This window comes from Thermobia domestica, chromosome 18 (assembly GCF_964235325.1).
Source record: "Thermobia domestica chromosome 18, izTheDome1.hap1.1, whole genome shotgun sequence".
NCBI classification, from domain to species: domain Eukaryota; kingdom Metazoa; phylum Arthropoda; class Insecta; order Zygentoma; family Lepismatidae; genus Thermobia; species Thermobia domestica.
This window is the reverse complement of record NC_137471.1, coordinates 38,963,742-39,035,830: the sequence shown is the minus strand read 5'-3', so window position 1 is coordinate 39,035,830 and position 72,089 is coordinate 38,963,742. Positions and strand designations below refer to the sequence as shown.

General features: G+C 35.3%; 1 protein-coding gene across 3 annotated transcripts; it reads right to left on the bottom strand.

Annotated features, from left to right (window-relative positions):
* Positions 1 to 16,396: 16,396 nt before the first annotated feature.
* Positions 16,397 to 52,886, bottom strand: LOC145675538 (uncharacterized). 3 transcript variants are annotated; one of them, XM_081746025.1, is made up of 3 exons: positions 52,662 to 52,886; positions 24,628 to 25,104; positions 16,397 to 21,478 (listed from the first exon to the last, which is right to left on the bottom strand). In XM_081746025.1, exons 2-3 carry the CDS (start codon positions 24,999 to 25,001, stop codon positions 20,323 to 20,325), a joined length of 1,530 nt encoding a protein of 509 aa, XP_081602151.1. In that variant the 5' UTR covers positions 25,002 to 25,104; positions 52,662 to 52,886; the 3' UTR covers positions 16,397 to 20,322. The 3 variants fall into 3 exon arrangements, with proteins under 3 accessions (XP_081602151.1, XP_081602153.1, XP_081602152.1); XM_081746027.1 differs by having other exon boundaries at positions 52,646 to 52,667; XM_081746026.1 differs by lacking the exon at positions 52,662 to 52,886 and adding an exon at positions 52,374 to 52,611.
* Positions 52,887 to 72,089: the final 19,203 nt, after the last annotated feature.

The window sequence follows — 72,089 nt, the reverse complement described above, 5'->3', positions numbered from 1 at the left end:
GTTAGTAGCAGTCGGAAGTATATTATTTCAAGAAGTCAATGGGGAAAAACACATACTTGCACTTGTACACACTTGAATAGTGCACAGCGAAATTTCACTATTACTGAATTAGAGGCGTACGCGATTGTAACTGCAATACGCAAATGGGGACATTTGTTATATGGCCACCATGTGAAAGTTTACACAGACCATAACTCATTAGTGTTTTTAAATAAAATTGGCCATTGGACCTCCCGTTTGGCTCGGTGGAGTCTCGAACTACAGTGATTTGATTTAGAAATAAAGCACATTTCGGGAAGTGAGAATGTTGCCAGTGACGCTCTGTCAAGAATAGTTTTGGCCCCTCCCAGTGAAATTTTGGACAAAGAATCTGGAAGTCCTCCCTTCATTCTTCAGAAATCTCACACCAGGAGAGTAAACCGAAAAACATAGGAACATTCTGTATACTATAAAATTATCAAGTTCTTAGAAAAACCGAACGATCCTTGCAGTAACATGAAAAATAGAAATGTAAAGAAATTCTATAAATTGGAAAACGGAATTTTGCTGTATAAGAATTTTCACTTTCCTAACAGCTGGATGATGTGCATTCCACCTTCTTTAGTAAATTTGGTAATTGAAGAAATGCATAATAACCGTGGATATTTCGGATGTGAAAGAACAGTAAGTTTTCTCAGTGAAATTTGTTATTGGAAATCAATGCAGCGAGACGTCATGAACTATATTAATGACTGTCTCGAGTGTAAACGAACTAAAGTCGACCCCTGACCCCCAGCTAGACATTTAGAAACCATACAGGTGAAAGGTCCTAGAAGACTGATTTCAATTGATATCATTGGACCTCTCGTGCCATCTCCTTCAAAATGTAAATATATACTTTCAGTCATGGACGTTTTCACTCGCTACCTTGTCCTTTATCCGATTCGAAATGCTACTACGAAATGTGTTGTTAAATGTTTAGAATCATTGTACTTTGTGCATCTAGGAATACCTTGCGCTATATTGGCGGACAATGGTAGTTGTTTTATTTCTAAAAACTTCAAGCAGAAGATGGAAGAGTATGGTGTTAAAATATTTTATGCAACCATTCTACCGTACCATCCAGCCTCGAACGCAGTCGAGAGAATCCATCGGGAAAACGAACAGGCTATTTAGATTGTTTTGTAAGGATGATCATGGTTCCTGGGAGAAATTTAAACCGCAAATTGTTGTGTTATTAAATTATTCAATCTCAAGTAGTCTTAGAGCGAATCCCGCCAGTTTATATTTGAACATTCAGGCTGAAAAAACTATCTTCGAACATTTTGGTATTTTTACGAATGATACAAGCGAAAATGATAGTGAAAGTTGGGACAATAAACTGGTAATGGCAGATTTTAAAAGAAAAGAAGTGATTCGAAAGCGAAATGAGAGGTACAACTCACAACAGGAGAGTAAACACAAAATAAAGGTGAATTATTTGTTTTTTCTAAAAATGACAAATTTAAGTTCAGCCACAGATAAGAAAATTTCGAAGTTCTTTAATGTGTTTAAAAGACCCTATCTCTGTGTTAATAAACCATCAAATTCAGAAAAGGTATTCGAATTGTTAGATCCTTTAACTGGTAAATCGATGGGCTCGCACTCTGTAGACCGACTTAAAGTGTGGAAACCTACGAAATCAACTCGAAAGATTTGGTTAGATTTAGCTGTTAAACACAGTTCTGAAAAGTATCACGATGTAATTTCAAGTGAGTTTAAACATTCAGATTTAGAAAGTAGTGTTGAAACTCTTCTTTGCGATATACTAACCACAGTACCTGTATGTTTGTCTCTAAAGGTTAAGTCAAGAAGTAATGATAAACGGATAAACGAAATTCAAGAAAAATTGTTGGATGTTGATAAATATTTGAATTTCTTGTATTGTAAAAATCTGTTCAACTGATGTATTAGAATATGAGTTAGTAAATTTAAAAATCCTTATGTGTTATTGAATGAACAAGTCCAAGAAATACATATGTAAAAAAAGTTGATATGATGTAAGCAGGCATCTGTGACCAGCTTTACGAGCTCTAGATGGCCGTTGATACTTTTTTCCAAAGTAATGGAAAAACTAGTTAAGCTGTATGCGAAGTCCTAGAGATGAGGATTTCCCCCATGTATTTTGGGTAATACAATATTTATTTAAAACTCTTAGTAAGCAATTTTGGTACAGTCCCATTCTTTATTATTTTAGATTGTAACCTTATGTTCTATCTTCGGTCTCATCTCGGGATAGGGAAAAAATGATTAATTGTGGGTAGGTATCTTTAAAACTTAGCAAGGCAGACCATGTCGAGTGGAAAGAGAAGCAAAACTGAATTATTACATTGTAAAAATTTAGCTGTGGATCTTGAATGCGCCGATGAAATTTTTATTAAATCTCGACAAAAGTATATTATTCAATGCTATGTTGAAAATAAAGTGTTTAATATGTAATATGTTTTGAAAATTTATTTACTAATAAGAAAATTTATTTCGTATTTTCATATTACTGTATTATTGCATAATGTTTGGAATTAATTAGTAAGTTGATATTTTGTCGTTTAAATGCTGTATTTTGAATGTTTGAATAATGAAAATAATATGTTATTAAAAATATTTAGTTCTGCATTTTACATTTGATTTTCTTTAAAGTGTTCAATAATATATATACTTACTGTAATATTATGGAAATATTTAGTTTAAGATATAATAACACGAGTCAGACACAGACACATGCATATGCATATTATATATATATATATATATATATATATATATATATATATATATATATATGCTGAAATTTTATGATTTATATAATGGTGTACAAGCTATATAGGTAATTTAATATGAACAAATATAATACAAAAATTATATATAGGTTATATAAAATGAAAACATAATATATAATCGATATGTTATTCCATTTGTGTTAAGATATTGTGTTATGAACAAAGATATTATCTTGTATAATATAAAAAAAGCCATTTAAGATGAATAGCCCATAAAAATAAATAGCCCATTTACCTTTGTGTAAAGTGTTAACGAACCATAATATATCAAGATTTATTATTGCAAGAAATAAGAGGAATAATCATCAGAAAAATATATTTTAAGAAGAGGAATATCTCAAGATTTCAGAATTCTGATAATCTTCGATGAGGATCATCGTCCCTCCCGCGTGCCATTTGTGAGCGTGTGTCCTCCCTCGGACCCATTCCATTTTAAATTCCTCAGTCAACCCCATCTGAAGTGGAAGAAGGCTCTATACACAATACGTTCACGCAAACCTTATATTATTGTGCTGTCTTTTTTAAACGTGTTGGCAACGCTTCACCGTGATGACTTGCCTTATGTGCACAGGAAACAAAGAGACGTGAAGTGGCTATGATCTTTAAAAAATAGTTTCTTAATACTTGAAGCCATCTATGTTTATTTCTATTGTTTCGGTATTTGGATTGTTTTGATTAAATTGTAAATAGGTATAAAACTTAACAGTACATATATTATTTACAAATGAACGTTTTCTAATAATATTGTAATATTACGCACTACAATTAATAGGCGTAGGAAGACGAACACTTGGTGTCGGAGGCGCGGAAGATTGGCATTGCGACGCCATGGTTAAGTAAATGAACCAATATCTGAATCGCGTGTCAAGGAAATCTCTGATTTAACAAACCATCGCCCGAAGTGGTGTAAAATTAACTATGCAAATGTTTACGATGCATAAATATTTTAGTGAAAATCAGTGAACATATGCCAAAATAATGCAGATTACCTAAAGTCATGTGAACGCACATCGTAAAAACCTATTACGTACATGTTTGATCAATAAGAAAATTTAATCCTCGCAGTCAACCACGTCAATATTTATGATAAGATAGTATAAGTTATCTCAAAGGACAAATCCATTTGTTGTTTTATCAATTTATCTAATATTAAGTCATTTTATCACAAACTTCAAAATGGAAAGATGCAAACCAAAGTAACCAGTATAGAGCCAGAAAATCATCGTCAGAATAAGAAGACAAAAGCAAAAGGCTTTCTTCTCTTTGGAAATACACCAAATCCATCCCAAAGTCCCCTTGTGATCAATGTGAAAGGTAGTGGGGTGTTTAGTGAATCAATGTGTGCTATGTGGTCGTGCACCACTAATCTTGATATCGGCCGGCGATAAAAATATAATTCCATTTTAAATTAATTCTTCCTTTTTTTTATTTCATATTAAATGGGCTAAAAGGTTCTGAAAATATATTGAAACCTATGTATCAATAGAAGTATACTAGTAAAATGATACACGTAAGTAGATGTAAAATGTAAATTAACTACTGATTAGGTAAAATGTATCCTATGTATTTATTTTTTCAGTTATCTATTCCACGTTTCTTACATAAATTATTACAGGAATTCTTAACATTTTGTGTTGGTATTCATACATACTCTTTACGCCTCCACGGCTGACGCGTCAGGGATGGTGGATAAGTACGAAAGCAACCTGCGCACGACTTCATCTTGATCTACGGTTCGATTAAGACTTGGATTTAACTTTTGTTCAAACCACTGCCACCTGCAGAGTTAAGTATTTGTTCTTACTAACCACTAAATCCATTTCTGGAGCCAAAATTAACAGCCAAACATGGGAATTCCAACCTGGCCGGTCATATGTTGGTAGGTGTTTTAAAGAGAGAGCAGACTTTTTGTAAGTGCATGTAAGAGCTCGGTACTGAGGATTTAGAGAGTGTGGAATCTTACGCAAAATTATCCATAAGAGTGGGTATTAACTAGAGTTGTTGAAATTTTTCCAAGCGAAAGATGCCACTGGGTACTTGTGGGTAAAACATATAAAAATTAAAAAAGAATATTAATAAAAAAAACAGCAATAACATCCAAAAATCCACGTCAAAAATTCAGTCCATAACTTGTATTTAAATTCTGATTCCTAATAACGTTATTTTTAATCGTATTTTTCAGTACATGCCTGGATTCAGGATTGGCTTAAATCGAAATTTATTTATTTAGAGATCTCCAGAATAGAATAATATTCCATAGTGAACTATAGATAATGAATTTGGTTTGCGTAGTGATGGGTAAATTCCCGGGAAGATATTTTTCGGGAATATTCCCGGGAAGATTCCGAAAATGGGAATTTATCCGGGAATTTATGAACAATCAGAAAGAAAGTTGCATTCTATTACTATATTACAATTTCAAAGTTGAATTAATTTTTATATCACAGCATATTATTATTGTTGTCCACTGAGGATTCTTAAAATCTATATATTCTGAACGGTACTATGTTATTTTATTAACACTTTACTATATTTAGAGAGTACGCATAAATGTATATTTATTTACAATATGTTCTATCAATTATATATGTGCGAAAAAATTATATGGTAACAGTATAAATTTATATGTAAGTGTAAGTCCTCAACTTGACTCTATTACTGATATTATAAACGCATTAAATTTATAAATGTTATAAACCAATTAGATTGGATAAATGCTAGAAGATACATGTCTCACCAATTTATCAACATTTCCGCATACATATTTGTGTTCACAAAATTTGCAAGATACTTACTTATCTTTATATTTTAGCACGTAACATTGCCGTACACGACCATTCATTCTAATTATTTCTTGAAATTCCATACGTTAATTCACATGTAAAAGAAATCCGAGTACCTTTTCAGAAATTCGAGTCAGAGGGAGGAGACAGACCGACGTCTATTACTAATGGTGGTTAAAGGTTTATTAATAGTACTTCATCTCTATTTCTACATAACTCTACATTATTCTACAAAATGGTTCCTTTTCATCATTTGTAAATTATTACTTTGCTAATTTTGGCTGTTCTTTAGCATTGGGGGCCAGCTTTTGCACCTACATCTTTGCGATTTTCTATTCTGATACGGTTGTTTTATGGTTTCATAAGTTAAATTACGTTACCAATATTAAATTCAGACAGCATTGCGAAGCGAGCGTTAGCGAATGAAGACGGCCTAGAGTCCCGCATGGTACGTTGTTTTTTATCTTCGTTACCAACAATTGACTTTCATTTCTCACATAAATCACTTCCACTTACCTTTCCCTTTTGTATAAATCCCCTACTGCCTTAAAAAAATGTGTTCGATACTTTCTTGACTACTTGAACACCACTATCGACTCATTTCTTCCGTAAATCATCCTACTTTTTGCTAGATTTGGCCTCCAATACTAAACAATTACCCTACTTTTTAGTGCAAATGGAAATGGAACTTAAAAAGCGTATTATTAGTTAAATAAAGTACCGTCAAATAATTTTAAATTTTTTAACCTCCAAACTCCTTAAAAACTTAGAAGTAAATCATAATATATTAAAATAAAGTAATTAGTCATATGGTTCTTATAATTTGGAGGATAAAGTAAAGAAATGAAAATAAATTCCTTCCTGGGAATTTATAGGTCAGGGAAAAAACCCGGGAATAGTCCCATTTTTAAATTCCTTCCCACCGGGAATATTCCCACTGCCCATCACTAGGTTTGCGCTGATCAAATCCATTGTAAAAGAGTTCAACTGTCGTCGGAAAAAAGAACAGTTCGACTACATTCTTTTTGATTTCAAATATGCAATTTTTGAGAGTTTTTCGAAACAAAGCATTTCAAGAAAGGCCAATTTCCATTTTCACAGAATTTTGTTCCTTCGTACTTGAAATATGTAAAATAATGACGGTAGTATTTAACACTAAGGTACATTCGATATGATTTTCTGGTTCGTCTCACGTTATTACTATTGTAGGATCCGTCAAAGTTTGGTACTTTTTCAATGTTTGTGATACTGTAGCGTCTGTAATTTGCAAAATGGACAGTAAGTGTTGTATATTCGTCTTTTATTAATGTAATTTGAAATTTGTAAGAAACTGATGTGGTGCAATTTGAAAAGATAACTTTGTATATATTTGGTTATCAATATTGTTCACTGGCTGTTCATGCCTAATACATGTGTCCTTTCCCTGCTCCCTACAAAGTTTCATTGCTCTCTTTTTTTTTGGATTTTCCGTTATGAGCGTTGGATATTATATATATATATATATATATATATATATATATATATATATATATATATATATATATATATATATATATATATATGAGAGAGAGAGAAAGAGGTGTCATTTATAATATCAGATCATGATAACCGATAAAAAAGAGGAAGGGAAGCGAAACTGCTCGAAAGAGCTAGAAGACGGGAACACCATATTAGGCAACAACACCAAGTTGACAGTGTTGAAAACTGAATATAAAATTTGTTTTTTTCGAATGGCATTACGTCAGTTTATTAAAAATTTCAAATTTACATTTAAACGAAAACAAACCATACCACACTTACTGTTTATGTTGCAAATATACGAAAGCCACCATTTCTGAAAGCTACAATATTAATAACGCAGGTGGGAGGGATGTCCAAGGCATATCGAATGTACTTTAGCTTCAAATATTATGACCATTTGACGTATTACCAATAAATAGCAACAAAATAAGAAATTGAAAATTTACTTGTTTCGAAAGGACGTATTTTGAAAATTGCATAAATTATTAACACGTCAAATTACGCAGATTGTTTTTCAGAAACATGAAGACCGTAATGTTTATAATACTTCAGTATCTTAAACACTTCCAGAGATATGATAAATTTGGCAATACTGCTTAAAATTACGTATTTGGGAAAATTGTTAAACATAATTGTTGCTCCTTTTCTTTTATATAAAAGGCTACAACGTTTGGTAGTTATGATTCCAACAAGTTATTATAATTACATTATTTTAAGCAATGTTGCCACTTTACCATTAGCTATCAAATCCCTGAGGCGGTTTAAGATATCGAAGTACTGTAAATACCATTATGAGTTTTGTTTTTCAAAAAATAATTTACGTAATTAGATGTGGTAGTTATCTATGCACTTTTTTTTTTAAATAAGGCCCTTTGGAAAAGTCACTTTCTCATTGACTTATAAATTTGTTCTTTTCACTCGAAATGCGTCAAATGACGATAATAGCATTTGACTTTAAATGTACATTTGAAATTTGTAATAACTTTACGTAGCATTTGAAAAACCATAACTTTATATTGGGTTGGCAACACTGTTGAAATGGTGTTGTTGCCTATTACGTGCAAGTGTGTCCCGTATCTTCTAGTTGCTTTGTCCAAAATTTGACTTCGCTTCATCTTGTTTTTTTTTTTTTTTCGTTATCAGGGCTTGACATAAATTACGCACCCTATATATACCGGGTGCGTCATTTATAATGTCAAACCTTGATGACGGAGAAACCAAAAGATAGAGAGAAGCGAAACTTTGTACGAAGCAACTATACAAAGGGGCACATTGGTAGACGTATTATTTGACATCACCGGATGAACAGTGTTGCCAACCCAATATAAAGTTTTATTTTTTAAAATGCAAAGACCTAATCTGTGTTTCATAATTGAATTCAACACTAAAAAGGAAGACGAAAGATATGCCATCCGCAGGTCAGTGTTGCAAATTTCTCGAGAAATAACGTTAAATATGTGTCACATTTAAACAACTTGCACACACAGGGAGTGAGGTACAAACTAGTTTTGCACAGTAATTTAAATATTGGCTAGAACGGTTTAAATTGACATCAAATTTAGATGGGTCCGTTAAACAGTGTTGACATAACAGAAAAGACAAAAGTCGAGTTTGGATATGGTGCAATAACTCGAAAAAGGCCATAAGTACATTCGGTTTAAAATTTATAAGACAATTTGGCATGTCACAAGAAGCATTCTCACGTTTATTTGAAATCAATACGTCACGTGCTTACCGAGATATTCGGAATTTTGTAAAAGCTGAGAATTTGGCGCTGTAGAAGTTTGTAACGCTGTCAGCTTTTACAAAATTCCGAATATTTCGGTAAGTAGTTGACTTATCGACTTCAAATAAATGTGAGAATGGTTCTTGTGACATACCAAATTGCCCTATAAATTTTAAACCGTAATATGTACTTATGGCCTTTTTCGAGTTATTGCACCATATCCAAACTCGACTTTTGTCTTTTCTGTTATGTTAACACCGTTTAACGGACCCATCTAAACTTGATGTCAATTTGAACCGTTCTAGCCAATATCTAAATTATTGTGCAAAACTAGTGTGTAGCTCACTCCCTGTGTGTGCAAAAGTTGTTAAAATGTGACACATATTTAACGTTATTTCTCGAGAAGTTTCCAACACTGACCTGCGGGTGGGATATCTTTCGTCTTCCTTTTTAGTGTTGAATTCAATTATGAAATACAATTTAGGTCGTTCTATTTTTTTAAAAAAATCATAACTTTACATTGGGTTGGCAACACTGTCCATCCGGCGATGTCAAGTAATACGTCTACCAATGTGCCCCTTTGTATAGTTGCTTCGTGCAAAGTTTCGTTTCTCTCTTTCTTTTGGTTTCTCCGTCATCAAGGTTTAACCTTTTCGGGATCTCATGGTACAATTTGTACCACACGCGTTTTTCATGGTACATTGCGTTATTTCTCTCCTATTTGAGCTTTCTCGTCCGCTTTTTTTTTTTTTTTTTGTTTGTTTTTCAAGTCCAGAGACTTTTGTAGAAGACATTACGTATAATTTCAGACCGTCCTGCGTCCAGACATAGGAGGTGATGACGTCAGAATCTTAAAATGTATTTTTCCCTTTTTAAGCCTATGTTCATTATTTTTTGGCGGGCTTATTTTTGAACGTAGAAGATTGAAATTTTGCAAAAACATTCCGTCCACCGACTAGTATTTACCAGATTTTTCGTTCCTATGTCAGTGTTAAAACAGGGCGGGAACTAGAGGGGCAAAGGGTTAAAAAAGGGATATTTTTACCCCAAAAACCCCGTTTTTCGTGATTTTCCCGCCTCACATACATGATGAAGACACGGGAGTCATACCGTCTGAAAGGTAGTTCCATTCTGAAGATAATGACGGTCGAATTATTATTCTAGGGTAATTAGGGCCGTCTCAGGGAATGTTTAAAAAATATACTCTTATATAGGGAAAAATGGGACAAGGTAATTTTTTTTTGCGGGCTTACTTTTTCACGTAGAAGATTGAAATTTTGCACAAACATTCAGTTCACCGAGTAGTATTTACCAGATTTTTTCCGATTTCTGCGTAAAAACAGGGGGGTCCAGAAGGGCAAAAGTTGAAAAAAGGGATTTTTAGTCCCAAAAAATCCCTTTGGTCGGGATTTTCCCGCCTTACATACATGATAGAGACACGTGAGTCATACCGTCTGAAAGGCAGTTCTATTCTGAAGAGAATGATGGGCGAAACATGGCCCTACGGTAATTAGGAATGTCTCAGGAAATTTTTTCCCTGAGATCATGGTGTTTTGCGGTAGTTTTGGGCATGGCGGGAATTCCTGATAAAATTTCTTCCGCCCTTACTATTCAAGATAGAAACTTGAAATTTGGTACACACACTTAGTTTACCAAGTACTATTTATAAGATTTTTTGGAGGTCTCTACGTACACACAGGGGGGCCCAAATTTGGACAAAAGAAATTCCCCTCAAATTTTTCCCTTTGACATCAACTTTCCCTCTCCTAGTATATGGTATGGGCATACAAGTGTTACCATTTGAAAGCCAGCTCTATTCTGAAGAGAACGAGGTATGAGCCATGATCCTAGGATAAATAGTGACGATGCAGTAGCTGCTTGACTTAAAGTCTAAAAAATAGCCCAAAAAGCCAAGATCCGTGACGCACCAGGTATATATATCGGGTGTAAAAAATCAATAGGCTCTCGAAACCTGAGAAAACGCACTTTAAAGATTAATAGTTCTACTATTATGCGATCGATCGAAGTCGGATCAAGTCATTACTTAGAATGTACTACGTCCCATATTCAGATTCAGACGTTACGAGCAACGACCGAATCTCTTCACTTGAGGCCGGTTAAAGAAAGTTTTTGAATTCTAGAAATTCGATTCTTTGGAAGCATTTGGAGGAACTCTTGAAGCTTGTTTGCATAGATTGTAGAGGAAACTGATGTCTGAAAAGAAGAACGCTACCCTATACATCTCAAAAGACGGAACAATTTTCAAGATTTTGAGTTAAGGTATCGTTATATATCAAATTTTTAATCTTATTTACATAAATCTTTTTATTTCTTCTTGCTGGAACCATAATGAGACTTCAGCCTGAGTTGGTTTAACGCTTTTAACAATCATGACTCAAACGTTGCGTCTTGGAGTAATGGAGTCGATTATCAGTGTTCATCACCTATCTACTTCACACAAACTTTCTTCTAATCTATTCGCTAATGGAATAATGTACAAAAAAATAGTTTTGAGACGTGTTCACCTATCTGGGCTTGTTATATCATACTGAAAACATAGTTTTACCAACTCACTAATTTGAGTGCATGGTGTGTGATTATATTTTGGCATCTGGATAATGTCTGAGAAAGCCATAGTTGCTTGGCGAAACGTTACACTTTTTTAGCTGTTTATAATAAAATGTATTGCTTTGCTCAGCGAGTAATTTGATTATAATTCAACTTTTGTTTTAATCCATTAAGTCATAACTGCGTGTGAAAGACGACTGCTGTAAATGAATATCACTGTAAAAATTCTTTTTGGTCCATTTTCTGGACTATCTGCGATTACCGTACAACACAATTTTGTGGTTAATATGGAGTTTACTTTTTTAAAAATAACTTCAAGTAAGGATTTGAGATGTAAGTAAACGCAAATCTAAATACCAGTCGGCGCTCCAGTCCGTTCCTTGTTGCCCTTTTGTATTTGAATAAATATTTATTTATTTCTGTCAGTATTAAGCCTAATTACATAATCCTTTTTCTCAGGACAAAAACAAGTAGTCCATCCAGCAATAAGGGCATTGTCTTTCAACATGACTCTTAACCAGAGGCGTCTGAGAAAGGCATGATATTGGAGGCGGTAAAATAGTAAATCTTGTGTTCTAGTTTCATACGGGCCGTTTTGCTCAATCTGTGATATTGTTTGCTTGTATCTTGTACTCAAGGTTGAATGCTCCCTATTGCGAAGTCTACTTTTTGTTTCCTGTTTTCATTATTGTAGTTGAAGATAATTTCGGTGTAGCTTATATGTTGTGTTAGATTGGTAGGTCGTGTTGTCTCAAATATTACCAAACTGTTAATATTACCAAATATTAAATATTACAAATATTACATTAGTCACATGAGATGGAAAGTAAATTGTGTATACATACCTGGTATATCGGGTATCAAAAAGATCAACCGATAAACTCCGACAGGTGATTCTCATATCTAAATTAGAAAAAAATATTTATATCAATTTCTGGTCAAACGTCCATAGTTCAGGTGCTATTTAATGCCGAAACGTGAAAAACTGAAGTTTAAGGGTTCATAGCCCCCTACTATTGGAACAAATCATAGTCAGGTGAAGACATTATTAGGAACTATTATCCACCCTATTCAAATATCCATGTTTCAGAATCATCCGGTAAAGGCGCTACGAATTGCACAGAGGAATTTGAGGTATTTCATAACTTCTCTTTGAAATTAGAATATGTTTGTATAGTTGCATAACTTCGAAAAATATTTGTTGCTACATGAAAGTAAAAAAAATAAATTAGTGATTTTTGATTACTAATAGTAAAATGAAATGATTTTTAAATAGCATTCACATGAATATTGCCATTAGTGCCTAATTAGTACTTAAAAGTATCTCCTCGTACTCCAACTTCCTCAATAGAATTCGTTGCGCAAGTGCTGCAGGATATTTGAATAGGGTACATACTGTTTGGTAAGTGGTCACCCGACTACGATCGTCTCATAATAATCCGAGAGCTATGTGCCCTTAAAAGATCATTTTTTCAAGTTTTCAGCAACCTATAGCTCCGAAACTATGGACTTTTGACCACAAGTTTATATTTCTGTTCACGTATTTTGATGTGAGGAACCACTTCTGTAAGTTTGCGCATTGAATTTTTTTGACATCCGAAATATTATCGAGATAAACTACCACCTGTAAATAAAGTTCTAATCCTGGTATAAACGAGATGAAATCTGTTAATATGATTTTTTAATTTATAACATCATATTTCTTACCTCAATTCCGGTCCATTTTAATTCCGACGAAAAATTGTAGGTGACAGCATTTGTTTTATAAGACGTATGATAACAGATACCATCAAGTCGTTCGTGGAAGGAAAAGGATCACTCACAAGTAAGGGACCATAAGGTTGTCGCGCAAATCAGATGCAGACATACGGCATCTGATTGAGCATGAAAAGATATGGAGAACACAGAAATTTAAGGTGCTAAGGGCCATAGGGAGCGGAGCGAGGAAAGAGGAAACATTGAATGTCGGCAAAATTGAAGAAAGTCAGGAATGACGGGAAAAGTTAATTTCGTGCAAACCGGGAAAGAAAGTCAACCAAAAGAAAGAAACTAAACATAACAAGGCATCAAGGACGAAGAAAGATCATAATCAGGGTTGCCATCCGGACCGCAGTGTTGCCACCGCTGCATAACATTGATATGGAAGATATAGCACAATATAGCAATTCATGCACAAGGAAAAATATTAGTAACACAAAAGACAATTTAAAAGATTCTGTACACGTGCGTAAAAAGGTTTAACGTAATCGTGAGTGTATATTACACCCGCGTGAATACAAATAAAGGAAAATAGAGAACAGTACGCACCATTTGTAGTTTAATTGCAGTTGACGTGAAGATCACGAATGAATGCGTGGTCAACATACAAACATTTCTCGCAGTGAGCACAAAGGATGAAAGCAAGCTGGTCACACGCGTCTCTGCAGCATTCCTCTGTGAGTCCTTTTTTCAAAGCAATATGCGGAAGGTGTTTCAAACTGTCCAGGATGTTCATTGGAGTAGCCACATTTGAAAAACGCAAAGCGTATCATCTTTTGGAATCGCCTAGAGGAAAACTGGTAACGAACAAATGACTGAAGGCGGAGAAAGTTCTCACGTTGCCACACATTAATACTGGAGAACACTAACGTATCTGTGAGGAATTTCACCATGTTTTTGAATGGACGAAAGAAGAACACATCAGCACGTTGTATAAGGCCTGCACACTTTGGAGGAATCAGCTTTTTGTAGAACTGAATACCGTCAGGAACTGTCATGTTGTAAAGAGTGTCATCCTTGTTTGGAGTCCAGGAGTCAACCAAAAGCAAAACACGATCCTTACCCTGAAGATCGGGCCACAAAACTTCTTCCAGGAAGATTTGCAATTGCAAATCCCGTTTGGTCATATTCGGTGATCTGCTTGCATATGCTTTCACATTGGGGAATTCAGCGACCATGCGCGCTGGAAAGTTACCACTGGGTTCCGAAACAAGAACATACATATGTGGAAGCAATGTGTACCCCCTTCACTTTCATGTCTATATTTGTCCTCCCTCATGTACATTATTTACTCACGACTATCGTTAAACCTTTTTACGCACGTGTACGGAGTCTTTTAAATTGTCTTCTGTGTTACTAGTATTTTTCCTTGTGCATGAATTGCTATACTGTGCTATACCTTCCATATCAATGTTATGTAGCGCTGGCAACACTGCGGTCCGGATGGCAACCCTGATTATGGTCTTTCTTCGTCCTTGATGCCCTTGTTATGTTTAATCTCGTTCTTTTGGTTGACCTTTTTCCCTGTTTGCAAGAAATTAACTTTTCCCGTCATTCCTGACTTTCTTTAATTTTGCCGACATTCAATGTTTCCTCTTTCCTCGCTCCGCTCCCTATGGCTCTTAGCACCTTAAATTTCTGTGTTCTCCATATCTTTTCATGCTCAAGCAGATGGCGTATGTCTGCATCTGATTTGCGCGACAACCATATGGTCCCTTACTTGTCAGATTACTCACGGGGGCTCATATACAAAGCCAAGGTTACAATCATGCGCTTCGGAATATAATAATTTACTGGAGATTGATATAAAAAGCCGGGAAATGTAGATAAAATTAAAAAATAGAAATTGGGGATATAAATTTCTGATATATAATATTTAAGGTGAGTGATACAGAAATTGAGATTTTTTTGTTTGTTTTGAAATATAGATTTGTATATTGGTTGAGTGTATTTTTTCGTTTGTACTGCTTCGATCGATCGATCGTTTTTAAATTAAATGTTTTATTCGAAAGGAGTTCCGGTCTTGTTGAGGCAGGGATCTGCACTACTTGGCAAATGGATTTATATGGTCATGATAATGAGAATCGGATTAAAAAATAATTTCTTTATACTCTTCTTTCATTATTTTATTTTACAATATTTTATTAATTTTTGCTGATCTTTACTGAGTGATCGTGTCTTTTTTGGAATTAAGGTTCTGAGTAGTATAGCTGTACATCTCCATTGACTAAATTCTAAAAAATAAAATAAATCCATTTTTTCTTAAATTCAATTCCAGCTGTTATTATTATTATTTTTTAACAAACGCGTCTCAAAGAGTTCGAATTAAGTTAAATTAATTTCAGGTATGATTTTATGCACAGAAAATATGTGATTCATTTTTCAAAATGTAGTTGATATGCTTATAATTGGTTATTGTAAGTAAACTCAGAACACACATGAAATACCAGCTAAGACTTTTTTAACCTTTTAACGGGGAAATATTTTAAATACTGCATACTTTTATTCCCTTTGGTATTGTTTGTTCGTCACCATAATAGCAAACCTACACGGTTTGAAATATGTTTGTTTCCTCAAAACTGAAGCAGATGATTACTAAAAATATTTTCCAGTTTATAAGTAGTAGAATTTATTTCCACAAATTTCTGTGATGATAGAAGTTTCCGTGTATTCTAAATCGGTTCCACCCCATCAATTTGTAAGAATGGAATCCAAATATTTTTAACTTACAAGTGTTGGAAATCTGTTCAGCATGCATTTCCTTCAGTTTTAAAGAAAGAAGTTTCAAACTATATTAGGGAGAAATGTATATTGTCTGACTATTTTCTATGTACAGAAAATATTCTTTTGTTATGTACAGAAAATATTCTCTGTATATTTTCTGTGGTGTACAGAAAATATTCACTGAATATTTTTTGTCATATACAGGAAATATTTTATCATAAAAAGGAAAATGTTGTCTAAACACTTTTTGTCATGTACAGAAAATATTCACTAATTTTTTTTCTTGTACAGAAAACATTTTCTATTATTTATCGGAAATATTTTAACAAATATTTTACAGAACATTAATCTTTGTTAAAAATCAATTAAAAATCTTCAGAAAACATTTTGACTTGCATACTCAATACATTGTAAAATTATTTAGAAAACTTTTTCTTCATCCTTGATTAATTATATTCTATTTTTTGCAAGCCATTTTAAAATATCCCATGCGAAACATTTTAAAAACCATTCCGTTAGCATTGTATAAAACGTTTCAAAATCGTACTGAAAAAATTTATTGGAAACTTTTTTAACGGTGTAAAAAATATTTCTACGTTTCTCAGTGTATTACAGGCATATTTTTAGTATTACTTGGAAAATGTTATCAAAAACATATGGAATGTATGTTCTTAAGGGAAGTAGGATACATTTTCTGAAGGAAAATATCACGTTTTAGAAACGTTTTAAAATATAGAATTGCTGTGTGGGTATCGGCCAACGTAAGTACACTTTTGAGACTTCAAACTATTTCCCTTGGTAACAGTTAGCTACACTTGTTGCAAAAATAAATTTTTCAACAGTACAGGTTGATATGCTAATGTGAAGTACCTTTGTTACTAACCACTTTGATACGCAGAGCAAACATGGGTAACATTTTTATAAGTAACCATTTCCAATTGAATTTTTTTTTTTCGCCCAAAGGTGCTTGCCTGAAGTAGTGCAATATAAACTGGTTTCACACCAAAACTTAAAAGTGGTTTCTCAAGACCTCTATAAAATAAATGGTTTCCTGCATTCGATTTGATAGTTTAATTTTATTTATGGGAGAAAGCATTGTCTCATAATTGGACTTGTGGCTGCATAGAATTTCCATGTTCATTTATTTTTTGACACACAAATTTTCAACTTTAACTTTAGCCTCGTTAGAAACACTACCCTTAATAAAATTACTCTGTAGTAACAGACAAAAATTTTCCTGTTTGTGTTGACTAATTCATTTGGAAGTTTTTCATCTTCCTGACAAGATAAGTATAAGTATCATTAGTGACGCATAACAAAAAACTTTAAACCCCAGAAAGAGATATCACGCCATCCTTATTTATGGATTTTATAGACCTAATTTAGTGTTGTACACGTTTTCGAGTAAACACAATGATTTTTAAGATAAACAATATTGAAAAACCTCTTTTGAGTTTTTATTAATAATAATTCCGCTTTTTCTCTTTATTCGCATTAATCGGGTGTACCGCCGAATTTCGCAAAAAATTCCACTTTATGACTAAGAGTATTGTACTACAATCCAGCTTTTTCAGTTATACATTTTCCTCCTTCAATACAAATAAATGACTTCTTTCCGGTAAGTTAGCATATGGTACTTAATGACCCCTGTATTTAAAACCTTTGCCACGTTCTGTGCTAATACGTTATTTCACTCCTGTATGAGTAAGAAGGTCAGATTTGATGTAAGGCTTCATCGTAAATGCTTTGGCACATTCAGCGAATTTATGTTGCATCTCCTGTATAAGTATATATAAGCTTAAGCACTCTTCTTGGCAAAAACCTTGCATCACTCAGCGCCCAATGTTATCTATCTCCTCTTTGAGTAAACATGTGATACTTTTAACAATTCTTGTTGCTAAAACCTTTCTCATTGTCAGTGTATGGATGTAATTACTGTCGTCTATCTTTATGCACATGGAGCTTGAAATGACCATTGTGCTCAAGAGCACTGCCGCATTAAGCGAAGAATTTTTTTTTTCTCCTGGATGAGCATACGGGACGTTAAAAAATCTTCACCTATAAAAGGCTATGCCACAGTCACTGCAAATGATTGACCCTTCATGTTATGACTTACGATGTGTACTTTCAAGGCATGCTCCCTAGTGAATCCCTTCACACGCTGAGCACAGGTATGTGGTATTTCACCTGCTTAATAAGATTTTATTTTCCAATACATTCCTAATTGTGTTCTTTCCTATTACTAGGATAGGCGTGTGAGGAATACGTTCTATTAGTAGGCACCTCAAAGAGAACATTGACTGAAACTGTTTTTTTTTTTTTTAAGCTTTATGTATATTTTAAAACTACTTCAGTCAACAATTTTGCCACACTTAGTGCAAATTTGATTGCTTTCAACTGTTTCTACAATTAACTTTGTGAACTACATTCCAGTTTCTCAAGTAAGTCAACAATAAATGCAGCGATTTCGACGTGTGCCAGTATGAAAAAACACTAGATTATTTAAAAGATTTCGTAATAAACGCTGTATTATAATTAATGAAACGTCCTTTCGTCAGCCATTATAAGGATGAGCTTTTTAACGAACTGTCGTACAGAACGCTTCGCCAAAGAGAACACATGTCTATCAGTGTATACATAAATATGTTTCTTCGAAGTATCTTAATGAGTAAGGGTCTTCCCAGAGTAAGTGCTACGATTTGGTTTTTCACTAGAATGTATAAGTGTCTCGTTCCTCAAATTGCCTTTAGCAATAAATGTTTTTCTACAGTGACACCCAGAATATGATCTGTCCGAATAGACGTAAGACTTTAATCCTTCTGAACTACTCTACAGTATTTTTAACCGGAGATATTTGTACACTAAATTTTTCAAAGCAAGTATTTAAAAATGTTTTTTATATTCTCACCTGCGTTTGCTTACTGTACTAAAATCAAAATATTGTTTTCTCTTATGTAGAAAATGATTTTAACAATGGGTTAGTAATAGGACTCCCAGGGTTACAACTTATGTTTCTTCTGTCCAAACGAGCAAAATTTTTATTTACATAACACACATGAGATTTCGAATAACTAATGTTCATCAAAATTACTTCATTAGTAACATAATAAAGTAAGTCCGGGTGTAGTAAGATAAAATGTCCTCTTGAATTACTCTGCATTATTGTGACGTTCTCTTTCTTCATCGATAATTTGAAATAAAAATATATTTTCACAACTGAAAATTTTGAGAAAATTGTGGGTAAGAAAGCGGATAGTTTTGAAAGGCTACAGCCCGTTATTTCAAACCAGAATTACAACATGACATTTGAGCAAAACCTTAGACATATTGTGCGCAACTGATACATCTTCTCCTATATGAAAAAGACTGAGTTCGTATATGTGACTTCTCTGTTACTCATTTGCTTTAACTTCAAAGAATGGTAACTTTCACATGCATGAGCAAGGTGTTCAAATAAATAAACATTTTGCCACAATAAGTCTAAGCATGTCATCAATCATCAGTATGAATAAGCACGCGAAACTTTTAGTTTCTTTTTTAAGCAATCGCCTTCTAAAAATAAGTACAGCGACGTGTCTTTTCCGTATAATAGCCTTGCCACAATAAATAATATGTAAAATTTTAAATGTATGAGTAAGAATGAGACTAACAAATTATTTTTGTAAATGAAGAGCATGCCACAAAAAGGTCTTAGATATGAATTTCATCTATATCAATTAACACATGGATCTTTAAGCAAGTTTTGGTTGAAATTCTTTTGCTGCTTACAGTCCAATTAATAGACATTCAATTGTATAAGTAATTATAACACGTTGTACAGTGAACAACAACATACTGCACTAAGTGCAAGCGTTTGCTGTTTCAAATCCAATAATACCCATTCGGACACCTAAACAACCTTTTTCAATTAAGGCCTTGTCCTATTATGTGTTGCAATGTGGCTCTTAATCGTATGAGTATGCATGTGAGTCTTCAAACGAGTTCTCGTTGAAATCCCTTTGCCACATTGCGTACAAGTAAATGGACGTACACCTGATTGAGTAATGGCATGTTCCTTCAAATCATATTTTCTACTAAACGCTTTTCGCAATGAAGGCAAGCAAGTGGTTTTGCACCTGTATGAGTAAGAGTGTTTTTCTTTAAGGCAGACATTCTAGAAAGTTTTTTGCAACACAGAGTGCAAGGATGTGGTCCTGCACCTATATCAGTAAGCAAGTGAAATTTCAAAGTACCTTCCTTACTAAAAAGCCTTTCCAAAATAGGTTCAGGTATGCCATCTAAACCCTGTATGAGTAAGCAAATGACACTTCAAATTAAATTTCTGATTAAAAGCTTATCCACACTAGGAGCACGTATGCCTTAATTTCCGTGTATGAGCAAGCAAGAGACGTTTCAAAATATCTTTCGTACTAAAAGCCTTTGCACAATAGGTGCACGTATGCTATCTTTACCCTGTATGAATAGATATATGAGCCCTTAAATGATATATTGTACGAAATGAAATGCCACAATAAGGACAAGCATGTGGTTTTCCGCGTGTATGAGTAATAGTGTGTTTCTTTAAATGACAATTGCTGGAAAATCTTTTGCCACACACAGTACAACCATGCGGTTTCTCACCTGTATGAGTAATAGTGTGTCTCTTTAATCTAGACTTTTTAGGAAATGTTTTGCCACACACAGTGCAAGCATGCGTTTTCTCACCTGTATGAGTAATAGTGTGTCTCTTTAAATGAAACTTTCTAGAAAATGTTTTGCTACACACACTGCAAGCATACGGTTTCTCACCAGTATGAATAAGAAAGTGACATTTCAATTTTTCTTTCTGCCTAAAAGCCTTTCCACAATAGGTGCAAGTATGTGGTCTTTCCCCTGTATGAGTATGCAAGTGGCGTTTCAAATTATTTTTGTGACTAAAAGACTTTCCACAATAGATGCAGGTATGCGATCTTTCCCCTGTATGATTAAGCAAGTGACATTTCAAATTACCTTTCCGACTAAAACCCTTTCCACAAAAGGTGCAGGTATGCGGTCTTTCCCCTGTATGATTAAGCAAGTGACATTTCAAATCGCCTTTCCGACTAAAACCCTTTCCACAAAAGGTGCAGGTATGCGGTCTTTCCCCTGTATGAGTAAGCAAGTGATATTTCAAAGTACCTTTCTGACTAAAAGCCTTACCACAATAGGTGCAGGTATACGGTCTTTCCCCTGTATGAATAAACATGTGGGTCTTTAAATTAGCTTTACAGGTAAAAGTTTTGGAACACTGTGGGCAAGTAGTTGGACATGTACTTTTATGTGTAACACTATGAGTCTTTAACACACGTTTTGTAGTACACGTCTCTCCACATATAATAGGAGTTTCTGTTGCTTCGGCTGTAGGTGTTACAGTTTCATTTACAGATATAGATCCTACCATGTGCTCTGTTCCATCAATAGGAAATCCGCGTAAGGAACATCTGGTATCATTTGGCACCTGAATTAATGAAGCGGAACTTGGGCTCTCGATTTCCACACTCGTATGGTTTACAGAAGTATGTAATTCGAAATTTTGGTCAAGTGTTTGTGTATTTTTGTACCCACTCCAAGCAGCGCTATGCGATCTGAAAAATGTAAAATATACTTTTACGTGTGACAGAATAGGAGACACCGACTGGATAACAAAAAACGAAAAAAATGGTGTTACAACGATGGTAAAAAAAAATTAGACTCATTGCTGCTTAATAAATTATTTGAGTAAAATAACAATTACATGCTGATAACCAAATAATATACTGTGCCTTAATTACTAAGGTGATAAGGGGAAATTACCTATGAAAGGAAACAAAGCTATCACTGTGAAATTTAGTTGGAAACGTGCGGTAAAAGTACCTTCTCGCTTCATCAACACGTCATTCTTACGTAACAGTATCTCAATTCCAGTAATGACAGAATAAATGTATATGACGATTTTCATTCTATCAATATTACCCTGATTTCTGATGTAATCAATGTGTGATATTACAGTGGGTGAGAGTGCTTCATGGTGGGTGGTGGGTCAGAGTGGGTCTCGGCGGGTCGTGGGTCACGATGGGTGGTGAGTCAATTGGTCGCAGCTAAAGTTTTCATTGTCCCATGCCCTCTCTGAATTACAGTGGTAAAAATTAATCATTGAAAATATATTGCAATTGATCAATCAATTAAAAGTAATTGCTGTGGAAATCAACTGCAATTGAATTAATTGCCAATTAATTTCAATTGCAATCGAATAACTGAATTCAATTGCAATTACTTTCCACTGCAATTACTTTCAATCAATTGATTAATTGCAATTGATTCTCCATTATTAATGGCCAAATGCAATTAACCGTTACTTACTTTAATTGTTAATTGCAATTAAGAATTAAATTTACAGATTAATTGTTAATTGTTAATTCAATTGAAAATTGCCCAAAACTGATAGGTACTTATATGGCTATTTATTCAGAATCAAACTTAATCGTTGTTGCTCGCACATGTGGCTTCACGAGAGAAAGGACTTCCCGATGGTGCTTTGTTCTGTTTCGTTGACACATGGCCTGTCGGAAGGTGGAAGTTAGGGGATCAGGTATCACAAATTGTAGGAACGTAACATTTTAAACTGTCTTTCTTTGGAGCACTTACGCGAGTAATGCTCTTGGTAGTGTTTAATGTGCTCTCAGTACTGCTGATGTACAACTGGGCCTCTTCGAACATTTGTCCTATTGGAAGCAAAGCACGAACGGTGATATACTGGCCATTAGGGAGAATCTTCTGAACTGATTTGGCATGTAGAATAACGGGTAATTTGCAATATACAATTCCGGGATATCATTTGCACAGATTTTAAATCTGTCTCCCTCGATATCCACTCCTGAATATAACGGTTGCAGTAACAGAGAGAACTTTTCGATTAATTTCGTGTTGAGTCCTATTATCGTAGCTACAGTTTCCGCATTGTGAAAAAACCTTCCAGCCATGTTACGTTCTTTTCATGTGCCACTGCCGCCCGGCTTTGGCTAATCAAGTATGAGACCTAACTTAAGCTTTTAATTTCTTTTATATCTCTGACTTCCTTTCCTTTGCGCTTTTCTGATTTTCTTTCCCAACTTGCCATTTCTTTATATCTAGTCTTCAGGCCACATAAAGAAGCCACCCCACGAACGTAATAAATACATATAATGTAAAAAGTCTAAATTTGAAGGAGTCGGGATTTTTAGGATAGCTGATAGAGGTCTTTTAACTGTCTATATCTTTAGGTTTTGTGACGCAAAAATAACAAGTTTGTGTAGACTTTGCGTGGTCATACCGTTGCTGATTTGCCGCCTAGCACTGTTAAATTAATCCTGTGTTTGACTTGAAACGCCATTTATTCAACGTCAGACTCTTACCTGAATCGTACGATATTGCAGTGTATCTTTCAGATTTTGTCCAGAACTTGCTAATCTTGTTCGCTGCAATGAACTTGCTAGATTTCTTGTAGTACTTTTGACATGTCAAGTTCTCTTTGTTCTCTGGACTTAATCGCGGCTGCGTAAACAAGTGTGTTTTCACTCTTTGCTGACTGAATTGCCTGTCTTTCTTTTTTTAGTCTTTCACTGCTTTCTACTGTCTGCTTTGGGAGTTTGACATTTGCCGAGGTGGATGGCAATGGTTCACTGTCACCCAGATTAATATCAGTATTCAGCCAGTTCCCATAATTTCTCTCTACCTTATCGTACACGAGACTGCACTTGTCGAGGCTGTGCAACATAGGATAGGAAAAGGTAGCTACTGCTTTTTGGTAATCACTACATAACATCCCTCCATGTAATATTTCATCTTCCACGAAGCTCAGAAGCAGCTGCTTCTTCGCTTCCCTGTTCTCCTCTGCATTTCTTAGAAAGTCAAATAGCTTTCGATTAGTTATTTTATGTGGTGTTGCTTTGAAAAGAGATCAAACTAGGTATTAACATGGTGTATTTTGGTTACAAAATTTACACACCATCCACAGTAAATACGCGCTTACAATGTAAACAGGCAAAAAAGGGGAAAAATGGTTCATTGCTCTGAAACAAATAATTCAAGAATCACACTGCGAAAATCCCCATCTTCTATCCGCTTTTCTCGGATTAAAAACCTACGAAACCATAAAAAATGTATTTTTCTCCGTGACTAACAACCTACTTCTCCATAAACATCCATATAATCGACAAATTACATATAATGTCAAAACTAGATATGTATCACTGAATAAAAATATACACATATAGACAAACAATAGTTACTTATCAGTGGATATGAAGCTAATGTCCAAAAAAATATCGCGAAATTAACCTTTTCTAACATAAAGAACACATCGAAAGTTTACGAAGTTTTGTTTTGGCTTTCACTGCTGATCAAAAGAGTGAACACATGTCAGTAACACTGACACCTGTATACGATTGGGAACTTCCTGGATGATATGCGTTATGTGATAGACCCTTTCACGAATTTTAATTTTTGAGGTTTTCATCATGTTTTCGGTGTTCCTGGCCTACTGTGCAGTGCCAGTGGAACTTCAATGTGAAAAACATGCATATTAGACTTTTCTTTGATAATTCTGATATATAGATCAGTGTCTGAAAAAATAAAAATTTATTAAATTTTATATTCAATAAATAAATGTTAATACTTTACAAAGAAATACTATATATATATATATATATATATATATATATATATATATATATATAATATTTTCAGGATTTTCAAATTTAATATATTACGAAATTACCTTTGACTATAAGGTTCCCCTTTTCCATCTTCAATTCCATCCTCAAGTGGCGACGAATCAGCTGATTTTACAGATGAGGCAAACCTATCAATCTTTAATTCGTCAACGAAATCGCTTAAATATGTATTATCTTCATTGGTTTCTGGCTCAGGCTTCACTACTGGTATTAATCCGGAAGTAGGAGATGTAACGTTCTGATGTGTTATCGGAATCTCATTTTGGACTACTGTTAGCTTGGCTTCTTTGTTAACCGTGAATTGCACACAATCTTCATCAACTGGATTTCCATTAAAACGTTTGCTTTTTTCAGCCACGTGCACAATTTCCGATAGCATAGAAATTAATTCACATGTAAGTTTATGTTCATCTTCCATCGTTACAATTCCAACATGTACTTGCTAACAATCACCTAAAGGACATGAACTAATTAGGTGATTGTGAATTAAAAAGTGTTTCCAGGTAAAAGTTGCTCGTTTCCTACAAAAATAATACAGAAAATATTTATGAAAGAGACTGGAAAGATAAAAGAAGGAATATGGAATCGAGAGTTGTATATACAATCAACAAGAAAAGAAAATTTTTATCTCATATCTGCCAAACTACATCATACTGGCATTAGTACTTAAGAATGAATGTGTAGTAGTATTAGAGGTATATTCACGCGCAGTGCATCTAAGTGCGTAGCAGTTTGAGTACGAATGGCCCGGACAACAAATCTATGTACATCTCAGAAGACTTGTAATACATATAGAAAATGCCCATACTCTCCTTTACTTTCTGCAGGTTTGTACTCCCTTCGCGTATTATATTCTCCTTTAAATCTAACTGTCTTTACGCACGGCTATTCTACGATTTTTCGTGGTAATTCATGTTAACAGAAACAATACTGATTTTGCATGGTCAATGTACAAGTTCTGGTACAATGACGCCTGAAACGAATAATGTGTAGATACTGAAAGACTGTATTAGTTTTAGTGCAGAATACGTTTTGTTATTAGAAAAATAACACACGGATTTGTTCCTCTGATAGTGTCTTAAGAACATATCTGTAATATGGAAGTTATAAAAATGTTACACTTCTTCCTGAAACGAAAGTGTTAATAGATAGATAGAAGGACATTAATAGGTCGCTAAACCAATACTGAAATCAAAAGCTGCAGTGGATTTCTATCATTTCTGGCTTTAGTAGATAATAAAGGGCACAGAAAATGTATTCCTGGAACGTTTATTTCATTAAAAAAATTACTTTACGATATCTGTTGAATTTTTTTCTTCTATAGTGATGAACAACAGTTAGTAATGGTTAGTTTCTATTACTTATATTTTGAATACTGCCTCCGTATCCAAACTGCTATGTTCCATCTTTTAACCCTTTGCGTCGTTCGTAAATGTGATGATACAAGTACTCCTTGAGATTTATTTCGTCTCTTGGACGGATGGACATACAGATAAGGTAAATGAGTAAGGGAGTTTCCCTAAACAAATCTACTTAACAACATTTGTTCATAATTATAGTACTTCTGTGAACAGAATAAACGTTAGGCCCAGTATCTGTAATGAACACTCAAAATAAAATCTATATGGGAAAAGTTATAGGCGATACGCCTTTGGAGAGGGTAAACACTGGCATCCCCCGTTAATGTACATAGCAGGAAAAGTAAATGCTTTAACAAATTTTAAATAACAATTTTCTCAAACCTATAAAACAGAAAAAAAATGCTAAGATTATTGGTTTCCTTAGTGCTTGGGAAATCCTCGGATAGAAACGGTGATCAGTTATCTACATTCTTAACTGTGACTTGTTCTGAAGAAAAGAAATGAATCATAATATCAGAAATTGTAAACTGAGATCAGCGGAAAAGTACAAAAGTAAATAAATACAAGCATCAAGTGGGATTCGAATACGGTTCAAAAGTTTTGAATACCAAGTGGAGAAAGGAGCTTAACATATACAGTTTCCAAAACAACTGCACATCTATATTCCAGTTATACTGATAGCTAAGGAACATCTTAAGATACTAAACATTACAACCTTAAACAAATTTGGTTTGAGTTTGTTCAAAAAGGGTGTACGTTTCTGGTTTCAAGCGGTACCCGCGGCAGCTCAGTGGTACAGTTCACTTCTAGTGCCTGGAGTCTTTGGTTCCATCGTGCGAAGTTAACTTTGTGGTGAAGAAATATGGTGTGTGTTTGGGTTTCTCGGGGTATTTCCGTTTCCTTTCACATTCTTCACTCCACTATTTCATTTATTCCACATCATCACCGTTTCCTTTAGCCTAACCGGCATAATCATGGAACGTAAAACATCAAGATTTAATTTCATTTAACTACAAGAATGATCTCTGCATTTGCTAAGGTACTATCTTGTTTTAAAACTAACATGTCATTAAGCAATAAAAAAAGGAGCTGAATATTTTAAACACCAAACATCAAGGAGTGAAGGAAGTGCCTCGATACTACGAGGTACTCTCTGAGTCTGTTTTTGCCAACTGACAAGTTTAAGGGACTTGGAAAAAGATCACGTACGCAATTATACTTTGGAGAACTATATAAGAGAACACATAGAGAGGGCGAAGAAAGCAATTGCTTCACATTCGTTGTTCAAATAACGATTAACCCCTTGGGGAACTTATGGTACATTTTGGTCCATACGCATTTTTCATGGCACATTGCGTTATTTCTCTTCTATTTGAGCTTTTTCGTCCGGTTTTTTTTCAAGTCCACAGACATTGTAGAAGACATTAGGTATGCTTTCAGACCGTCCTGCGTCCAGACATAGGATGTGATGACGTCATAATTTTGAAATAGATATTTTCCCTTATTAAGCCTATGTTCATTATTTTTTGGCGGGCTTACTTTTTTACGTAGAAGATTGAAATTTTGCACAAACATTCAGTACACCGAGTAGTATTTACCAGATTTTTTGTTCCGATGTCAGTGGTAAAAATGGGGGGGGGGGGAACCAGAGGAGCAAAGGGGTAAAAAAAATGATATTTTTACCTCCAAAATCCAGTTTTTCGTCATTTTCCCGCCTCACATACATGATGAGAACACGCGAGTCATACCGTCTGAAAGGCAGTTCCATTCTGAAGAGAAGGACGGTCGGATTATTAATCTAGGATAATTAGGAACGTCTCAGTGATATTTTTTTCAAAATATACTTCTGTATAGGGTAACATGGGGAATTTCCTGAATTTTTTTTTGGCGGGCTTATTTTTGCACCTAGAAGATTGAAATTGTGCACAAACATTCAGTTTACCGAGTAGCATTTAACAGATTTAGTTTTAGATTTCTGCGTTAAAACAGGGGGAGTTCAGAGCGGCTAAAAGTTAAAAAAAGGGAAATTTAGACAAAAAAATCCCTTTTTTCTGGAACTTCCCGCCTTAGATACATGATGGAGACATGTGAATGGTACCGCCTGAAAGGCAGTTCTATTCAGAAGAGAATATGGGCGACACATGTCCCTAGGGTAATTAGGGATGTCTCAGGAAATTTTTTCCCTGAGATCATAGTGTTTTGTGGTAATTGGGACGTGGGAATTTTTGATAAAATTTCTCCCGCCCTTACTATTCAAGATAGAAACTTGAAATTTGACACACACATTCAGTATACCAAGTACTATCTATCAGATCTTTTTGAGATGGCTACGTTCACACAGTGGGGGTCCAGGGGGGCAAAGTTAGAGGAAAAAATTTTTCCCTCCAAAATTTTCACTTTGACTTTTTTACCGCTTCTGGTATATGGTATGAGCATGCAAGTGGTACGATTTGAAACCCAGCTCTATTCTGAAGAGAATGAGGTATGAACCATGATCCTAGGATAAATAGTGGCGATGCAGTAGCTGCTTGACTGAAAGTCTAAAATATAGCCCAAAAAGCCATGATCCCTAAAGGGTTAATAACACTCACAGCTTCACATATACAAGAAAAAGAATGTTTCCATACACAAGTTACACACTCCATAAACTAACATTAGTTTTAAACACTTTGTAAATTACGGAGAAATAAACGACGAGTTATTAAGAACAAAAGACAAGCAAGTGCAGTAGCAAAGAGGAGAGGCTTCGAAAGTGCACGTCGGCGAATTTGCTGAAATTTTGCACATGGATAATAAATCACAAGAAAGCATTTAATCTGAAACGGTTCACGCTAACACCTAATAGAATTCGAGATATAGAGAGTTATCTGATTGCCTGAATTAAGACCTCAATGACTTATTGCTCTGCAAGCGAGGTTTTCTTCATCGTATCCATGGCGATGTCAGAAGAACAAGCGCCTAGTACTCATTAGATCGATGGTTCGCGCCTAACCCTAGGTACTTCTTTAGTGTGTTTAAGAATCTCCTGAATATAAACAAATCACGCATGGTACCTTCCATTTCAATTCAGGCAAAGCATGTAGCATCACCATCTCAGATCTCGTTGGAACATTTTTATAGCACCTAAACATGTTTTTAACGGGCACATATTTTTTTGTCAAAAAAATTCCTGCCAAGTAATGGGCCACCAAAGATGAGGAGTACAATTTATGAATTGTAGAAGATGTGGATAATGGTCAATTTGGAAATCCACAATTCAGCTATGGAGACAGGGAGATGTATAATTCTTGATGTTATATGTACATAGGGATATAAACAAACTATATTTTATAATAGTTTGGTTTGCGCATGCGTATCTTTTTGTACATAACTTAACAAATAAAGGTCAGTTTATCTGAAAAGTCGAAGTTTGCGAATTTTTTCGAGCACTTCCGGTTCGAATTTTAAAATTCCATTTTCACGGCTGAACACATAGTTACCCGCTTTCTGAGAAAAACAATTGTATCGCTTCAGTGTGCAACGGTTTCGTCGCAATAAATTCCAGAAAATGTTAAATTTTTCAAATTGCCATTTTTGGGCGATATTTTCTCGAAACCACCATACTTTAAAATTCCAAAATTTTGCCAGATGGTTCAACTTTATATGAATAATAAACACACGAAATACCATTCTCGACCAATGCTTCATGAATAAACTTCAGCCTTTTCAAGTTAGGGAAGTTCCATTAACTTTGATGTCACAGTTGGCAATACTGAAAACAATAAAATTTTAACGATTTGATGATGTTTGTGGTTCACATTCATTAAATGAAGAACAGAAGTGTTTATTGACATTTTTTACTAATTTAATCAAAAAGGCTCTCTGAAATAATAAAATGAGCCTCCCCCTACTTCTCTGTTTTCTTTAACCGAAGTAATCTGAGGTGGAAATACGATTACGAAACTCACAAATTTTAAGTTTACTTGAAACAGCCATCCAATAAATTCTGATGATCTATAAGAAGTCTGAACTATTACCTCAGTGATGATTTGGAATGCTCCAGATAAAGTCCTATTATGTGTGTTCCCATTACTGTGATCGAAAATGGACAAAAAGTTAAATCGGAACATTTTCTTACGCGTTCCATTAAAAAAATTTCCGGACTTTTTAAACAGAACAATCCCAACATAAGAATGGGTCATTTGAAATTTTATTCCACTAAAGCAGGTAAGTTCGCAACCTGCGAGGGAAGTGTGTTTGTGTATTATGTAAATTATAAAAATGAATGAAATGAAATTTTTTAAGTTTAACGTCCCACCTTTATACCGGTTAGGCTAAAGGAGACGGCGACAATGAGAGATGAGTGAAATGGTGGAATGAAGAAAGTAGGAGGAAACGGGAGAACCACGAGAAAACCCACGAGCATGGTCTTTTCCAAGTATGTGGTGAATGTCTTGGAGTGGAAGGAATAAGGGTGGAGTTTTTAATTATTGATCCTGATGAAAACGAAAGTGCTACGGATGCCACATGGGAAAACAATGATCTCGTTAAAATCTGTGCTACTTTTTGTTTTTGAATCGTACGTTGCTGGTTTAATTGTAACAATTGTTATTCATAACTACATCAAGAAAATCCAAAGAGAATTAATTGCTAAAAGATACAAATTCTATTTCGTGTAGACTTATCTGAAAACTGGACTGTTATTCTGTAAAGTGAAATTCAGAGTTATCACTGTAAAGCGAGCAAATTTCCATCTTTACAGAACAACTGACAGTTTTGTTGTAATAAGCGATGACAAAACAAGATTAAGCTCATATACTCAGAATCATGGACAAGATTCTAAAAATACTCGAAGAAAAGCGAAAATATAGGTTATAGAAAAAGGTTCGAATACGTGAAAATAAGTGTCTACAATATCCCAAAGCATATCAGCGATTCCTGATTGTGCTGCATCCTTCTAGAAATCGCTTTCAGGTGTTCGAGATGCAAAAAAGTCAGACATGGCTTTGGTTTTTCAGTGAAACCGTCCATGCAAGGGTTTCTGCGACAGTATTGGGGGTGGGTTGTAAAGAATGTGGTAATCCACATAACCTTAGGCAAAAACATATATATACATATCGTATTAAAACTGCAGAAGAATTCGTGAGTATAGTGCAAGTACAAACTCTGGGTATTACTCTTGTGTTGTTGCCAGCAAGAATAGGAACGTGTGCGACTGGTAACTAGTATTCAACAAAGATACCTTTAGTTTTCGAAAAATGGCGAAGTTTTTACGGCAGTATCGGGTCACAATAAACTAACTTCATGCTGCCACAAAAATCGAGCTTCTGCAACTCAAAGTGAAGATTTAAGATGTCTGCAAAAAGAAACTATTTTTTTACATGGATATATGATAACCAGTGCTGGGTAGCAGAAATACTATGCATAAATCACGAATTACTAGAAATGCTGTCCATGGTTCCACATGGACCTTCAACAGGATACAGGTTTCCAGAAGACAATAACAGAAGTGAAAATAAGTGCTTTGTGACTATCTAAAATGTGCTACGAGTTGTGAATGCACCAAAACCTATTGAAACATCTGCAAGATTACATGCTGTTACCGAAGAAGACACAAAGCAAGCAAATGATTGGTTCAAATGAAAAAAAATAAAATTTTGTTTTCGAAGACCATTTGAAATTAGTGAACTTAAAACTTGTTTCGTAATAGTAACTTCCACCTGAGATTACTTCGGTTTAAGAAAACGGAGGAGTAGGAGTGGCTCATTATATTATTTGAGAGAGCATTTTTGATGAAAATAATAAAAAGCAGTCAGGAGAAAACTTTTGTTCGTTATTTAATGAATGTGAAGCACAAACAATATCAAAGTGTTGCACTTTTATTGTTTCCAGCGTTGCCAACTGTGACACCAAATTTAACGGAACTTTGCTAACTTGAAAAGGTTGTAGTTAATTCATGAAATACTGGCCGAGAATGGCATTCGGTGTTTATTACTCATGTAAAGTTGACCAGATGGCAAAATTTCAGAATTTTTAAGAATGGCGTTTTCGAGAAAATGGCTCTCAAAAATGGCGATTTTGGAAAGTTTGACAGTATCACGATTTTTCTACGAAACGATTGCACACAGAAGTTATACATTTTTTTCGGAAAGCTGGTAATTAGGTCTTACCAACCGTGAAAACAGAATTTTAAAATTCGAACAACAAGTACTCGAAAAAAAAATTGCAAACTTCGATATTTCAGATAAACTGACGTTCGTTTGTTAATTTACGTACAAAAAGATATGCGTCTGCAAACCAAACTATATCCCTATGTACATACCACAACAAGAATTATACCTCTACATGTGTCCGTAGCTGAATGGTGGGACTTCGAAGTTGACAATTTTCATAGTTTCCTACAATTCATAAATTGTACTCCTCGTCTTTGATAGCCCATTCCTTGACGGGAATATTTTTTCGACAAAACAAAAAATGGGTCTCTCAGAAACATGTCTTGTTGCTATAAAAAAGTTTCAACCATAACTGAAATGGTGATTGTAGAATTTTATATTTTCTGCCTGAGTTGAAATGGAACGTACCGCATATATTCGATTTAAGATATTTTTCTTAGTAATTTTGTTGTTCGTTGTTGCTTCGTCGCCTCACTACCACTGGTGGTATAATTTTGGTAACAGGAATGGGGCCACAGTCATTCGTCGCAGGGGCGATGCCAATTTTTGGCGATATGTCCAAAGTTACCTATCGGTGATCCGCCGACGCTTACGTCATGGGGAATTATGTTTGAAAAATAACAGAATAAAGAAGCATTTTATCCATGAAGTCCCTTGGCACCCCTAAAGTCGGAAACAGTAAATCAGATGTCTAAACCGAAAACACGTATTTCCTTATTTCAAAGGTACAACTTACCGAGGTAAAAGCATTTGTCCCACGGTCCTCCGTTAGTTCCACACAAAATTTGCCTATAGCAAGGGCAATCAAGAATTATATCATTTAAAAGTATTGCTAAAAGAAAAATGATGGTAAGATTCTCGAATCCCCATGCTAAACTTGTACAAAATAGCGATCAAGATGCTAAGAAATCTTTCACTGAAAAGTCTGGCCACCTCTAGAAATGGTAACTTGTGAAACTGATATCAGAAGAGGTAGACACTTGTATTACCTTTGCAAAAGAACAATGCACGAAGGTAAAAAAAAAAAAAAAAAGTGCCCAATTTTTGGTTTTTACATCACTAACGTTAAATTCTAAATTCCACGTAGTGCCCATTATGTTAAAGAACAGGTCATTATGAATTATCATTAATGGTACGCTAAAGCATACGGTGATTATGAGAAATGAATGAAATGGTGCAATGAAGTGTAAACAAACGGCAGAACCCCGAGAAAACCCTCGAGCACGGTGTTATGCACCACAAAGCCCACACTAGTGATGGGTAAGTTTCCGGTAAGATATTTTTCGCAAATATTCCCAAAAATGGGAATTTTCCGGGAATTAATTTACAATCACAATGAAAATTACATTCTATTACTATATTATAATTTCAAAATTAAATTCATTTTTATATCACAGTATATAATTATTTTTTTACCCAGATGAGTCTTTAAAATATATATTCTGAACGATGTTTTGTTATTTTATATATTTAGAAAGTACGTATAAATGGATACTTATTTACAATATGTTCTATGAAAGTAAATATGTTTCAGAAATGGTATAGTAAGTCCACATACTTTTAAACCACTAAAAAGTTTAAATTTATATGTAAGTGGATTTCCTAAATTTGACTCTACTACTGATATTATTAACATATTAAATTTTTAAATATTATATACAAATTAGGTTGGGTAACTGCCAGAAGACACATATCCTACTATTTTGACAACATTTGCGCATAAATATGTATGTTCACAATATTTGCAAGATACTTTCCTATTTTTATAATTTTGCATGTAATATTGCCTCACATGACCTCTCTTCGTACCCATTTCTCGAAATTTCATGCGTTAATTCACATGCGTCCGAGTATCTTTTCAGATATTCGAGTCAGAGAGAGGAGACAGACCGACGTCTATTACTAAGGTGGTTCAAGGTATGTTAATAGTAATTCATCTCTATTTCTACATAATTCTACGTTACTTTTCAAAATAGATCTTTTTTCATCCTTTCAAATTAGCACTTCGCTACTTTTGGCTATTGTTTACCTTTGGGGGGCCAGCATTTGCACCTACTTATTGTGATATTCTATTCCCATGAGGTTGTTTTATGGATTCATACGTTATATTACGTTACCAATATTAAATTTACACAGCATTGCCGAGAGAGCGTAAGCGAGTGAAGGCGGGTTAGAGCCCCTCAGGACACGTTGTTTTATATCTTCGTTTCCAAAAATTCACTTTTTTCTAACATATATCACTTTCACTTACCTTTACGGTTTCTACAAATGTCCTACTGCCTTAAAAAAATGTGGGTCGGGTATGGACTTTTGGGTTTCGGGTAGAACAACGATGAATTTCGAAAAAGTACTTATTGAGGCTTAACAACAATTGAAAATGTATTATTACGCAAAATTTAGTAGGGGGTACCATAGGGGTTCGGGGGTACCATGGGGTACCTAATTTATGAATTTCTAAATATTTTGAAACATATGTCTACGAAATCTTTCAAAGAACGTTACAAATACTAGATAATCGAAAACCACATCTCGCTACACCTCTTGGTTACCGAAATATGGGGGAAATAAACAGTGATACCATAGGTGTGTGGGGTTTGGGTACTAGATGGGAAATTTCGAAAAACTAATTACTCATTCCTAATAACAATCTCAAAAGACATTTAAATCCAAAATAAACACACACAGCTGTGGGGTTTTGGGGGTACCATGGGGTCGCAAGCCATACATTTCTAAACACTGATAAAACACGTCTTAACATACTTTTAAAGAACATTACAAAGATGTGCTTACCGAAAATCCCAAGTCAGTACACCTAACTGTTATCGAAATATGGGGAAATTAGAAACCGGCACCATAGGTTAGTGGGGTTCACGTGCTTAAAGGTACATTTTGAAAAACTAATTATTGAGGCCTAACAATAATACCACGAATATTCATAATCATTAAAAAAAACACATACTAATGGAGCTTAGGGGTACCATGGGGTTTGTGAAACCCCCACATCTACTTCAGTTTTAAATTTCTTTCAGCTAGCTTAACCACTACCCTCAGCTAAGTCGAATACCGAAAACTGCATGTTAATATCTAAGAAAGTAACCGAGATTTTAAGAATTGTATTTTTGATGACGTCATAAATAAAGAGATTCTTATCGATATGGACTTTTGGGTTTCTACTATAAGGAGAAGAAATTTCACAAAACTAATATATGTGCATTAATATACAATCTAATAGACATTCTGAAGTAAAATATGATGGTACCAATATGGGTTAAGTGAGAATCCCACTATATTTTCTACAAATTCATTACCTCAATTATTAATTTCATTCGGGTACCTAAAACAATGCATTTAGCTGTGTCAAATGCTGAAAACGGCATGACAATATCTGAAGGAGTAACCGAGATATTAAGAGTTGTATTTTTTGATGACGTCATAAATATAGAGATTCTAATGGATATGGAGTTTTCGGTTTCTACTATAAGGAGGAGAAATTTCATAAAACTAATATATGTGCATTAATATAGAACCTATTAGACATTCTGAAGTAAAATATGATGGTACCTCTATGGGTTAAGTGCGAACCACAATATATTTTCTACAAATTAATTACTTCATTTATTAATTTCTTTCGGGCACCTTAAACAATGCATTTAGCTGTGTCGAATACCGAAAACTGCATGTTAATATCTAAGAAAGTAACCGAGATATTAAGAGTAGTATTTTTTGATGACGTCATAAATATAGATTCTTATGGATATGGAGTTTTGGGTTTCTACTATAAGGAGGAGAAATTTCATAAAACTAATATACGTGCATTAATATACAATTTAATAGACATTCTGAAGTAAAATATGATGGTACCCTTATGAGTTAAGTGAGAACCCCAATATATTTTCTACAAATTCATTACTTCATTTATTAATTTCTTTCGGGCACCTTAAACAATGCATTTATCTGTGTCGAATACCGAAAACTGCATGTTAATATCTGAAAAAGTAACCGAGATATTAAGAGTAGTATTTTTTGATGACGTCATAAATATAGATTCTTATGGATATGGACTTTTGGGTTTCTATTATAAGGAGGAGAAATTTCATAAAACTGATATACGTTCATTAATATAAAATTTAATAGACATTCTGAAGTAAAATATGATGGTACCCTTATGGGTTAAGTGAGAACCCCAATATATTTTCTACAAATCCATTACTTCATTTATTAATTTCTTTCGGGCACCTTAAACAATGCATTTAGCTCTGTCGAATGCTGGTAACTGCATGACAATATCTGAAAAAGTAACCGAGATATTAGGAGTTGTATTTTTTGATGACGTCATAAATATAGAGATTCTTACGGATATGGACTTTTGGGTTTCTACTATAAGGAGGAGAAATTTCATAAAACGAATATACGTGCATTAATATACAATCTAATAGACATTCAGAAGTAAAATATGATGGTACCTTTATGGGTTAAGTGAGAACCCCAATATATTTTCTATAAATTCATTACTTCATTTTTTAATTTCTTTCGGGCACCTTAAACAATGCATTTAGCTGTGTCGAATACCGAAAACTGCATGTTAATATCCAAGAAAGTAACCGAGATATTAAGAGTAGTATTTTTTGATGACGTCATAAATATAGATTCTTATGGATATGGACTTTTGGGTTTCTACTATAAGGAGGAGAAATTTCATAAAACTAATATACGTTCATTAATATACAATTTAATAGACATTCTGAAGTAAAATATGATGATACCCCTATGGGTTAAGTGAGAATCCCAATATATTTTCTACAAATCCATTACTTCATTTATTAATTTCTTTCGGGCACCATAAACAATGCATTTACCTCTGTCGAATGCTGAAAACTGCATGACAATATCTGAAAAAGTAACCGAGATATTAGGAGTTGTATTTTTTGATGACGTCATAAATATAGAGATTCTTATGGATATGGACTTTTGGGTTTATACTATAAGGAGGAGAAATTTCATAAAACGAATATACGTGTATTAATATGCAATCTAATAGACATTCTGAAGTAAAATATGATGGTACCCCTATGGGTTAAGTGAGAACTCCACTATATTTTCGACAAATTCATTACTTCATTTATTACTTTCTTTTGGGCACCTTAAACAGTGCACTCAGTGTGTCGAGTACTGAAAACTGCATGCCAATATCTAAGGAAATAACTTAAATTGTATGAATAGTATATTTTTGATGACGTCACCGTTATGAAGACGCTGATAAATGTTGAATTCTGGCTATTTTGTAGAAGAATGAGATTTTCAGATAATTAAGAAATATACGAACCCTATCTGAATATACGAGTTAATGGGAGCTGTTTGGGTTAAAGGAGTGGGTTAAATGAATACAACAGTCGAATGTTTTCACGAAGTTCTTATGTTTTAAGTTTTATTTTAAGGCAATTTTAGGAATATACGGATTGGTGTACAAGGGGCGAAAAGTCCACATGAAGATCAAATAGAGCCCCAAGATATAAATTAATTAACTTTTTGATGACATGTTCAGAATATAAACCCATATGAGTTTGAAAATATTCTTGTAGTGAAAAGAAAGTCGAGAGAACTAAATGCCTAATTCAGTTTTAGGGAAGTCCTATGTTCAAGGCTAGTACATAATTCTGATTAAGGTTTGCCCATAGCTTTCCAGCTTCTGTATAACTTTAGTTCGTTTAAAGACAATGAATATTCTTGTTCATATACGTATAATTGCATTGCAGTTTTGTAGTGGAAATCAAAATCTATACTCGTTACAGTAGGCATTTATTTTATATATCTTTTAGTGGCTGTGTCACACGATAGTTATATTTTGGTTATTTGTGCTTGTTATTGCCTTAAAAGTACTTTTAGTAATGAACATCAAAGTACTTGTCGACCTGTAATATGTTTCTAAATATTTCAGTTAGGAGGATCATTGCTATTACTGTAAAAGGTGAACAACTGTTAAGGGACAAGTTTCTGTGTAAGGAACCTGCCCGCCGGATTGGCCTAATGCTCCGCCACTCGATTGGAATCTATGGAAAATAAGAGGCTCAAAGGAGTTAAATATCGTCCATTTTGAAAGTTTGGACATGTATGTGTTATCTTTCGCAATTAAAAATTTATGTTTTCGAAGGGTAGTGTCTTTCCACTTACTGTGAGAATGAAATCAGTACGCGTATTTTTTTATCACTTCGCGATTTAATCAAATCTTTTAAATCTTTTAACCCTAGATTATAAAGCTTTCGTAATTTTAGGACGCGATTTATATATATATATATATATATATATATATAAATATATTACATAAGAGTTGTAAAATAACAATGATTATTAAAAAAACTGTTATAATGAAAATTTAAAATGAAACAGTAAATATCTATTCTTCGGTACTTTGTTCCCATGATGTTCGGCAGGTAATACTAAATCTTCTGCTTTCAAAGCCTCCAACCTGTCATGTTATGTCACTGTCTTCACGTACGGTACAGCATTCATGCCGGTTTTTTTTTTTTTTTTCATTCATATAAACTTATGGACTGTGAGCTTTCTCTCCATACTCCTTGCTCGGTTGCTACATAAATTGATGCACCATTGATGTCTGCTTTTACTCCTAACCTCCCTTCTCCGCAATTGCAGAAGAAAGACTTCTTCTAGCTCTTTACTAGTGGGTAACGTTCCCATTATAGCCGACACGTTCCCACGTTGAATGGCTATGCTTATGCGTTGAATCAGGAAACTTTTTGCTCGATTATCTCCTGATTTAATTGATAGACGGTGGCCGATTTATTTTATAAATTTGAGACCTCCTTCTTCCCAAGAACTGCTAGACTCAATTGCTATTGCGACAAAGCAAGTTATCGAGTAGATTGCTATATTTATTCCTTTTTTCTTTCGCTCTTTGAGCAGCTACGAGTCCAGCTTGTACTGAGCTATATTGTAGGTTGGAGGGGGCATAGGTGTTTGAACATGTTAAGTCTCAAATCAATGCCTTTCCTTTCTTCCAAGGTACTAATGTCATACCATCGGGTCTTTTTCCATCAGATCGGCTGCATATAATCGGTTTCCTCATTGCTGGGCTCCCTGCTGTTATTAATGCTCTTAATATTATATCATTTACACTTGAATGACGTGGGTGTCTGCCTGCACTGCTTTTGCACGACAAACCGTGTAATCCTTTTTTATCTACAAAGGTGTTACAAATGGGGCAGTGGTGTGGTTCACATATATCTGCTCCCAACCGTAGTGCAACTGATACTCGGAAGCTCTCATTGGATAGGTGTAGGCCCAGAGATGGTGATGGTAAAGCTTGAAGCCATGCTCAGTTTTCTGGGGACATGACCGCTAAAAGTCTGGCTTTATCTTCGATATTATTTGTAGTCTGCAATAAAGAAGCTGCATGACAATTAACGACGGGCTCGTCCCAAGCCGACTGATTGTTACGATTTTCGAGAGTCGGAGGGTCTAACCCAACTAAATTTGTCCATTTAACTATGCAGTCCATCACATCTGGATTGGTGATTTCGTCGTTATCCCATTGAACAAGTGAACTAACTATTTGACTTGCACCGTAGAAAGACGCTAAAAAAGACGGAATAGCCATATCTGTGGCGCGACGGATTCCAAGGCCTCCATTTTTGACTGGTAAAGAAGCTTGTATCCAAGAGTTGTTATTAAGATTATTAAGAGAACAATTGAGGATGGATTCCAGACCAGTTTTAAGAGTATCGTCATACTTTTCCAATAGGGCATCTTCCTTCCAAGATGGAGAGCATCGGAGGAAATAAAATAATCTCGGCATTCCAAATGAAGCCCTTAACAGATAAAAAGCAGAATGGGCTGAAAGCTTGGAAAGTCGTGACAAAAAATTCTATTTTGGAGGTTTTGTCTATTTTTAAAATTTAAAAATTATGGAGGATTCAGTTATATGACTATATTACAAACATATATAATTTCTTTGTTTATCTTCAGAGCGGGGAATATAAAACAATATTTGAGCGACTCTGATTATGAAGTTTATGTCGTTTAAAAAGAATTCATGTTTGTTCTCAGCGTAAAACTCTAACAGACGTTGAACGTAAAACAGCGTTTTACGCCTGTTATAGTGAACACTGAAATCATGAAGCATTAACGTAAGTGAATCTAAACTTGGTTGCAATGACCGAAATGCGTTGTCTGCGTTATCTTTTATGGCTTTGGCGCGCTGTTGTCGTATTCTAATGTTTTTCCTCCTGTGTTCTGAGTCTGTGGTGGCTTCAGTGGGTGAGAAAGTATCACTGTCTGTGTTAAAGTGTATTTGTTGTTGCGTATGTTCTGAGTTTTTGTCTTTGCGTACGTTTCTGCTGCTACCTTGGGTACCCTCAGGGATAGGTTCTCGCACAACCCCAGATGGAGCTGTACGTGAGTTTCCGGTTATGATAGGTGACTGTTGGGGAGTGCCCCTTAAGGTACGTGAAGGTAAAGATGTAAGTTGTGGAGTGGGAAGCAGTCCAGGTGTAGGGGTAGGTAGCAACGCAGGTCTTGTTGTGTGTGTTGGTTGTGTCGTCATCCTGTTTATGTTGTGCGTTGCGTTTACTCGTTTTACAAGGTTGTCTGCGTTAGTTTTGGATGTCGCTCCTCTTTGCCTCGATTTCACAATCTTTTTGTAAACTGTGCAGCCCCTGTAACTGGCCGGATGCTCTCCTGAACAATTAGCACACTTAGGCTTTTGTTCGCGGGTTTTCTTGCAATCAGGTGTCAGGTGAGTCCCTGCGCACTTGACGCAGCGAGGCGCTAGCCTGCTGTTCGTGCTGCCGTGATCAAATCGTTGACAACGATGGCACTGCACCACTACACTCTTTTGAACGTACTCCTCAAATCTTACTCGAATGTGGAAGATATGAGGGACCTTCATGAGTCGCTGTTTAGTTTCCCCATCCAGGACCGTGCTAAAAAAAGGGGGCAAAGCCGACTGATTGTTACGATTTTCGAGAGTCGGAGGGTCTAACCCAACTAAATTTGTCCATTTAGCTATGCAGTCCATCACATCTTGATTGGTGATTTCGTCGTTATCCCATTGAAGAAGTGAACTAACTATTTGACTTGCACCGTAGAAAGACGCTAAAAAAGACGGAATAGCCATATCTGTGGCACGACGGATTCCAAGGCCTCCATTTTTGACTGGTAAAGAAGCTTGTATCCAAGAGTTGTTATTAAGATTATTAAGAGAACAATTGAGGATAGATTCCAGACCAGTTTAAAGAGTATCGTCATACTTTTCCAATAGGGCATCTTCCTTCCAAGATGGAGAGCATCGGAGGAAATAAAATAATCTCGGCATTCCAAATGAAGCCCTTAACAGATAAAAAGCAGAATGGGCTGAAAGCTTGGAAAGTCATGACAAAAAAATTTATTTTGGAGGTTTTGTCTATTTTTAAAATTTAAAAATTATGTAGGATTCAGTTATATGACTATATTACAAACATATATAATTTCTTTCTTTATCTTCAGAGCGGGGAAAATAAAGCAATATTTTTGTGTGATGTGTATTTCTAGTTTTTAGCGTTTTTGCAAATGGCGCGTCGTAAAATTTACGAAGGCTTTGTAATCCGGGATTTTAAAGGCCCAGTCCCTAAAAAAACCGATTAATGTATTATTTTTCTCTTTACAATTTACCCAAGATACCAGGGATGTAAATGAGCGCGCTCATCTGAGCTAGCTCACATGAGCGTGCTCGTTTATCGTAAGTTTTATCATGAGTTAACTCCTTTTGAAAGATGTGAGCGTGAGTTCAGTTTAACTCGAAATGTAGGTGAGTTTGATCGTAAAATCCCGTTCAACGCCACATAGTTTGATTTTCACAAAATAATGTAATTATCCATTTTTAGGTTTACTGTTATCCGATCTCTGGGAAGAGACTTTAAATACTAATTTGTAATTATATAAATTATGTAGGTTACGGATTTTAGGACTAGAAATAGCTCGAGGCGACTGTAGTCTGGAAGTGAATCTATTTCTAGTGACAGTATTAGTTTAGTTGGCGGAATTTATCATTTTTTTAATGTTTGTCCAAAATTATAACCCGATAGTTATGTATGAACCAAAGACAGATAAAATATCTTGCCTTGTTTATAGTTGATCAGTTATTTTATTTCTAATGAAATCAACGGAAATATATATTGTTGTAACCTACAAATTTTGAGGAGAGAATTATCTTATTAAAAAGATCATCTCGGTATTTTTAAAAATCAGTTACTTCTTGAATTTCTCAATGCAATAACAAAACGTAGTAGTCCCAGATTTATGACATTTTAGGTTATGTTTGAGGCTTCTGGGCTTAAGCCTCGCAATTTTTATTTACTATGTTAAAGTAAATGAAATATCTTGCAGAATTTTCACATTTCCAGGACTAAAGTTAGCAAAGACCCCCGAAACAAAATAGTAAATACGCCACTGCGTATCATTGTAAATATTTTTAGTTATTAAATCATCAGAGTGTGTTTTCATTATGTTGAACATGAACTTGAGCGTAACTTAAAAAAAAAAACTGAACGTGAGTTGAGTTCGCTTCTAAAAAAAAACTTGTGTGTTAACGTGAATTAACTCACTTTTTACACTCTGAGTTTGAGCTGAGCTAAGCTCGTTTCAAAAGTGATAGTTTACAACCCTGCAAGATACTATAGATATATCATGAAACTTAATGAAAAGAAGAAAATAAAACTAGCAATACTATCTGCCTCATTGGATCCGTACACGACTCACGGCTCGTTTTCGATTCTGTGTTGTGTCTAGCTTTTGATTTTTCATTGATCAGGTAGGACAAGAGCAAAAAGAAAAATATGATTAAACTTTTAGTTGGGATTCAATATTCTGCAGTTTTTTTTTTTTTTTAAAGTAATGAGGATGAAATATGATTCTCGATATTTTCCATCTTTATTCCTCTGAAGATTACCCACTTCATTTGGAGCTCCCTTGTACAACCTGATGACATGGCCATTGTTTTACATTTGTTTTTCGTACTAAAAGTAGTGTAGAAAATACTCGGAGCTTTAACCCGTATTTTACTGTTCTTACTGTTGTTTTTTATCATTTAGGATGTCTCAGTGGCACATTTGTTTGTATATCCATTGTACCGTAATGCACACAGTGTGCGGTAGGAGTTTGGCAGTGTTTGTTTCCTATTTTTTAACTGTGACGGAATCCAAGCTGTAGTAGGGCATGGAAACTTCTACTTTTCGTACCGTGATGTAACCCATGTGGAATAGTAGATCTTGCAGTGTTACTTTCACATTTTTCGAGTGTCTCGCGGGTCTCAGCAGTATTGGAACATGGATACAATTGTGTTACTTTTACTTCTCTTACCACAATGTGAACAATATGTCAAAACAGATTTTGCAGTGCTATTGTCTTATTTTCCGTGTGCTAAGGTATTCCAGCTATAGTGGGATATATGAGCATTCATCATCAGTCTTTTACTGCATACAGTCTGATTTCATTATAATGTGGAACATAGTCTTCAGTTTCCTGTATTTTCCGTAAGAGGACTCCTCAATTTCTGTGAAAGTCCCATTGCGCACTTCAAATTGGGCCTCAATTGCAGCACCATTGTATTCGTCAAGTACGACTTCCTTTATCTTCTCTTAACCTGACATTGCTATCTCAATTTCTTCTTGCGTTATTGTGTTTTAAACATGGTATGTGGCGATTTTTGGACACCTTTCACTCGCAAACTATACCGTACACTTCACCTTTTTTCATAGGGGGGTCTATAATATTTTGTCCTTGTTTTACTTGAAAATCACCTTCCAAGCGTTCTAACGCGTATTTTAAAATGTCCTGTATATATAGGGTGTATCAAAAGTACACCAACAGGGGCGCATGCACACGGGGGTCCACAGGATCCGACCCCTCCAAAATACTTCCTAACTCAACATACACTTTTATATTTTCTTAATAAAACTATACTTGTCTAACATTGAAATGATTGATGTAGCATGAATATTTGATCTTACTCTTCATCCGTACTCTCTCATAAAACAATCTAGTTCTATCTTTTTTTTTTTTTTTTTTTTTTTTTGGTGCAGAATAATATCCGTTCAATACTACGTAAATGTAATGGCTTGTAACATTGGACCCCTCCCTACAAATTCTAAGGGCGCGCCTGAACACTAACAACGTTTGAGAGTTGATTCATGATACAAGATAAAGACAGAAAACACAGACTTACCTGGATATAGAAATGCCTCGATTCGGCACCATAACTTCCAAAAATTTGTCGGAAAAATACAAAAGCAGCCTTAACGCAAGAACAAAATGTCGAATCAAAGTTGGATAAAAAGGAATGTCCGTTATGTTTAGTCGTAGATTCCACTTATGCACAATTGGAAGTGGTGCAGGGGCGGCACAATGTTGACCCCAAAGAAACTGGAGAATTACTGAAGTATTTTATCAAAAGTTGAACGACGAAAATAAACGCAATAAACAAAATGAAGTTGAGTGACCACATACAATATCTCAACGAATGAAAATCATAGTACAACGAGTAAAAGTTAAGCTAGAAGACGACAAATTTGAAAGAAAAAGAAGAGATACACGTGTTTGATTGCTCTACTTTGTCTCAGTGCAGGACAAACTCTCGGAAGATCTGTTTTCTCCTTGGACATATCCTTTGAATGTATTATATTTTTTAAAAACTATTAAGATATGTATTTTGTTGGAGTTAGCAGGTTGTACTGCACGAACAATCCAGCACTTGAAATTCCCTCTAGTTTGTTTTTTTGTAGAATCTGTCCTTGGTGTATTTATATTCTTAAGTTGATGCACTGTCGAGCTGCCGACTATAGGATATTTTATCTTCCCTATTACATGTTATCTGACAATCCATTTAACTCTTACTCTTGAAGTTCTCCTAGTTGAAGTTTCATAGTCGTATTTCCTTCAAAACGTCTTTCTACTTTTTTACGTTTGCGATGCATTGAATTATGTAAAAGTGAAGTGTCAGTGACTTCATCAGACGGAGCAAGGAGGACGAGCTCCCTCACTGATGACGACGCCTGCTCCCTGGACACGTTGTATTCTAATGTAGGTCAAAAACTATCCTTTCGTGTATATAAGAATTTGTTGTCTCCCAATTTTCTCTCCACTGCACTTACTTCCCCCCGACCCGCAAGAAATTAATGATTGAGCAGTCAGTTCATTGTATCAATTTCCTCAAAATTAAGAAATAAAACCTTCTTGTGAATGACTTACAGGTTATGAAATTGTTATTCTGATGCGATGAGGCAGTCTGTAGAAATTAGTTTGCTATTGTTGACTACGTAGGTCTTGTAGAATCGATGTTCAAATGTCTACTAAATGACGTACATTGTAATATCGAATACCCTTATATGAAGGACGCCCAATAAATACCCTCAATTATTAAACATTGACCTTATCCTGTATGATTTCAGGTTATTTGCACTATTTCTTGGCGTATTTCCATTCGCTTACAAAATGATTTTCCCATTTGGCTATGAGTTTCTTTGTACTACAGTACCCTAGAACAATATTTTCCAGTTCATCCAGCAATAGAAAACTGTCTGAATTATTTAAGTAACCATGATAGGGCTAATAATGCGTAAGACTCATGAACAAAATCTGCTTGATGTCTCTCTCTACTGTATGCTATTCAGGTAATTTACATTTTCTTACAACTAATCTAGAGCTATAGTTCCCAGCCTTTTGAACATGGTCCTCTTTCTTGGTAGCCCTTCTTCCTTACAAATAATAATAACCATAACGAAACTATTAGAAACTACCTTAACCAGCAACCATTAACAATTCGCGAGCCCTGGAGGACCAGTTGAGAATGCGTTACCTAGAAAAACGTATTTCCCTTTTAGGACAAAGAAAACTCTACGAATTCCACATTTGTGAGCATCAGTACTTTCTTTGCATTGTTTTATCACATGTGAGATATCCTCGACAAATACATCTACATAGTTACAGTTCTTCCTCCAAAGTGGGAAAACAGTGGAATAGTGATAGAGTAGGAACTTCTAGTATCAGACCATAGGTGCTAGTGCATAACATCTATCTGAGTTTTGTAAGAGTTTTCCTGGTTTCTTTTTCCTAAGATGATTTTGTGGTTAGGAAAGTAGGATCGATTTATCCAAATATAAAATAAGAAGTCCCGACTGACTGACATAAGCAGGCCCGTAGCCAGCCCAAAAATGTAGAGGGGGGCCCCGGAAGAAGTTAGGGGGGGACTGAGCCAACCATATTATAGTTCATCAAATAGTAACATCAGCAATTCATCATATCTGCTCTTGAACACTGAGAAAAAACTGTAGGTGGCGTACTTAAAAAAAAAATAGGTTACATGCGTAATTCCTGTAGTTTTTGGACAACGTACAGCAGACGTATAACTGAAAACGCGTTTTATAATACTTTCTGTAAAAGTATTCCATCTATACGTAATTTCCGTATGAAACAATGTAGGCGGTCAGGATCTCACATAAAAATGGACGTATATAACATATAGCTGACGAAGGCAACGTAAGTATATGCATGTGATATACGGAAAACTGTTAGTAGTCAGACATCCTGCAACGGCATGATGTAACATCTAAGGGCAGTGCCTATGTAACATACGGATAACGTATGCTTCGTACTGATTCAGTGGCGTATTTAGGGGGGCTTCCGGGCTTAGGCCCCCCCGAAATCTTACTTACTATAGTAAAGTATATGAAATATCTTGCAGAATTTTCACATTTTAAGGCAAAGCCACCCCCGTAAGTTAGCAAAGCCCCCCCCCCGAAACAAAATCGTAAATACGCCACTGCTTATATGGCTAATTAATGTTATACGAGACCTGTAGCCTAAGTATCTTGTTATTCGCACTTCAAAACACCTCAGCTTAGCTTTACTTAAAAAAAAGTCTTTAACCAAATCAGTGCTTTGACTAGTGTAGTGAATCTCAACCTAATTCCTATCACGATCTCATTTTATCACATCCTCTTGCCAGAGACCGCTTATAATTTCTGGTTTATAATAAGCTTGTGTGTAATTTTTTCATTTACCTACAGCGGAGATTTCACGATATCCATCCATTCTTATAATAGTATAATGTATTTCTTGTATATAGTGCATACAGTAACTTCCCTAAAAGCGAACGGATTAAAACCAAATTTGGTCGGTTCATTCATATTGCAAATATCGATTCCGATCCATCATACTGTTGTTTCAAAATGAAGGCCGTCTGAAAATTTTAAAACATTATAACTCTCTTAATTTTGCGTCACATGATAAAAAAATAACGTGGTTTCTTATTTTGGTTTATAAAACTTGGACAGTTGTTAAAAACGTTATTGAGCATTTTAGTTTCTGAGATGCCGCTACTTTTAGTTACCTGATATTGTTGTGAATTTGGTTCATTGTTCTGTATCACAAAAAACTATTAACCGCAATATGTTTACATTTAAAATTTAGGAAACAAATAAAATTCCACACTAGAAATATATCTTCATTCTGGCCAACTTGCTGGAAAAAACACTATTCGCTCACACATATAGGTCTACTATCTTATTAGCTTTCAATTTAATTGTATTTCAATATGCAGGTTTTGTTGCATTTGTATTTTTCTGGTATTTCAATATGCAGTTCTCATTAGTTTGATACCGTACCTCTTTCTTTAAATTGATTTTTAAACAACTCCGTACTGTTGAAATTGTTTAGTAGACCTATTTTTTGTTGTTCTTAACAGTATGTATAAAAATAAGTTATGTCTATATCAGAATAAAATTCAAAATAATATTTAAAAATATTTTCAGGTATTAGATTCTAATTATGTTTATCTCTTCCGCTTATCTTCGCGAACCCATGAAACCCTATCGCTACCCTATAGGCTTCGCGACCTTCCGGTTGAAAACCCTGGCCTAGTTACACAGGACTTTTCGGGAATATGAGCTCTTGTGATAAGAATTCCTACCTAGAATTGTACTATAGGTTTTAGGTGGAGTTAAATATCGCCTCTTTTTGAAAAACAGGAAAATGGTCCGAACCATTGACCATTCTCTATTCCCAGTCTATCAATAACGAGACAAGAATTTTTGACCCTTTTCAAAATGCCAATCCCTAACATAGACTTGGAATCAACAAATAAGCAACAGGTCGTACGCTGACCACATCACACAAACTTAAGAAAGAACTTGTGAGTACCATGATTGATATGAGTATGTACAGAACCGGTAGACTCTGTACGTCACGAATACGTTCACAAAAAATGAAATGAAGTCTTGATTGGAAGACCAATCGGAAAAATGAAATGAAATGAAATCTTTAAGTTTTACGTCCCACGGTTATGCCGGTTAGGCTAAAGGAGACGGTGATGATGAGAGATGAGTGAAAATGGTGGAATGAAGAAAGTGGGAGGAAACGGGAGAACCCCGAGAAAACCCACGAGCACGGTGTTTGTCCACCACAAAGTTCACTTAGCGGAGGCTGGGATCGAACCCGGGACCTCAAGCACCAGAGGTGAACGCTCTACCACTGAGCCACCGCGCCCCCCTGAATACGTTCACAAAGTGAGGTGTGTTCGAACAGGAGTCGAAAATCCGATCAACGGTCCCAACATCTCGGGGTCACCGTGCACCATTGAAGAGGCTTCCAGTGGAGATATTTGGAGCTATCCTCATCTGACTCCGCTGCGTAATTTCATGCCGCAGACTACCCATGAATCAACGGATATCCAGCAGGATCTTCACAAGAAGTGTCGAAATTCGGCCCAAAAACACGAATTGTTTACCTGAAGGGGCGCATATCTCTGGATACAGAAGGTTCCCTCAGACATTGTCGGTATAAAAACAATGGAATGACAAGCTAGTTTCCCAATATGCAAACCCGGTGTCAAATTTAAAGTTGTTCCAGTGAAAGAGCCCAAAGCGGCCGTTGTCTGCTATTTCGAACCATGGTGAGCTCGGTTTCATTCCAGTTCGAACCCATCCTTGTTCTTAGTTATGATATCCAGGAGGCCCGTATCTAGGAGTGTGTTATAGGGGAGGCACAGTTCAATGTATTCCCTGACACATACAAAAACACAAATACAAACCAAACTTCGCAGAAGCACTGGGCGAAATAGGCCAGAGCGATCAGCGGTGTCTGCCTGTTTCAATGCTCACCGGTCAAGAAAATACGGAGTCACTGGAGATGCATTCTAAATTAATCTTTTCGAAGAATTAAATTCTTTTTGTAGAAACAACGCTGAGGTTGTCAACTAACCCATCGGGGTGCCAGATACTAAACTGATTACTTGAGGCATATATTAGTTTTCTCAAATCTCTTCTTCTTATGGGACAGACCCATCACTACATATCCATAAGAATCTCTACATTTATGACGTCATAACAAATACAACTCAATATCTCGGTTACTTTTTCAGATATTGTCATGCAGTTTTCAGCATTCGACACAGCTAAATGCATTGTTTAAGGTACCCGAAAGAAATTGATAAATGACGTAACGAATTTGTAGAAAATATAGTGGGGTTCTCACTTAACCCATAGGGGTACCATCATATGTTACTACAGAACGTCTATTAGATTGTATATTAATGCACGTATATTAGTTTTATGAAATTTCTCCTCCTTATAGTAGAAACCCAAAACTCCATATTCATAAGAATCTATATTTATGACGTCATGAAAAAATACAACTCTTAATATCTCGGTTACTTTCTTAGATATTACCATGCAGTTTTCGGTATTCGACACAGCTAAATGAATTGTTTAAAGTACCCGAAATAAATTAATAATTGAAGTAATGAATTTGTAGAAAACATATTGGGGTTCTCACTTAACCCATAGGGGTACCATCACATTTTACTTCAGAATGTCTATTAGATTGTATATTAATGCACATATATTAGTTTTATGAAATTTCTCCTCCTTATAGTAGAAACCCAAAACTCCATATCCATAAGAATCTATATTTATGACGTCATCAAAAAATACAACTCTTAATATCTCGGTTACTTTTTCAGATATTGTCATGAAGTTTTCAGCATTCGACAAAGCTAAATGAATTGTTTAAGGTACCCGAAAGAAGTTAATAAATGACGTAAAGAATTTGTAGAAAATATAGTGGGGTTCTCACTTAACCCATAGAGGTACCATCATGTGTTACTACAGAACGTCTATTAGATTGTATATTAATGCACGTATATTACTTTTATGAAATTTCTCCTCCTTATTGTAGAAACCCAAAAGTCCATATCCATAAGAATCTCTATATTTATGACGTCATCAAAAATACAACTCTTAATATCTCGGTTACTTTTTCAGATATTGTCATGCAGTTTTCAGCATTTGACACAGCTAAATGCATTGTTTAAGGTACCCGAATGAAATTAATAAATGAAGTAATGAATTTGTAGAAAATATATTGGGGTTCTCACTTAACCCATAGGGGTACCATCATATTTTACTTCAGAATGTCTATTAGATTGTATATTAATGCACATATATTAGTTTTGTGAAATTTCTTCTCCTTATAGTAGAAACCCAAAAGTCCATATCGATAAGAATCTCTATATTTATGACGTCATCAAAAATACAATTCTTAAAATCTCGGTTACTTTCTTAGATATTAACATGCAGTTTTCGATATTCGACTTAGCTGAGGGTAGTGGTTAAGCTAGCTAAAGAAATTTAAAACTGAAGTAGATGTGGGGGTTTCACAAACCCCATGGTACCCCTGAATTCCATTAGTATGTGGTTTTTTTAATGATTATGAATATTCGTGGTATTATTGTTAGGCCTCAATAATTAAGTTTTTCAAAATGTACCTTTAAGCACGTGAACCCCACTAACCTATGGTGCCGGTTTCTAATTTCCCCATATTTCGATAACAGTTAGGTGTACTGACTTGGGATTTTCGGTAAGCACATCTTTGTAATGTTCTTTAAAAGTATGTTAAGACGTGTTTTATCAGTGTTTAGAAATGTATGGCTTGCGACCCCATGGTACCCCCAAAACCCCACAGCTGTGTGTGTTTGTTTTGGATTTAAATGTCTTTTGAGATTGTTATTAGGAATGAGTAATTAGTTTTTCGAAATTGTCCCATCTAGTACCCAAACCCCACACACCTATGGTATCACTGTTTATTTCCCCCATATTTCGGTAACCAAGAGGTGTAGCGAGATGTGGTTTTCGATTATCTAGTATTTGTAACGTTCTTTGAAAGATTTTTAGACATATGTTTGAAAATATTTAGAAATTCATATATTAGGTACCCCATGGCACCCCCGAACCCCATGGTACCCCCTACCAAATTTTGCATAATAATACATTTTCAATGGTTCTTAAGCCTCAATAAGTACTTTTTCGAAATTCATCGTTGTTCTACCCGAAACCCAAAAGTCCATACCCGACCAAAATGTGCTCGATACTTTCTTGACTACTTAAACACCATTATCAACTTATTTCTTCCGTAAATGATCCTACTTTTTTCTAGATATCGCTCCAATATTAAACGGTTACCCTACTTTTAGTGCAAATGGAAACGGAACTTTAAAATACATATCATTATTTATATAAAGTAGTCAAGGAGGTTATAGTTAAGGAGCCGTACTTCCCCTTTAGGGAAGGATGAGAAACGCCATACTTTCAGGAATTATCCATTGACTATCTAGGATGTTAAAAAGTAGGTAGTAGACTGAATTCTTGCCCTTGTACTTAGGGAGTTTTCTAGGAATATCTGCTTTTAATATCGTATGGGAATAATAATGTGCCCTTGTACTTAGTGTATGACTATGTGTGTGTGTGGGGATTTGAAAACACATATCGCATGTCCCGTGCACGTGGATACTTCTTACTGTTGCACTACGTATAAAAATGATACTATTTGGTGTACAAATAGTAATAGAACACAGAAGAAACGGAGATCACGCTGTACTCTCCCTCCATGTTGGAGTGTGAATACAACATGATCTGGGTTTGTTGTGCGTTCTATTACCACTTATAAATTATATAGAATCATTTCTGTAGGTAGTGCAACAGTAAGAAGTATCCTCATGCACGGGAGATTAGAAGAAGCTGTTCTTACCTATTACCATCAAAGAATTTTAAATTTTTTAACCTCCAATTTTTTTAAAACCTAAGAAGTAAATCATAATATATTAAAATAAAGCAATTAGTGATATAGTTCCTGTAATTTGGAAGAAAAAGTAAAGAAATGGAAATAAATTCCTTCCCGGGAATTTATAGGCCAGGGAAAAAACCTGGAACATTCCCAGTTTTTTAAATTTCTTCTCACCGGGAGTATTCCTACTGCCCACACGGAGCGAGCTGGGGTCGAACAATGCATCCCAATCACCGGAGGTGAACACTTTACCACTGAGATACCGCGACCCCCTCCTTCGCATAAAACTCGTGGCTAACACAACTGATGTCCATCAGCGTAAACTGTAATTAGCCACTATCTTTCGAGGTATGCCAGCTAAGGAACTAAAGTCTTCACACTTGTGAAATTCATTAAATCCAATCCATTAAAATATCCAATTCATTACAAAAAAAATCATCTTATACCTATTCAGATATTTACCGTACTGAAATTAAAACAAGGTCACTAAGACAGAGTCTACTAGACGCAGAGTGCCAGTACCATGTAACTTATTTGGTCTCAATGCAGTGGTGGAATGAAGTAGGGACATTCAACCATGATTTGCTTCAAGGCCACACTAATCTTACGATAATCTGCATAATTGTTATAATAACATTTACGCCGCTTAAAATAAAAACATGTTTTCATCAACATCACGTTTTATTTAAACTTCAATTTTTCCGTATATTTTGTCGGTGTCAATAGAAGAATATCTGAAAAGAGTGGGGGCCTTCAGTAATGGTTTGCGTAAAGGCAAAGCTAATATTGGGATAATATGTAAAAATAACATTTATGTCCCTAAAATAAATAAAAAATGTTTCCATCAATATCATGCTCTATTTAAACTTCTATTTCACCGTATACATTTTTCAGTGTCAATAATAGATTCTCTGACAAGACAGTGGGGACCTTCAGAAATGGTTTACGTAAAGGCAAAGTTAATCTTACGATAATCTATAATAATAACATTTATGTCGTCTATAATAAAAAACATGTTTTCATCAATATCATGCTCTATTTAAACTTCTATTTCTCCGTATAAACTTTTTGGTGTCAATAGAAGATTTTTTTCTAAATACAGCGAGCATATTCAGAAACGGTTTGTGTAAACGAAAAGATAATCTTGCAATAATCCGCATAGTAGTTACAATGGGCATAATGCAGAGTCGTTCTGAAACATGACTGGTGCCTTAGTAAAGCGTTCGACTAAGATATGTTTCTTGCAGTAGTCAGGCATTTAGTATGACATTAATCATATTTCAAAACGACTGCGCATAAGGCGGAATAACATTTTGTTTTAGGGCCGTATGCATAGTTATTCTGCGGGTTACTTAGGGGCTACGTACGGGACACGTGATAATTTGCGTTGCAGAGTTCTCCCGCAGGGTCAAACAAGCCCGCAACCTTCCCGTAAGTCCAGGGGATGGCTAGGGGTGCTTCAACGCACCCTTTGCTAGCCCGTAGCAGTTTCTGTTGTTGTATAAAATGCATATGCTCCGTGCTGACAAAATATTTGAGTATGTTAATGAGTTTACCGAATTCGTTGACCTGATTAAGCGATAATAAATGACATATTGATGGCAACCAATTTAAAAATATATACCAATTCCTGAAAGAAAATTGCAGGATATTTTGCTTCCGCTCGTACAAATATTGAATACAAGGTCAAAGAATGGACTAACAACTTCTACCTGAAATAAAATAAGCGAGAGATACTTGTTGTTACAGTATTGGTACTGAAGTAGATTTTAGATTAGATTGTAGATTAGCTTCAGAATTGATTCTAGGGGTCCAGTGGTGATTTCAAGGATCGGCGGGGGGGGGGGAATTTCTCCCCGAGAACCATGACATTCCCTCAGGACCACGTAGCCTATCGTGCTCAATGTGAATTCTCAGTATTTTCGTTACTAATACATTTCATCCGCAGTATATTGAAATCGAAAAAAAAAAAAAAAAAACTGGAATCATCACTGATGGGAAAAATTGACTCAATAGTTACACATATTTCATCGTGAAAATGTTATTCTAATGTGTTTTACATCCTTCTCCCTTTTGGTGTTTTCCTACATTTCTCAGTTAGCATAGGTAAAGTTGAGGAGCGCTAACATACCTTTTTTTTCACTAATGATCTAACGTCTTCTGCATTTTTGGTTTCTTACCTGACCACCAGCTGCGTACACATTTATAATATGCTTGCAAACTTATATATTATAAATAAATAAGTGCGAAAAACCATGCCCAACACAGGATAAGTTTGCATTTATTCCGATTCCAGGCTGGGCACAATTTGAGGGATCACGCATGATTTTGTCCGCGGAAGCAGGCACATTAGTGTTGGTGATATGCGTATAAGGAAAGACAAGTGGAAATCATCGAACTCCTGTTTATCGACGCGCTGTAATTGCTCAAAGTATGCATCGGTTCACGTGATTATGGAAACAGTGTTAAGAAGTATGGTTCATAATTATGCAATTATAATGCAAAACTAGGTTCTAGTGACCACCTACTACAGATTGATGCATATTTTTTATACTAATTTGATCATTATTCGAGTAAACAGTTCTATCAAATTTTGGCACATTTCTTACATTTTCAGGTTAGGTTAGAGCTTTGTATTTCTTTTAGCAAAGTATGTCTATATGAAGAGCTCCATTACTACTTGCAGATTAACTTCAGGAGGGCTCAGTATAAATACAGTGTGGGCGTATAACATAAAAACTACAGTACATAAGATACGAATCAATTTGTGCTATGTGGCTAAAAGCACGAATGCTACCTTAACTGAGTTATGGTAGGAGCGCATCAAGCGGCTCCGAGTGATAGTGAGTGGGTGCGTCCATAAGGAGCAGGCGCGTCAGCGATGGGGGTATACGTATATACGAGGATAGTGGAAGAGCACACATACACATACAATACTTTCATTATCACTTAAATCATTTCAATATGCTGCCATTGATGGTAATTACTTATAATTACTCTTTCATTCTTTCACGAAAAATGTAGGGCTTCACATCGTATTTTAACTATAAATTTTCCATTTCGTAAAAGTGTCTGCTCGAGTGAACCCCTAATTCGTTTACACACCATCGCAAACTCGCCCGTTCCCTACGGACGGACCTCGACTGTAGCCCTCCAGCTTCACCTTGGCATTAAACCGTAGTAGATGCAAAAATTGCTTGTAATAAGCAGCTTGCAAAGTTTGGTGCGTGGTTTTGAGATGTCTGGCTTTCACTATATGTATACATGTCTTATACAATTGTACGCAATTAGATGATAACACTCTAGGAATAAGTAGATAAGTTTTACGCTATTTGCATGGAATATCCCCCCAAAAATACTGTATTTATAGACATAACTTTTATGCCCTCCTAAGGTTAACTTTTACTGGCAAATTGTTTAGAAAATACATTCACAAAAATACTATGGGCTGATTTTGTCCAAAAAATTACAGTGTATATGTAATTTATTTCTAGTGGGATCTCTATTGTAAAGCTACAGCCTCACACGTTTTCTAGCTACATATCCATATTTTTTTTTTTTTTTTTTTTTTTTTTTTTTGCGAGTTAACAGACTACCTGAAAATTAAAAAAGAAATGTATTGCTAATCCACATCGATATTTTTCCGCTTTTCTGTATCACTTTATAACTATTTTCAAGTTAACAGACTTTATCTCAAAATTTAAAAAAAAAGAACTGTATTCCTAATCTACACCATTATTTTTCCGCCTTGGCAAGAACAAAGTTCAGAACATTTATTTCATTTTTTTGATATAGCATACGTTGTATCCATGCAGTTGCTGCTTCGATGTTAATTGTTTATCATAGTAGAATTGGGTTTCGGAGTTCTACCTTCAACTTTTTTTTGACAAAATTTTAGCCTCGCTCGAGGTATACTAGACCAATCAGCTCTCAGTGTTAACCGTACCTGAGGGATCACTTTGGAAGCTTTATGCATTGCAAAGTCAAGGGGAAGGTTGAGGAAGCCCACAGGTACGGTTCGTCTAGGGGACCCCTACGTGGTCGACTATGCATATGGCCCTTAGTGTGTTACGTTACTGCAGGGGCGGATCCAGGGCGGAATACTGGTGGGGGCGGTGGTTGTAATGCTGCTACTTAGAGCAACTTGTAAGAGCTCCAAACTCAGGGATGGTCTTTATTTTTATAAAAATAAAAAAGTTTCCTCTTCTCGCGTGGCAACCGCTTTGATCGCCTCCCTGTATCCGCCCCTGCGTTACTGTAGGAAGAATTTTTTTGAAGACTGGTACGGAATGAACCTTAGCATTAATAATTTTAACACGATAAGCTTTTTAACCTGATGAGAACTTTTGCGAATTTGTTTTGACGTATGATTAGCATCATACTAAAAGCCTTACTACTGCAAGCAACATATGTTTTACGAACTCTTTAGTATAGCTGTAATCACGCTTCAGAACGACTCTGCATAAGGCCCATGGTCCTTAGTTGTCATGAATATTTCTTATTACTAACAGGAAACCCATCAACTGGGTAATAATACTAAAGTTAACAATAACAAATTGAAAATTGTTATACTTGTTTTAAATTAGTGTTAATGCATCATTCAATGCAATTTAATAATAATACTGAATTAAGAACTCAATTAAACCGTTTGCTGTCAATAGTATTAAAATTCTACGTGACTCGCCGTCAAGGCCGCTGAGCTCTCAAATGCTCATGTGGGTCCCATGAAAATAAAAAACACCTCAGTACTGCGCATGCGCAACACACATAAGTTGTAGAGATGTGTCGTTCATGAACGACCCGTTCATAATGAACGGGTCATGTACTGATCCGAATGATCCATGGATCTTACAGTGAACTGAACCGGATCAGTTGGTGAGCCGTTTTTTATTCGTGGTCTTTTCTTCGTCGCACAAAGTGAAAGCGAAGAGCATATTTGCGGATCCCAAACGTTTCAGCATATCCTCTGATCTGATTGGTCGATACAGATGCGATATCACAAGACATGATCTACATATAGCACAAAGTAAACGAGGATATTGGTCGGCTCTGGTAGCCGAGTGGTCTAGCGTAACATGCTAGTAACGAAAATGTTTTTGGCGAGGGTTCGAATCCTGCCTACGGGCTGTTTTTTTTTACTACTTTTAAAAATGTTTATAACACTTCTTTCGTTAAAATAAGATTAAAAATAATATTCAAAAAGTGATTTAACGATCATTGTTTTAAAATTTACATTAAACGTCTTTCATTAAAATAAGTTTGCCCTTGTACTATATAGATCCACAGCAAATATAGTAGTAGTAGTAGTACGTTTGCCCTTGTACTATATAGATCCACAGCTAATGTATTAGTAGTTGTAGTAGTAGTAGGAACGGGTTAGAAGCCCCGCAGGGGTTGTTTGGATTATGTTCTCGACATCAAATTGGCAAGAATGCTGAAACGTTTGGGATCGGCAAAAATGCAAGCGAAGAACCGAAGAATGTTGTTTGCTTCAATCGAACACTACACAGTGGGAGGATTTGTAAATGTGTGTGTGACCCGTTTACTATACTGGAGGGCTAAACGGATCACGAAAAAATGAAAGTTGTGTGTGTGACCCGTTTCAGAGTATTGTGGATTTGTAAATGTGTGTGTGACCCGTTCGCAAGAGAGCCAAACGGATCACGAGGGAACTGTTGTGTGTGTGTGTGTGTGTGTGCCTGTGTGTATGGGACCCGCTTCAGAAGGGGAAAAAAAGGAAGAAGTTTCGATTTTAAAAAAAAGGAAAGTGGGATAGAATGGTTTACTGTTGTTTAAAGAATTGCAATTGTTGTTTAAAGATTGAGTTCTCCTATATACATAAGAAAATAAAATAGGCACATCCCTACTTACATGACCATTTATTTTTTATACTTTTATTTTGTTTGCTTTACGACACTTGTCCCTACGAAAGAAAAGAAAGAAAGGAACCGATCAGGGCGGGGAAGAGAAATGGAAACCTATCGAGAGAAAATCGTTCACAAAGACCCAAGAAACGAACTTCGGCTCATGATCTATTCTGTGTGGCTCTTCAAACGGGTCATATGAACGGATCATTTGAACGGTTCATTTTGATGAGCCGGATCTTGAGATCCGGATCAGCATGAAGAGCCGTTCTGCCCATCACTAATAAGTTGCTTATCTCGTCCTAAATGTTCATGTACAATTCTTTGATTGCGTCATTACTGTTACGTCATAAACCAAACTGTAACAAGCCTTATAATTGGTTAAAAGTTATAGCAGACGCGTTATGAATTCAGTCCGGGCTCCGGGGAGCATTAAGTGATGAAAGGATAATTGTAAGTAATTTTAAACCCCGTTTTAATACACTTTTCCACTTTGTCACCTTGGTTTTATAGATAAGTTATAATCTTGAGTGATTTTTTTTTAAATGTAGTTCAACTATAACATTCCCGGCGGCAAAATAACAATTAATTTAGTGCTATGATTTTTGATTGAACTTCGGTAGTGCAACTTACGAATATGGGGGCATTGTATTAAAATCAGGTAAAATGTGTTACTTCCGAAGGGAAAGGTACCGGTAATAGTTAACCGGACTAAATTTAGAAACAATCTCACTGGGAGATCGGACTGAATATAGGAACAAGCTCACTGGGAGAGGGTCTCCTAGACGCAGAGGGTAGTATTCAGAGAGAATTCGTTAATCAATAGTTAGTCACCGACTAGTTTGTGTCATACTAGAACTTCAGTAAGGAAGGTGTACTTTTTGGTATTCAGAGCCTACTTTGAGTACAACTAAAAAATGATTTGGGTATGATTAACTAATATAATCCAATGCATCAGGTAAGAAAAATAAATGTGGCAACTACGGAAAAGAGATGTGCGCATGCGTAGTCTGTAAAAGTGGAAATACATGACATACGCAATCTGAAATGAGTCGCACAAGCTAAACAGTGGCTAAAAGGGTACCCTCTGCTCTAGATTAATTAGTCACATTTAATAAACTCCGTCGATTACTACGTCCTAATCAGGACTTTGAATAAACTTTTGATAAACATTTGTTAGTCAAGCCAGTAGTATAGCCTTAATCAGATTTCAAAACGACTCTGCATAAGGCCCAGAGTGTCAGTACCATCTAAATTATTTGAATGTGCAATGAAGTGGGCACATTCAGAAATGTTTTGCGTCAAGGCAACGCTAATCCTAACAATAATCTGCTACGCCGTTGGATGTCGCTACCATCCAAATATAACGCGTCTCAGTAGACTTAAACAGTCAAAGTTTTAGTTTACCTATTTCTCATGAGATGTCGTCATGGTCTCTATTCCATAATTTTTGCATTCAGTGTTGCTACTTCAGTGTTTGAAACACGTTCAGTTATTTAGTTCATCAGCATACGCGTATGTGCAGTTTAACGAGATAGATATGTGACGTGATTGTTTTTCCAAAGGTCGACCTGAAGTCCTTCTACACGAATATATAATTGTTTAATTATTAGTAAACTATAATAACAAGTCAAGTAAATGCTTATGCGAAATTCTTGTTTGTACACAAATAGTTTCGATGCCAGTGCCAACAGAAATTACTTTCTTCTAAATCGTAACAACCACCGTCATACTCGATTAAACCATAAATTGCCCCATCGTTTGTTTCTATATAAATAACAATTTTATTTGTAATTTGGAAATGTTTCAATGCTTTGCACAGACTTCGATTTAAAAAAATAGAAAAAAGTTAGTTGTAAAATATGCTAGATTGGTTTCCTTTTTCCCTCTACTTTTATAAAGCTTAATAATTTATTGTATTGACATGGAATAGATAGTCATAATGTGCATTTTAGAAAAGCGTCTGATTTCAAATAATCAGCAAACTTATTTTAATATATTAATAATTCTGTAAACGAAAATGAAATGAAATTTTTAAGTTTTACGTCCCACGCATATGTCCGCTAGGGTGATTACAAGAAACGGTAATAATGTAAAATGAAGGAAATGGTGGAATGAAGAAAGTGTGAGAAAATGGGAGAACCGCGAGAAAACCCCCGCGGTCCACAAAAATAAGCTTAGTGATGGGTAAATTCTCGGGAAGATATTTTTCGGGAATATTCCCTGGGAAGATCCCCAAAATGGGAATTTTTCTGGGAATTTTGTACAATCTTAAATAAAATTGCATTCTATTACTATATTATGGTTTCAAAGTTAATTTCGTTTTTTTTTTTTATCTCAGTAGCTATATTATTACGGGAGCAGGAAAATTCGGTGTACGGAAAACTCGGTGTGGGGAATGTTAGGTGTAAAGAAAGATTCGTTGTAGTTGGCCGTAGGATTTATTAAAAACTCAACTTTGAGGATAAATGAGCGTAATAATTTTAAGCTCAAACTGAAGTAGACCGTAGGATTTATTAAAAACTCAACTTTGAGGATAAATGAGTGTATTAGTTTGAAGTTCAAATTTTGTGTAAACGTACTTTTACTGTCTACTATCATTTTTACTGTTTACTGTCTACTTTATATTGCTTTATATTGAATTGTGTTCCTGAAATTATTGGAATTCTAGATTTCGATGGATTTTTAACATTTTATGGCCCTCACCTAACGAGAAATTTGTCCTCCAATCAAACACTTTAGTCCTCAAAGTCCTCCAATCAGACACTTTAGTTTGTTTACCTTAAGGCAAACAAACTAAAGTGTCTGATTGGAGGAGAAGTCAACTATTTGTACAACTATTATCTAATAAAACCATCCTGCTTTATATTGCCTTTTCCACTAAGACTTTTTTGATTAATATATTTTTGCATCTTACATATGTATATGCAGAGTGATTCCTTGAAAACTCACGGATTTCATTTGGCTCTAGAATTTCTAACTGAAGTCAGGTTTTCATGCGGTTTGCTTAAATCATCAAGGAGGGATGGAAGATTTATGGGACTATGTTTACTGGTTTAAATTCATCCGGGGTAATATAGATCAGGCCGCAAGAAAAACAGCGAACATTCGCCATTGTACGTAACAGTTCGAATGAGATATTGGATATTTGAAGCGAAATCACATGTTGAATAGAGATTTATTGGGTGACTTAGAGTCGGTACCTGACATCTTCCACAACATCCGCCAGCGAGGTCCGATGCTTCCCTGTCTTCCTCAGAAGCGATCCTGTTTCCTGCAATTTATTCACTAACGACCATGTTATGTTCCTGTCTGGGGGCAGAACGTGAGTCAAAGTTGCGTGTAAATGCCCTTTGCTTAGCAGCAACAGATCCCGTTCTCCAAAAACTTTTTAACGATAAAATCACGTTGCCCCAAAGAGTACATTATTGTAACTGTGTCCTGATCGTATTTATACAGTAGCACAGCATATTTCTCAATACAACGGCCCAGTTTCTTGTTTCTTATTAACCGTCCCGAGGTTGCTATCTAACGAAGAAACTCAAATCTCCACACCGCACCTCACCTAATTCCAATTCGATACAGTGGCAAATATTTGCTGTTTTTCTAGAGGCGTGGCCGACATTAACACAAATGAATTTAAACCAGTAAACATAGTTCCATAAATCTCCCAACGTTCCTTGATCATTTGCCACAAATCGCATGGAAATCGGACTTCAGTTAGAAATTCTAGACCCAAATGAAATCCGTGAGATTTAAAAGAATCACCTTGTATATGTTCTATGATGTACTATAGGAAAGGTGTTTTTAATTGTTCCTATAACTATGCTCTGAACTTATAATTGTTTTATTTCTGACAAAAAGTGTCAACTTCATTGTGTGATGAAAAGTAGTTTATAGTAATACCCAGCGAAAGACATGCAAGAGGTAGTAGACTCAAGGCAAAAAAATAAATTTGCTCCTCTTGAAATAGGAAATAACATTTTATTCGTTACATTTTGTTTTTCGTTTTCACAATATGAAGTGTCGTAAATTATCGTATATTCAATATGTATTACACCGAATCTACCTTACACCTAAATTTCCCCACACCGAATTTTCTGTACACCGAGTTTTCTTACACCGAATTTTCCTACAACGAAATTTCCTACACCGAATTTTCCTAGACCCATATTATTACAGTTGTCTCCAGGCCCGTATTCAGGGGAGTCTAGCCCCCTAAATTCTTTCTGCCCCCCTAAAATGTTCACGGTAGACTGGCAAATGAATTATAATATGGTGATGAAGTATAATATGGTTGCATCGGCCCCCACTAACTTCAGTCGAGCCTAGTGATGGGTAAATTCCCGGGAAGATATTTTTCGGGAATATTCCCGAGAAGATTCCCAAAAATGGGAATTTTTCGAGAATTTATGTACAATTACAAAGAAAATTGCATTCTATAGTATGATTTCCAAGCTAAATTCGTTTATATATCAAAGTATATTATTACTGTTGTTCCCAGGGAAGTCTTTAGAATGTATATTCTGAACGATGTTATGTTATTTCATCAACATTCTGTTATATTTAGAGAGTCCGCAAAATGGATATTTATTTACAATACGTTCTATGAAAGTAAATATGTTTCAAAAATGATATAGTAAGTCCACATACTTTTAAACCGCTAAACAGTTTAAATTTACATGTTAGTGGATTTTCTAAACTTCTACTACTGATATTATAAACATATTAAATTTATAAATGTTATAAACAAATTATGGTGGTTAACTGCCAGAACATATATTTCCCACCTTTTCGTCAACATTTGCGCATAAATATATATGTTCGCAATATTTGCATGTCTTTCTTGTCTTTATAATTTTGCATGTAATATTGCCACACACGACTTTTCTTCTTGCCCATTTCTTGAAATTCCATGCGTTAATTTACATGTAAAATAAGTTCGAGTACCTCTTCAGAAATTCGACTCAGAGAGAGGAAACAGACTTACGTCTATTGAAAACGGTAGTTCAGGGTTTATTAATAGTACTTCATTTCTATTTCTACATAATTCTACATTACGTTACAAAATTGTTTCTTTCCATCATTTGTAAATTACTAGCTACTTTTGGCGATTGTCTAGCTTAGACGGGTCAGATTTTGCACCTACTTTTTTGCGATATTCTATTCCGCTGTTGTTGTTTTATGGTTTCATACGTTAAATTACGTTACCAACATTAAATTTAGAGAGCATTGCCGAGCAAGCGTTAGCGAGTGAAGGCGGATTATAGCCCCGGAGGGCACGTTGTTTTCTATCTTCGTTACCAACAATTCACTTTCTTTTATCACATAAATCACTTCAACTTATCTTTACGGTTTGTACAAATCCCCTACTGCCCTAAAAAAAATGTGTTCGATACTTTCTTGACTACTTGAACACTACTTTCAACTGATTTCTTCCGTAAATCATCCTACTTTTGGCTATTTTTGGCCTCCCAATACTAAACAATTATTCTACTTTTTAATGCAAATGGAAATGAAACTTTAAAAATCTTATTATTAGTTATATAAAGTACTGTCAAAGAATTTTAAGTTTTTTAACCTTCACATTCTTTAAAACATAGAAGTAAATTATAAAATATTAAAATAATGCAATTAGTCATAGTGTTCTTATAATTTAGACGAAATCGATCAACTATCGACCAAATATTTACCATTCGCCAAATACTCGAAAAGAAGTGGGAATACAATACCCCGGTACATCAACTATTTATTGATTTTAGAAAGGCTTACGACTCGGTTAGGAGAGAAACATTATACAACGTTCTTACAGAACTTGGAATATCGAGAAAGCTAATTAGATTAATTAAGATATGTTTAAGTGAATCCCAAAGTAAAGTCCGGGTAGGTAAATTTTTCTCCACGAGCTTTCACGTCGAAAATGGCCTGAAACAAGGAGATGCGTTGTCGCCATTATTATTTAACTTTGTGCTGGAATACGCCATAAGGAAAATCAAAGATAGCAACCAGGGCCTACAGTTGAACGGTATTCACCAGGTTATGGCATATGCTGATGATGTAAACTTAATAGGGGATGATAGGAGAAAAGTAGAAATAAATGCAGAGATCTTATTAAACGCTTGCAGGGACATGGGTTTAGAAGTAAATGCAGAGAAAACTAAATACATGGAAGTGCGTCGGGACCGTAATACGGCAAATTGTGGAGGCGTTAAAATATTAAATAATACTTTTGATAAAGTGCATACTTTCAAATATTTAGGATCAATATTAACAGACGAAAATCATATTCACGAAGAAATTAAATGTCGACTAAAAGCAGGGAATTCGTGTTACTATTCGGTTCAAAATCTCTTGTCGTCGAGAATTCTGTCGAAGAATTTGAAGCTTAGAATATATAAAACGATAATCATGCCTGTTGTTCTGTATGGTTGCGAAACATGGTCGCTTACTCTGAGGGAAGAACATAGACTGAAAGTATTTGAGAACAGGATCCTGAGAAGAATATTCGGACCCAAGAGGAACGAGAATGGGGAATGGCGGAAACTTCATAACGAGGAACTACATAGTTTATACGGTTTACCCAACATTGTTAGGGTCGTCAAGTCTAGGAGGCTTAGGTGGGCAGGTCATGTAGCCAGAATGGAAGAAAGTAGAAACGCTTTCAAAGTCTTGACTGGAAGACCCATAGGAAAACGACCATTAGGAAGACCTAGGCGCAGATGGGAGGATAATATTAAGATGGATCTCGAAGAGATAGGAATACAAAGTAGAAACTGGATCCAATTAGCTAAGGATAGAAGTCAGTGGAGAGCTTTTGTGAACGCGGCATTGAACCTCCGGGTTCCATAGGCCATAGAGTTAGTTAGTTAGTTCTTATAATTTGGAAGATAAAGTAAAGAAATGCAAATAAATTCCTTCCCGGGAATTTATAGGCCAGAAAAAATACGGGAATATTCCAATTTTTTAAATTCCTTCCCACGGTTAATATTCCCACTGCCCATCACTAAATAAGCTCACATGGCGCAATCTGGGATCGAACCATTTACTCCCTGCACCAGAGAAAAACGCTCTACCACTGACCTTTTTTTAAAGGACTTAAAATATGGAGGAGGTTCATTAAAATGAGGGATGAAAATGTACACATAGAGTGAATTTTGTTATTTTATACTGCAAAATATCTCGAAAAAAAAAGCATCAGACGAAAAAGTGTAGGAAATAAAATTTATATTTTGCAGGCAGAAATTTCTCTATGCTAAAATTCCCTTCCCCTTACGAGGAAGGTCCATAAACCGTGAGAGTTGAATTTTGATGAAAATTTGTGACAAGATTCAGTTCGAGTTGCTAAGTAACGTAGTAATAGTCACTCTATGCGCAAATGCTTCGTTGAGCTGCTACACCGACGCCATCTTGAAATCATGTAGGCAATGTCCAAGAATACCCTTTTAGCACAAAAATGAAAAAGCTTTTGATATGTCTGACTTCAGTATTGTAAACCAAGGTAAATCATCTATATGTGAGAGTACTTACAGTGCATGACCGCCATCTTGAAAGGCGCCATATTGAATCGTCGTCAAATATGATAAATGGCAAGGGGGTCATGTGGGGTATCAAATAGAACTGGAATTTACTCCTGAATTCATTTCCGTAACCAAAGTTTAGATATCTTTTTTCACTTCGGAGTTAAGAGCTCTCTCGCTCACAGGAACACACAAAAACTGAGCAAGTAAAATTTGTGATAAGAAATGCGGTCGTGCAAAAACTTGCATGATTTTAACTAATGAAATAGTAGTTATTTGATCTACAATAGCCACTATACCAATCAGATCTTGAGACTAGTCAGAGATATCGTTAATTAAATTGAAATGCCTGTAGTGAAAAATGGAATAGCAGCACTGTAACAAATTATACCTATTTCAAAATCGCTATATATATGAGTCTGTTTGTGTTGCGATTATGCATAGCATTTAAATGCTGTAATATATGTTAGGTGGAACGACACATATGGTTTTAAAGAATCTGTCTTGAAGTTATTAGAAAATTAATAGAAAAAATATTAGAAAAATAATATAAACTATTGCACATAAGCAAATATTAACCTACTAACCTTTTGCTCTTCAATTGTGATTATGGGGATCCAAAACGTAGTGATTAGCACACAGCATCATGAAGCAGTGCAAACACTTAACGAATGCACTTTCGTCACAATCTTCATGACCACAGATACTATTTTCTACTAGTCTTCTGAACATTTGTAAATGAACCAACTATTGCTCCTGTTACGTACTCACATTTCTGCCATGCATATGCAAGCATGTCCTTTAGGACTGGCGCACAAAATTGATGATACACAACAGAATGCATTTTCTTTATGAAAATTCTGCCATATAACTTGTACACCGAACAAGTGAACACCTGCTACAATCAGTTATTTATCACAGTTTTGATATGAAAACTAGTCTTGCCCTTATTATAAGCAAGTGTTTTATCGTTAAAGGTGGAAAGATGCAGATATTTAATTATTTTATATTGAAGGGAAAAGGAAGAAAGAGGCTTGTTTTATGGATTGCAACTTGGAATTGAATCTTGTAATAATCTTTACTGCCACATATTCTTAGCAGTTGTGCATGCATTCTCTTATCACTAATAGCAGAACAGACACAAGAAAAGTGAATTCTAAGTTTCCAGGTGTATCTTCTAAGAATTGGCTGTGAACTGATAATTTAAATCTTCTTCATTGTTCAATGTGGCAGCAATAAATCGATTGTATTTAGAGAAACTGTCAATAAATACATTAAAGTATTTTAACTTCGTAATATGCACGGTAAATTATAGGTCGTCAAATATGAGTATTGGAAAGGAACGCAATATTCTGCAACAATGATGGTCTTTGCGTAAGGTTTCTAGATTCTAGAATAAAACTTAACACACTATAATGGGCCACGTAAAATTGCCTAAAAGAGATTTTTGGTTTGATATAATTCAACGTCCCACACGCCTGCTACGCTAAAGGAGACGTGAACCTACTGATTATAGTGGAATCCGAAACATTTTGGTCGTTCAAGTAATATGTACCAGTTTATATAATTTTTCTAATATATATCCGAACAATCCCTTTGGTATTCTCTGCTTGTCAGTACTATTAGGCATGTGTTTCATCGACCAACAGTCTATTCCATCGCACTTTGAAATAGGCATAACTTGTAGCATGCTGATATTCCATTTTTCACTTCAGAAATTTCAATTTAATTAACGATTTCTCTTACTAGTCTCAAGATCTGATTGGTATAGTTGCTATTGTACTGCATTAACTACTGCGTTAGTTAAAATCATGCAAGTGCTCGCACGACCGTGTTTCATGGCAGTTTTTATATGTTCCTGTAGGTAAGAGGGCTCTTAACTCTGAAGTGAAAACAGATATCTAAATTTTGGTTACGGAAATGAATTCAGGAGAAAATTCCAGTGCTACTTGATACCCCACATGACCCCCTTGCCATTTATCATATTTGACGACGATTCAATATGGCGCCTTTCAAGATGGCGGTCATGCACTGTAAGTACTCTCACATATAGATGATTTACCTTGGTTTACAATACTGAAGTCAGACATATCAAAAGCTTTTTCATTTTTGTGCTAAAAGGGTATTCTTGGACATTGCCTACATGATTTCAAGATGGCGTCGGTGTAGCAGCTCAACGAAGCATTTGCGCATCGAGTGACTATTACTACGTTACTGAGCAACTCGAACTGAATCTTGTCACAAATTTTCATCAAAATTCAACTCTCACGGTTTATGGACCTTCCTCGTTAGAGGTGTACGGCGAAACTGAAAAACTGTTCACAAACCGTCATTTTAATTGAAGATTCGATACGTAAATTTTATTGGAAACATTTTTCGAATGCTGATAGGCTGAAGTAATCGGTTAAATCTAAGTTCACTAAGGTATCTTCAATTAGGTAGGTTAGATAGGTCTTTCTCAGCACTGAAGCTATATAAAATACAAAGAGACCATTTAACTTGGAATTCGAACCACTGTAAATGTCAATATTTTCCACCGGGAATCGAATATTTCGTATGTGGACGTTACTTTATTTGTTAGCTACAAATTTTACTTTAAATAAATTATATATATATATGGGGTGGCCCATTTTAATATTTCCATGGAAATATCTTGAAACCTTTTGAAGATAAATGAACCGAACAATAACTCAAATTGGAAATCCCATAAGGTACGTCGAATGGTATTGTCGCTGTTGTAGTGGAGGCAAATGGTGGCCACAATAATTGTAAATGTTTTTGAATCATTATTTCTAATAAAAGACGTGATTTTGGATTGTTTTCTTAATAGTTGTAAAAATAGTTACCGACGCCCATGTTCTGAGGCAAGAAAAAAAAGAAAGTAAGATAAAGAATTTAAATTGTTAGTCAATGTCAGTTATTATAAAGCAATGAAAATAATGAAATCATATATACTGTATATTTTCCTTCTTTAAAAAAAGTAAAAAGAAAAAAGGAGGAATAGTATGTAACTAAGTTTGAATTGTGAGTTGAAAGCCATCGGTATTGTGTTAGCTACTACGTCAGCTTTTTTGCAGGATTGCTTCGGTGTGTGCTGGTATGACATCAGCTATCAATCTCGTGACAGGTGAACCTTCGCGGCTGCTTCGCTGTGTGGAGAGAGGCAGTTGTGTTTGAGTTCTTGATCAAGGTTGTCTTTCTCTATCAAGGAAAAGTCTTACTTTAACAAAGTTGAATAGTTCATTCAACGAGACAGATTAGGCGTTAACAAGAAACAAGTTTTATCTAGAAAATTGCCTTTAATACGGAAAGTAATCTTTAATAAGAAATAGTAGTTGCCTCACGTTACGATTCAGTTTAATAAAATTGGATTGTTATTTAATGGGATGTTTTCCAGAGTTTGCACGAAAAGAAAAGGACAATGATATGCTGTTAAGACGAAATTTTAATCGTGGTTCAAATTAAGGATTCTGGAATTTGTAACATTTTATGGATTATATCATCGTTGAGTTTAATTGCTTGAAGTTGAATGCAGGACTTTCGCTATTCTGTGTATTGTGCTGGGTATTGAGTTTACTCAGATGAATGGACAGGGCAAGGAGTTCGACAGTTGATTTCCCTTTTGTGTCAAAGCATTTCTTAATGTGTTGGAAGTAGTAGCAGTAGAGAGCGTGACAATTTACCAAAGGCTTGGAAGCAGAACAACGGTAAGTGAACGTAGATAGTACCTTTAGACCCCTCTTGTCTTCGTCAATTAAATGCTATGTGGGTGGTGTTATTTGGTTCAAGTTGGTCGATTCGTTTCCGATCAGTTTGATTTTTCTAAATGAATAGTATTTTCATAGGTTAAAAATCAGGTTGAGTTGCCATATATTTTCAGTTGCAGATAGGTCTTAACTGGTTCAAAAGTTTCTTTTTGGTAGAGGTTTTATAATAATTAATTAAGAAGAGTAATACCGATCAATTATTCTTGAGCCCATTTTGAATAAGCAATCAGTGCTTTTGAATGGGAAACCGATTGATAGCTGACTCATATCAAATAAATAAACAAGGAAACAAATAAATAAATTACTTAATTGTGGACTTATAGTTAAGTAAAAATTTTTCTCGATTATTGTAAGAGTAGAACAACGACGTTTGTGATAATAAAATTAAAAATAAATTATTGGAAGGCAAATTGGTATTTTGTGAAGGTAAAATCTGTGTAAAATTCCTGAAAGAATCAGCAGTTCTGTTAAAGTCAAGACTAAATTTCTATGTAAAATTTCAATTTTCTATTTCAATCAAAATTTCAATCAAGTTTGTTGTTTGGCACTATAGATCAGTTATTAAATGGAGACTTTATTAATGAATTATTATCTTTAAACTCGAAAGTTATTTAAATTGTTGGAAATCTTTGTTTGATGAATATTAAAACCGTTTGAATAGTTGTTTCTTTAATATTGAAATTTGTAATAAATTGTTGAATCCAAAATTGATTTTAATTGTTTGAGCTATTTTCAAGTATTCCAGTAAAAATAATAATCAGAAGGTTTGAAGGAAAATTAATAAAAATCTTTTCCAAATATTAAAAGTAGTGACCATATTACATGGTAAGTGTTGTTACTTGATATATATTTTTAAAGCCTTGTGAAGCAACCCTCTGTATTCTATTTGCATTTGGAGGCCTGTTAAGAGTATATATTCTTTGGCTAATTCCATTTTGCAAACCGAACACGAGTGGAAGCGTTACAATGGGGGCTCTCTTCATGGTGGCTCAGGGAGTAGCTTCCATTGGTTTAGGTGGGTGGGACCATGGGTCCCTTGCGCCTCCTTTGAGTATGACATTGGTGTTCTAAATGGTCTCTTTCTGCGCATACCGTTTTTTGGAACCGAGGCAACAAACTTGCTGAGAATAGACAAACTTGATGCAAGGTAATGCTTTGGAATTTAAAAGTAACTTAATCAATATTGAACTCTCTTTAGACAAGACATTTCATGTTTCTGTCAAATTATCTTTTGATATCAATAAAATTTTTTTTCATTTTGCTTTTAAGGGGAGCCCCAAGCCATCAGGAGACCCCTAAATCGTGAAGTGTTACGTAAAATGGGGCCCCACACCACTCTGTCTGGGGGAGAGCCCAGGAGCCTTTAGTTAGAATAAAATATAATTCATCTTATCATCATCATCATCCATTCATTTGAAGCCACAGTTGCCTAAAAGCTATAAAATAAATTCAAATTCTTTCAAAGGAGAAAACCGTCTACTAGCAGTTCGAGAGCACAAAAACAGATGAATAGCTAACACGACAGAAGAACTTAAAAAGAATTGCACAAATGCAAAATAATAATAATAATAATAATCACCATCATCATCATAAATATACATACAAATTTGCAACTTAACCTGGCTATTGCTGCTAAAAGTAGCTCAAAACTAGTACAAAACTTGATACTATTTTCGGAAACATTTGTTAAAGTTGGAGAACAATTAACGTTGAGTTCAGGCACTGAATCGTCCAATAATCGGTAATGGACGTGGTACAAAACTTTTTATTGGTGGTACAAAATCGTGCAAACCAGTATGAAACTTCGATATTGTTTTCGAAAAAATTTGTTCATGTGGGAGAAGTTAACGGTGGCTTCAAACCCTCAATCGACAATTACTAGCTTACGCATGAGATACATAACGTTGCACGTAGCATGTGTTTCAAAATCATACAAAACTCTCACATATTTTTAGCGAACTATTGAAAATTTGGTCGCTATTGCCATTGTCCTGTACGTCTGTCTGTACCTCCTTGTAATTTTTGAACCGGAAGTCGCATCAACAATCGGACTTCGGCATTCAATTCAAGCTTCCGAGTACGCTAGATATCGAGTATTTCCGAACAGTGAGTGATTTAGAAGTCACTACCCGTTTAGAACCGGAAGTTGGATCGAAAAACGGACTTCACCATTAAGTTCAAATACTCAACTACACTTAAAGCAGACTAGAAATGGGGTATTTTGAAACCCACAGTGTAATCGGAAATGGCTTAAAAGTTTGACGGACTGTGCCCCCTTATAACTTTTTAATCGTAAATTGGATTTACAATTAGGCATCGGCATAGAATTCAAGTTCCCGAGTACGCTAAAAGTTGGGTATTTTCGAATAGGAAGTGTGGCCGAAAGTGGTTTAAAAGTCACTTCCTGCTTACAACCGAAAGTCGGATCAAAAGCAGACTCCACGATGTCTGGTTAAATTCAGGTTCCTGAATATCGGATCTTTTGGAAGTAGAAGTGTTACCGGAAGTCATTTCCGCATTATAACAGTACCCACTAAAATCTTGAAATAAAATAGGGCGCCTAAATTTTGTGCTTAGCCACAAAATTATATTTGTATGTTTAAAAAATACTTAAGACTGGGGAAGATCCATTAATTTGTTATCCAATTCTAATCATCCTTTACTGCCTAATGGACGTGGTACAAACTTTATACTGGTGGTAAAAAGTGGTACAAAACTAGAAAAAACATTAACACTAGTCTC

Bases quoted from the DNA above. Each gene is read 5' to 3' on its own strand.
- LOC145675538 (XM_081746025.1), bottom strand. From the start codon at position 25,001: ATGGAAGATGAACATAAACTTACATGTGAATTAATTTCTATGCTATCG. The intron at 21,479-24,627 runs GTAATTTCGTAA...TACATTTTTCAG, and splicing joins GGGGAACCTTATAGTCAAAG to ATCGCATAGCGCTGCTTGGA.